The 71,148-nt window shown below is 38.4% G+C and overlaps 5 protein-coding genes and 3 non-coding genes across 14 annotated transcripts; 6 read left to right on the top strand and 2 right to left on the bottom strand.

The window, feature by feature from the left end:
• Positions 1 to 14,695: 14,695 nt before the first annotated feature.
• Positions 14,696 to 54,413, bottom strand: LOC121971972 (ras-related protein RABA5c-like). 2 transcript variants are annotated; one of them, XM_042523532.1, is made up of 5 exons: positions 53,973 to 54,413; positions 50,623 to 50,919; positions 50,339 to 50,448; positions 14,877 to 14,984; positions 14,696 to 14,803 (listed from the first exon to the last, which is right to left on the bottom strand). In XM_042523532.1, exons 1-5 carry the CDS (start codon positions 54,298 to 54,300, stop codon positions 14,711 to 14,713), a joined length of 936 nt encoding a protein of 311 aa, XP_042379466.1. In that variant the 5' UTR covers positions 54,301 to 54,413; the 3' UTR covers positions 14,696 to 14,710. The 2 variants fall into 2 exon arrangements, 1 of the variants encoding a protein (XP_042379466.1); XR_006109286.1 differs by lacking the exons at positions 14,696 to 14,803; positions 14,877 to 14,984 and having other exon boundaries at positions 50,337 to 50,448; positions 50,529 to 50,919.
• Positions 19,468 to 19,540, top strand: TRNAK-UUU. The gene has a single exon. It is a non-coding gene; the product is annotated as a tRNA-Lys (tRNA).
• On the top strand, positions 22,736 to 22,808 carry TRNAK-UUU. Its single transcript has one exon. It is a non-coding gene; the product is annotated as a tRNA-Lys (tRNA).
• LOC121971973 (transcription factor bHLH78-like) lies at positions 48,317 to 49,593 on the top strand. The gene is made up of 4 exons (XM_042523533.1): positions 48,317 to 48,798; positions 48,871 to 49,005; positions 49,099 to 49,149; positions 49,216 to 49,593. Exons 1-4 carry the CDS (start codon positions 48,529 to 48,531, stop codon positions 49,354 to 49,356), a joined length of 597 nt encoding a protein of 198 aa, XP_042379467.1. The 5' UTR covers positions 48,317 to 48,528; the 3' UTR covers positions 49,357 to 49,593.
• Positions 54,414 to 55,284: 871 nt separating the features above from the next.
• On the top strand, positions 55,285 to 55,357 carry TRNAK-UUU. The gene has a single exon. It is a non-coding gene; the product is annotated as a tRNA-Lys (tRNA).
• A 262-nt stretch (positions 55,358 to 55,619) lies between these two features.
• On the top strand, positions 55,620 to 59,147 carry LOC121971971 (receptor protein kinase TMK1-like). The gene is made up of 2 exons (XM_042523531.1): positions 55,620 to 57,973; positions 58,618 to 59,147. Exons 1-2 carry the CDS (start codon positions 55,753 to 55,755, stop codon positions 59,064 to 59,066), a joined length of 2,670 nt encoding a protein of 889 aa, XP_042379465.1. The 5' UTR covers positions 55,620 to 55,752; the 3' UTR covers positions 59,067 to 59,147.
• A 1,714-nt stretch (positions 59,148 to 60,861) lies between these two features.
• LOC121971968 (ABC transporter I family member 11, chloroplastic-like) lies at positions 60,862 to 67,924 on the bottom strand. 5 transcript variants are annotated; one of them, XM_042523525.1, is made up of 13 exons: positions 67,785 to 67,916; positions 67,303 to 67,352; positions 67,028 to 67,190; positions 66,750 to 66,807; positions 65,334 to 65,413; positions 65,185 to 65,236; positions 64,963 to 65,096; positions 62,212 to 62,326; positions 61,920 to 62,006; positions 61,767 to 61,815; positions 61,504 to 61,588; positions 60,981 to 61,077; positions 60,862 to 60,891 (listed from the first exon to the last, which is right to left on the bottom strand). In XM_042523525.1, the coding sequence occupies exons 3-12, from the start codon at positions 67,147 to 67,149 to the stop codon at positions 60,999 to 61,001; spliced, it is 861 nt and encodes a 286-aa protein (XP_042379459.1). In that variant the 5' UTR covers positions 67,150 to 67,190; positions 67,303 to 67,352; positions 67,785 to 67,916; the 3' UTR covers positions 60,862 to 60,891; positions 60,981 to 60,998. The 5 variants fall into 5 exon arrangements, with proteins under 5 accessions (XP_042379459.1, XP_042379457.1, XP_042379460.1 ...); XM_042523523.1 differs by having other exon boundaries at positions 60,862 to 61,077; XM_042523526.1 differs by having other exon boundaries at positions 60,862 to 61,077; positions 66,750 to 66,804; positions 67,785 to 67,915.
• A 48-nt stretch (positions 67,925 to 67,972) lies between these two features.
• Positions 67,973 to 68,744, top strand: LOC121971969 (probable signal peptidase complex subunit 1). Of its 2 annotated transcripts, none has more exons than XM_042523529.1 (2): positions 67,973 to 68,109; positions 68,292 to 68,744. In XM_042523529.1, the coding sequence occupies exon 2, from the start codon at positions 68,292 to 68,294 to the stop codon at positions 68,577 to 68,579; it is 288 nt and encodes a 95-aa protein (XP_042379463.1). In that variant the 5' UTR covers positions 67,973 to 68,109; the 3' UTR covers positions 68,580 to 68,744. The 2 variants fall into 2 exon arrangements, with proteins under 2 accessions (XP_042379463.1, XP_042379462.1); XM_042523528.1 differs by having other exon boundaries at positions 68,012 to 68,157.
• The last annotated feature ends 2,404 nt before the right edge of the window (positions 68,745 to 71,148 follow it).

Here is a 71,148-nt window from a genome sequence, read left to right as displayed (position 1 = left end):
GAGTTTCAAATTGAACTCAAACTTGAATATAATTAATTCGAGTTGAATTTGAGACTGAGAGCTTTCTTTATATTCAGCTCCATTCCTTTACACCAACACTTCATAAAATGCACTACAATTCACATATAATTATTGTTAATTCCAATGCACGTAATCAAATCACTACGAACACTATTACAAACCGAATTCATTGTGATTTAACTGAACTGTATTGAGTTTTGGATTATGAATATAGATTGAATATGTAAAAATTTTTAATTTTTGGTTCCCCAAGCTCTTTGAAAAATCTCTTCGTTTTACGTCTATTTCTTTTTATTTCTCAGAGATTATTTTTGGACGATTTCAATCAAGTTCTTATTTTTATATTTATGTATATATTACAATTTCTTATGTCAGGTTTAATTGTTGAAACTAGATTATCTTATTTTTGTATTTAATATTATATGTGAGTTCTTCGTATTTTAGAATTCATGGGGCTTAAGTTTTCCAAGAACTAACAATTAAACCTACAAACTATATAATCTCAATTAATTAAGATTACTTATGACTTCTAAGATGACCACGTAAAATCACTGGAATAAATAATGGGATAATTTCTAATTTAGTCCCTCATTATTTGACGACGTAGTCCTGATTTTGTCCCTAATTTTTCAATTGATCAAATTTAGTCCTCCAATTTTCGAATGTTTTCCCAAATCAATCCTTCCGTCCAAATCCCTGTTAAAATAGGGGGGAAGACTTATATATTTAACTGGTGGAAATAACCCATTGCTTTTATTCTTGCGCTATTTCCCTAATCCTGACATTGATTGAGTTCGAGCTTTAGAAACTTGTTTCCTTTGTTGGTTTATAAGCTGGGAAGAAGAAGCACTGACCGTGTTGAAGTCTTTGTTGATTGTTTTGAGATAATGATCGGAAGGATTGCACGGAGAAGGGCAGGCGAAACCGTTGGAAGCAAAGAACTGGAGAAAAGTTTGAGCAAGACTGAATTTCCATTAGTCGAAAGAGAGAATTCAAGTCTTAATTGAGCTTTGAGATCGAGTTGGTACCTCGGCAGCCGCCAGAGCAGGGCCGAAGAAGATGGTGCTGCCATAGGCGAGGAGGCAGAGGCGATCGAAGAGGTCGAACACCTCGCTGTTGGGCTGGTGGACGGAGGCGACGACCGTCATCCTCTCGCGGCGGGCGAGGCGCGCGATCCGGTGGATGACGTGATAGGTGACGACGCTGTCGAGGCCGCTGGTGGGCTCGTCAAGGAAGAGGAGCGGCGGTCGGGTGAGGAGCTCGACACAGATTCTGACACGCCGCCGCTGACCGCCGCTGATGACTTTAACGTGCCACCTGTCGATTCTAGTTTCCATGGCTGCTGCCAATCCCATCTCCCTCATCGTCGCCTCCAGCCTCCCCCTCTTCGCAGGCGTCAACATGGAGTCCGGCAGCTGGAGCTATGCCGAGTAGTAGACGACCTCCCTCACCGTCAGCGTCGTCATCAGCACGTCGTCTTGGTTCACATAAGCCGACGTTCCAAAGGCAAGCTTATGATTCTGGCCATTGATCAAGATATTTCCAAAGGCCTCCTCATAGATGAATGATAAGCTTGGTGAAACTAAAATAACAAAGAGAAAATGGTGGAAGGAGAGGGGAGACTTGTTGAAGGGTGAAATGGAATCAGAGAGGAGAAAGAATGACAACAGCAGTAAGAATATGCTATCTCTCCCGAAATCGTTGAACAAGGCCATCATTGAACAAGGCGTTAGTATCTCCTTCTAGGTCATCTCCAGGATAGAGAAATAACGCAACAATAAAAGCAAGACAGAGGTCACTTCCACTGGTTAAACAAGTATTCCCGTCTATTTTAACGGGAATTTGGACTAGGGGTGTAAACGAATCGAATCGAGCCGAATATGTAGAAAAATTTAAAGGCTCGAATTCGGCTCGAAATAGATATATTCGAGTTCGAGCTCGATTCGAAGCTCGAAAAATTCAAAATATTTGGTTCGAGTTCGGTTCGAATTAAGGCTCAGGTTCGAGTTCGGCTCGAAATATTCGAACATGTTCGCGAACTATTCGAATTATTACTCGAAAATAAGTTCGAAAGACTCGAAATTTATTTATTTAATACATATTTAAATTATATTAATAAATATTAAAGCTCGCGAGCGGCTCGCGAGCAGCTCGAACAATATAATTTGGGCTCGAGTTCGGCTCGAAAAAAAGTTCGAACATGTTCGAGTTCGGCTCGAATTCGATAAATTCGAATACGAATTGAATATTTTTCGAGCCGGCTCGATTCGTTTGCAACCCTAATTTGGATGGAAGGATCAATTTGGGAAAACGTTCGAAAATTGGAGGACTAAATTTGGTCAATTGAAAAATTAGGGATGAAATCAGTACTACGTCAAATAATGAGGGACTAAATTGAGAATTAACCTAATAAATAATCCACCAAATATTGGAGTAATCTGTCTAGAAATAGAGAACTATCAAGGTGGAATAGATTTGTGATGTATCGAAATGCTTGGGTTTTTATTAGTCCTAACATAGATCACATTGACAACACCACCCGTTATCAATTATTTCATATATTCATATCTCAAACTAATATGCATAGTCTTTTCATTATATACTTTGTTGTAAGCTCTAGGTAATATAGGTTCACTATCACAATATAAAAAAAAAAATAGATAGCATAAGTTGTGGTCACAACTCAATATCATATAATAAATTTCTTAGTCATTATGCTTTCCATGCAGTAATATAAACTCACTTTCCAAAATTGAGTGCATGCTTATTTTTTAGAAGCTCAATAAACAACACCTCTAGTAATTATAAAAACCCAATCAGTTGTGGATTTATTTTCATGGATATTCGTTATCCAATTAGCATCCGAGTATCCTTTTAATACCGTAGGAAAATTACTATAAGACAAACCTATATTTATAATTCTTTTAAGATAACCAAGTATTATCCTAATTACATTCCAATGTTCAACACTTGGGTTATTTGTGAATCTTGACATTTTGCACACCACAAATACTATATCTAGCCTAGGCAGTGTGTAGCATACATATGGCTACCAATCACTAGCATATTCTAGTTGTGCTACTATCCCACCAGAATTTTCTAGTAATTTAATACTAGTATTATATGGTGTATTAGATTTTTAAATTTCAAGTGATTAATTAAATTTAAGAAGCATCTCCTCAAGATAAGGAGATTGACACAAGTAACCCCCACTATTTTTCATGACCTTTATAGCTAAGATAATATCAACCTCACTAAAAATTTTCATCATAAATTGTGAAATAAGATACTTATCATTTATACCTTGCATATTGTTGGTATTGGAAGTACTAGCTAATCAAACTTATATTTGATATTTAGCAAAGGTTCAAAATTAAGCTGTGTTATGATCTAACAAATATAATTGAGTGTGCAGGAAAGTCCTGAGTGATCTAGACAAGGTGAAAGTCCTAGTTGAGGCTAGGTAAAAAAATTCTAGTGGACACTAGAAAGGTGGAAAGTCATAGTTACAACTGTTGGTGCGGGTAGCACTAACGGTCTAACCCAGGTTTTGATGAATGACAAATAGGTTAAGTTAGTTGTGTTGTTGTCTGACACTTTGATCAAGTGTGCAGGAAAAGTCCAGCTAGGTCGACGGGCTGACCGGATAGCTGGCGAGAAGTCCAAGCGGGTCGACGGGCTGACCGGACGCTTGGCGAGAAGCCCAGACGGGTCGACGGGCTGACCGGACGCTTGGCGAGAAGCCCAGACGGGTCGACGGGCTGACCGGACGTCTGGCAGGTAAGTGAGGTAAGTCACTGGAGGGGAGTGACTGTGAGGACGCGTTCCCGGGAAGGGAACATTAGGCGTCGATCCGGCTTAGATCCATTTCGGATATCTAAGTCGAGATCGTGACTAGATTCCGGTCTCGGAAAGACGGAATCTAAGTCATACTCTTGATGCTAATTTTTATTACTTAGCGTATCTGTAAAAATGTGCTAACAAACTGTGCTGCAGGGTTTATTTGCCTCGGACTAACACTGTTTTGCAGGTAGGGAACAGTGAGGGTCCGGGCGCCCGGAATGGCTCCGGGCGCCTGGAAGGGATCCAGGCGCCCGGAGGCAAATTTTATCCCAGGACGACGTTGACACTTGGAGCATGCTGGTTGGGAGTGTTACGTCACACTCCAGGCGCCCGGAAGGGATCCAGGCGCCCGGAGCAGCATATAAAAGAAGCCCCAGGCAGGAGCTTCAACATATCAGTCTTCTGAGAACTCTGAGTCCAATCACTCTGCTGCTCTGCGCTCCAACAACGTTCACAAAGCTCCGACGACTCACTCCGGCTCTCCTTTTAATTCATTGTTTGTCGGTTAGCTTTGTTTTCTTTCTTTTCATTAGCAATATTTGTACGTAAATTGTAATTATCCGAATTGCTAGTGAATTGCCCAACGAAGGTACTCAAGGAGTACGGGCCTTCGAGTAGGAGTCGTCACAGGCTCCGAACGAAGTAAAAATCAACCGTGTTCATTTCTTTACTTCCTTACTTTTCCGCTGCGTTTTAACTCGAGATTTTCGAATCGATATTCACCCCCCCTCTATCGAATCTAACGGTCTTACAAGTGGTATCAGAGCAGGTACCGCTCTGATTTGGTGCAACCACCAATCAGACAGGGGGTGAAATCATTTTTTAACAATTCCAAACTAATATTATTATCTTTTTGGAAGATTTTTTTTCGTTGCATTTAAAATCTAAATTGGTACAACACCAACTTAGAGTTTCTATTTTCTCCCGCACTGCTAATCCAAGACGAAGTCTTGGGATTTTTTCCAGTTAATTTAGTGTGTGCAGGATAAGATGTCTCAACAAGAAGGCTTCAGCACAGTACGTCCTCCCCTATTCAACGGGGATGACTTTTCATACTGGAAAAGGAGAATGGAGGTCTACATGAAGACAGACTACGACCAATGGATGAGCGTCACAAGGGCTTTCAAAATTCTAGTAGACAACTCCGGGAACATAGTAGACCCTGAAGACTGGACAAATGATATAAAGAAAAAGGCATCAATTGAAAACAAAGCCATCAATACTCTACACTGCGGACTAACACGAGAAGAACTGAACCGAGTCGGACCGCATCAAAACGCTAAGGAGCTTTGGGATAAACTGATCGAGCTGCACGAAGGAACAAGCGATGTGAAGGTAACAAAAAGAGATTTGCTGTTAAATAAAATTTTTAATATAAAAATGCAGGAAGGAGAAACGGCAAGTCAGCTCCACGCGAGGGTCAAAGATATCCTCAACGGTCTCCACGCGATTGGCCACCAAATGGAGAACCGAGACTTAATCAGGTACGCATTAAATGCTTTTCCGCGAAACAATTTGTGGGCATCAACCATAGATGCCTACAAAATTTCAAAAAATTTATCTAAATTAAAATTGGATGAACTCTTTTGTGAATTAGAACTGCATGAGCAAACTAACGCCGGGGTCGAGAAAGGTGTAGCTTTATTTGCAGGTTCCTCTAAAGAAAAGAAGAAAAAGCCCGAATCTGAAGAAGATTCCGATCAAAACTCTGAAGACGAAGAACACCTGGTGAACCTAGTAAGGAAAATGTTTACCAGGAAAAAGAGAAGCTTCAGCAAACAGGATCTTCAGAAGATCAGTTCGCCAGCCGACTCAAGAAATGTCACATGTTTCGGATGTAACAAAAAGGGGCACTACAAGAACGAATGCCCAAGATTGAAACTTGACAAACCAAAGTCAACAAAGAAGAAAGCCCTCAAAGCAACATGGGATGACTCCTCCTCAGACGAATCGGAAGGAGAAAGGCAAAAGCACCAAAGTCACCTCGCGCTGATGGCTCGCGAAGCTGAAACGGAAGACGAATCAGAGGAATCGGAAGACGGGTCCGAACCCGAATCAAGCCACGAGTCCGCACTCGTTTCCGAAGGTTCCGAAGAGGTATACCTAAACTTAAATCGTAAATTCTTTAGAATTATCTCGTGTTTAAATAAAAAATTAGTTAAATTGGAAAATAAAAATAAATCGCTTGAGGAAAATCAAAACCTCAAGGAACAATTAAAAATTGAATCCAACTCAAGATCGAACACTTGAGGAGGAGAATTTATCATTAAAAATGAAATTAATAAGTTGAAAGAATTGTTGGAAAAATTCACAACAAGATCTAAAAATTTAGATTTAATTCTAAATAACCAAAAGACATGCTATAATAAAACCGGACTTGGATATAAGTCAAACTCAAACAAAACCTTTAAATCATTATTAACCCAACACAAAGCAACTAAACAAGCTTGGGTCCCGAAAGTGTACCACGCAAGTAGGACTTAATCAATTCTATATACCTAAAGATAAAATACATTATATAAACTTGAATAAATCGGATCAAAACTAAAATATAAATCTAAAATAAAATCAAAATTCAAAACTCAACAAAATTTAGATTATCACCAAGTTGATTATAACTATAAAAAGAATCGAACAAACCCAAAATCTAAATTAATGGCCAATAATTCAGGGGGAGGCTCCAGAATAGCTGGCACCTCCAAAACTAACCTACCCGACAGAGTAACCTAAAACAACCCAACCCGGCAAGGTAATTAGGATTAGTGAAAGAGTGTCCAAGTTTAACTTGACTCATGGTACTGGTGAAGTTTTTGGATGATAGTACGTTAGGGAAGCTTGGGCATCGCATGTCTAGAAAGATATCGATCTGGTGCATTTGGCCAAGTGGAACTGACCGAAGCTACCCTTAAACGAATCCTAACCAGTTAGACCAAGATTTAGTACTAAGTTCCGTGGATAGGACTATTCGGAAAACCTCGAAAGGTTGGTTACTTCTAATGATGTCCTTGTGACTCACCAAGCTTAGAAGTTTATCCGAAGAATGCCTATTTGTGGAAACCAAAGCTAAGTCTGAATCTAACACAAGTTAAAACAAAACTCTGTAATCAAACTAATTTCATCTCACAAAATCATAGGATTCCTTGATTGATAATATAAATCGGGTGAGATGAATAAAACTTAAATTAATTTCAAAATTTTAAAACTTAAATTAATTTCAAAATTTTAATTTTAAAACTTAAATTAATTTCAAAATTTTAATTTTAAAACTTAAACTAATTTCAAAATTTTAATTTTAAAACTTAAATTCAAAATTTTAATTTTAAAACTTAAATTAATTCCAATTTTAAACTTAAAAATTAATTTCAAAATTTCAATTTTAAAACTTAAATTAATTTCAAAATTTTAATTTTAAAACTTAAACTAATTTCAAAATTTTAATTTTAAAACTTAAATTAATTTCAAATTTTAATTTTAAACTTAAAAAAAAATTTAACTTCAAAATTTTAAACCTAAATTAATTTTAAACTCAAATTATTGTCAAAATTCAAAAATTAGTTTTAAAACTTAAATTAATTTCAAAATTTTAAAATTAAGATTTTTTTACTTAAATAATGATTGATTAAAAATTGATAAACTAAGACTAACATAAAAATCCTACTTGTTGTAGGAAACCAAGTGGATTTTGGACAGTGATTGCTCCAAACATATGACTGGAGATCACACCAAGTTCACTCAATTAACCTACAAAAGCCTAGGAACAGTTGCCTTTGGAAACAACGGTAAACTCAAGGTAATTGGTATAGGTAATATTGAATTAAAAATAGATTTCATAATTACAAATGTTCTACTTGTTGAAAATTTTAAATACAATCTCCTGAGCATAAGTCAATTATGTGACACTAGGTATAAGGTAAAATTTCTATCCACAGAATGTTTGATCAAACATCTAGATAATCCAACTATAAGCCTAAAAGGCTTTAGAAAAGACAATATCTATGCCATTAACTTAACCACTTCTTCAGTCAAGTGTTATTTAACACAAAAAGAAGAAACCTGGTTATGGCATAGAAGAATGTCACACACACATTTCAGAAACATAAGTAAATTAAATGGTCTAGTTAGAGGCTTACCAAAATTACCTAACTTAGATTTAACAATATGTAATGCTTGTCAACAAGGCAAACAAACAAAATCTACCCACAAACCAATTAATGAATCCCAAACCAACTCAGTCCTAGAACTTTTACACTTAGACCTATTTGACTCCCATGGAGTTAAATCAATAAATGGAAGTCTATACTGTTTAGTTATAATAGATGACTATTCTAGGTTCACTTGGGTCAAATTCTTAAAAAATAAAGATGAAACCTTTGAAATTTTTACAAATTTCTGCAAACAAATTGAAAATGAAAAAGGCATAAAAATTAAAAGAATCAGAAGTGATAATGGAGGAGAATTTAAAAATCATAATTTTGAAAAATTTTACCTTGAAAATGGCTACCATCATGAATTTTCTTGCCCTAAAACTCCCCAACAAAATGGAATTGTAGAAAGGAAAAATAGAACCTTACTTGAAGCATCGAGAACTATGCTAAATGAATACAACTTACCTAAATATTTTTGGGCAGAAGCTGTTAGTACAACCTGACAACACTAAACAAAAAACACAATAAAACATTTTTTGAAATATTTTACAACAAACAACCTAATATAAAATACTTTAAGGTATTTGGTTGCCCAGCCTTTATCCTAAATACTAGAGAACACTTAGGCAAATTCACTTCCAAAATAGAAAATGGAATTTTTCTAGGTTACTCTCTGAATAGCAGAGGCTACAGAATTTATAATAAAGTCACTTTAAGAATTGAGGAAACCACCAATGTAAAATTCAAAGAATCCAATCAAAACCTAGAACAAGCCCAACCTCAACCAGTTGACTCTGTTCACGAACATATCAATTCTGAGGGAACAAACCAAACCCAAAATCATGAAGAAGAAGAACAACTACAAGAAAGTCAACCTCCTAGAACCATAAGAGTCAACCCAAACCATCCCACTAATCAAATAATTGGTGACCCAGACCTGAGGGTCCAAACTAGGTCATCTTTCAGAAACCTAAGTCAAATCTCGTTAATCTCAAACATTAAACCCAAAACTGTAGCTGAATCTCTACTTGACCCAGACTGGGTCATAGCTATGCAAGAAGAATTAGCTCAATTTGAGCGCAATGAAGTTTGGGACCTAGTACCTCCACCTAACGATAAGAAAATAATAGAAACCAAATGGGTATTTAGAAACAAGTTAAGTGAAACTGGAGAAATTACTAGGAACAAGGCTAGGTTAGTTGCCAAAGGGTTCAGTCAAGTTGAAGGACTTGACTACGATGAAACTTATGCCCCAGTAGCTAGACTAGAGTCCATTAGAATGTTACTAAGCTATGCAGCCCATAAAGGATTCAAACTATACCAAATGGATGTCAAGTCTGCCTTTCTTAATGGATTGATAAAAGAAGAAGTTTATATAGGTCAGCCACCAGGTTTTGAAAGCCTAGAACACCCTGATTATGTCTACAAATTAAAAAAGGCATTATATGGACTTAAACAGGCACCTAGGGCATGGTATGAAAGACTAACCTCTTACTTAACCTCTAAAGAGTTCAACCAAGGTCAAATTGACCCAACACTATTTGTGAAATCAATAAAAGAAGATATTTTTATAGCTCAAATTTATGTAGATGATATCATCTTTGGTTCAACAAACTCAGAGTTTTTAAACGAATTTACAAACCTAATGGAACACGAATTCGAAATGAGTCTGGTAGGAAAATTAACTTATTTTCTAGGGTTACAAGTCAAACAAACAAATGAAGGAAATTATATTTATCAACAAAAATATACTAAGGAATTACTTAGAAAATTTAGAATGGAAAATACTAAAGAAATAAAAACACCTATGGCCGTCAACACAATCCTAGATGATGATCCTAATGGAAAATCAGTAGACTTAAAACATTATCGGAGCGCAATAGGTAGTCTACTTTACCTAACTGCAAGCCGACCTGACATTTTATTTGCAGTTAGTATGTGTGCTCGATACCAAACCTGTGCTAAAGAATCTCATTTGACTCAAGTCAAAAGAATCTTTAGATACCTCAAGGGAACCACAAATGTAGGTATTTGGTATCCTAGGACCAACAACTTTGAATTAATAGGATATTCTGATTCAGATTATGCCGGATGCAAATTAGACCGCAAAAGCACAAGTGGTGGATGCCAACTACTTGGTCCATCCCTTGTCAGCTGGTTTAGTAGAAAGCAACACTGTGTTGCACTATCTACAACTGAGTCAGAATACATAGCTATAGGCGAGTGTGTTGCACAAATATTATGGATGATGCATACTCTAAAAGATTTCAACTTAAATATCACAAATGTAAAAGTATCAATTGATAATATAAGTTCGATTAACTTAACCAAGAATCCTGTACATCATTCAAGAACCAAACATATTGAAGTTAGGCATCACTTCATCAGGGATCATGTTACTAAAGGTGATATTGAACTCAAGTACATTGAGTCTAAATCAAATTTAGCTGACATTTTTACAAAACCACTCCCTGAGAGTGAATTTAGCAACTTACGACGACAATTGGGGATGTGCTCAATAGACTAGGAAATTTCAAAATACTTTCAAAAATGGTTTTATCAAATTATAGGTTAAACTTGTTTGTTTTCAAAACTTTCCATTTTTAGATTTTTCAAAAACAGTTTTGGCCTTAGACTAGTTTTGAATCCTTAGAAAGCATGTACCCATAGGTTTAGTTCTTGAGCATCTCACCAACATCTTAGGCTTACCTTGCTTGTGTTTGATAAACATAGAAAGGGGTGAGATGCATAGGCCAACTGTCTAGACTTAAGATGCTTATTTTAGTGCATCAACATAAGTCTGGACGTTAAATACAATTCAGATATTAATCAGATTAAAGTTCATCAGTCAAGTCAAACACTGACTGATTATAATTAACTTTATCTGACTAACCAGGTGAAAGCTACTATTTTCTGATAGTTAGTTAGTACCTAATTGGTTAGACAGCTGGTTAAAGTTATGTCAGGTTCAGGGGGAGGAATTAATTAAAAATTTTCCTTTATATTAAACATTTTAAAAAATGTTCTCTTAAATATTTCTTAAACCTACTTTTGAAAACTAACTCTTATAAAACTAAGTTGTTTTTAAGAATTGGGTTTTACTTTTTATTGAAAATTGATTCTGAATATTAGATTTAACTTAGTTTTGAAAATTGTGGAAATTAGATTTTTCAAAACTTAAGTTTACAAACTAAGCTTCTCAAAATCATTTTCCTTAATTTTGAAAATCATTTTTCAATATCAACTTGCTTAAAATTGTGAAAATTTTTCAAAATTGTTTGTTTTAAATCACAAACTTTTTATCCTTTTTACTTAGTCTTTGAAAACTCAACTTTTCAAGTATTTTAAACCATGGTTTTGAAACTAGTACTTTTGAACTTTAAAATTTTGATTTTTGAAAATTAGATTTAATTATTTTACTTTATCAAAATTAGTTCTACCAAACTCCTTTGAAAACTAAAAGTAAAGTTCAAAATCAATATTTACAAACTGAAATTTGATTTGCAAAAACTCAAGTGTTAAAAATTATGAAAGTTAGATTTTTTCAAACTTAAATCACTGTCAAAACTTAAGTTTTAAATTAAATCGTTTACAAACTTAGTGTTGAAAAATAAATTTTTCAAACTTAGTTTTGGAATTCTGGTTTTGAAAACTTGTGTTTTAAAATGAAAACTTAACTAGCTTTCTAAAAGCTAAAAGCTAATGCTTTAAACAAATTTTCAAAAGCTTAAACTCCCCCAAGTCAACTTGACTATTTTTTTTGCTGTTAAAAATTATACTTTTATCAATATCTTTGAATTTTTTTAACCAAACTTTTTATTACTCTACACTATGCTTGTTTACCCCTGCTTACTTTTTTATGAATGCCAAAGGGGGAGAAGGGTTAGGTGGTTAAGTTAGCTAAACCAATTTGAAAACACAAACTAACTTTAAAACCACACAAATGCATGTTGTTTCGTACATATGCTTTCACTAACTTAACCAGGTTGTCATTCCATCAAAAAGGGGGAGATTGTTGGTGCGGGTAGCACTAACGGTCTAACCCAGGTTTTGATGAATGACAAATAGGTTAAGTTAGTTGTGTTGTTGTCTGACACTTTGATCAAGTGTGCAGGAAAAGTCCAGCTAGGTCGACGGGCTGACCGGATAGCTGGCGAGAAGTCCAAGCGGGTCGACGGGCTGACCGGACGCTTGGCGAGAAGTCCAGCTAGGTCGACGGGCTGACCGGATAGCTGGCGAGAAGTCCAAGCGGGTCGACGGGCTGACCGGACGCTTGGCGAGAAGTCTGACCGGACGTCTGGCAGGTAAGTGAGGTAAGTCACTGGAGGGGAGTGACTGTGAGGACGCGTTCCCGGGAAAGGGACATTAGGCGTCGATCCGGCTTAGATCCATTTCGGATATCTAAGTCGAGATCGTGACTAGATTCCGGTCTCGGAAAGACGGAATCTAAGTCATACTCTTGATGCTAATTTTTATTACTTAGCGTATCTGTAAAAATGTGCTAACAAACTGTGCTGCAGGGTTTATTTGCCTCGGACTAACACTGTTTTGCAGGTAGGGAACAGTGAGGGTCCGGGCGCCTGGAAGTCCGGGCGCCTGGAAGGGATCCAGGCGCCCGGAGGCAAATTTTATCCCCAGGACGACGTTGACACTTGGAGCATGCTGGTTGGGAGTGTTACGTCACACTCCAGGCGCCCGGAAGGGATCCAGGCGCCCGGAGCAGCATATAAAAGAAGCCCCAGGCAGGAGCTTCAACACATCAGTCTTCTGAGAACTCTGAGTCCAATCACTCTGCTGCTCTGCGCTCCAACAACGTTCACAAAGCTCCGACGACTCACTCCGGCTCTCTTTTTAATTCATTGTTTGTCGGTTAGCTTTGTTTTCTTTCTTTTCATTAGCAATATTTGTACGTAAATTGTAATTATCCGAATTGCTAGTGAATTGCCCAACGAAGGTACTCAAGGAGTACGGGCCTTCGAGTAGGAGTCGTCACAGGCTCCGAACGAAGTAAAAATCAACCGTGTTCATTTCTTTACTTCCTTACTTTTCCGCTGCGTTTTAACTCGAGATTTTCGAATCGATATTCACCCCCCCCTCTATCGAATCTAACGGTCTTACAACAACTAGGCAACAAAGTCTTCGTCCATGGGACTGTGCGAGGTCTTTGCAAGTTGCACTACAAAAAAAATAGGTCTTTAGGTGCGGTTTTAACAAACTATAGAAGTGGTTTTAAACCGATCCTAAAGCTTTTGAATCGGTTACTTCACCGATCCAACAGCTTGCGCTCCTAGCATCAATGGCATTGGTTATAGTAACCGGTGGTGAAAACAGATCAACCGCTGCTGATGTCTCTATAGAAGCGGTTATTAACCGCCTTAATAGGTTGTAATACCAGCGGTTTTTAACCTATCCAAATGTGGTTTGATGCGGCTGCTAACCGCACTTGTTAACTACTATAAATGCGATTAATGACTATTTCTATTGGTATGTAGTAGAAGCGGTTATTAAACTGATTCTGAAGTTAAATAGTGTAGTGATTTGTAACTGCTCCAAAAGTAATTCAGCAGCAGTTTGTAACCACTCCTGCGTACCATGTTTAGGAGCAATTATTAAGCCGCTTCTAAATTTATTTACCTGGATCGGTTATTTACCGCTTCTAATAAGTGTATTAGCAACAGTTTAAAACCAGCCCTATTTCAAATGATGGACCCCAATGAAGCTCCTATAATCATTCTATTTTTCAAATATTTGTTTACAATATCTTTTGAATTCCTAATTTTTAATAATCAATATAAAACATTCAACAAAAAAATTAAAAATACCAATAGATTAACTAACAAAACATTCATATTAAATCTTTCAATTCACAAAACCAATAAGAAATTCATTTATAAAAATCTACATACCCAAAACACCACCATATCAGCAACAAGTACGAACTTCTTTTACAAAAGTCTGCATACCCCAAAACACCACCAAATCAGTAGCAAGTACGAAATTTTTTTACAAAAATGTGCATACCCCAAAACAACACAACACAATAGCACTAACAAGTGACAACATAATTTAAAGAAAGTTTTCTCTAAAAAGTTTATCTAATTATTAGATGGATCTGTTGGTGGTGGAGGTGTAGGATCATTTCCTTTTGTATTTGGTGGAGCATCTATATTTCGTTGCATAATCTCTGCCATTATAGTCACCCTCTATTAAAAAAAAAAGATATTAGTTAAAATGATGCATGTATTTATATATTTTTGAATGGTTCAATTGTTACTAATAAATATTAAATATTTTTATTACCTGTGGCGGTAATAATTCTGGGCCATGAGATCCACCAACAGCTCTGGATATCATACTCTGCATAATATGTGCAAAATTTTGAAGTTGTTGGTCATGCATTTGCCTTATCATTTGCTCTGTTTCTATCCGCCTCTGTACTTCCCGTGCCTCCATTTCTTTTATTTTTTCTTACATTTCCTTGAATTCAACTGTCATATTTGAATTAGAGTGATAACTTGGTGTATAGATTGTGCGCTTACACAGCTCAGGGAAAACTTGGCTAGGAAGTGCATCAGCACCTAAACATTGAACTCGGCCAGAATGTTCGAGTCCAAAAACATCACTACACAAAAAGAAATACTTAATATCCTATAATTGTAATAACTTTAACCACCATAAATAAATAAAAAATTGTTAAGAAATTATAACTGAAATGCGTCCTCATGCACTTCTGTAGGTTGAGTTCCCTCAGGCTTGTTTTGAAGTCGACGCCGCACAGCTTCATCTAGTAAAGCCTATCAAAAAAATATTTGATAAAATGCGAAGAATACTGAGAAATAAACATGAAAAATTAAAAGAAATTACTACCTCAACTCGGACCACTTCATCATCAATAGGAGCATCTCCTCTCTTTTTACTTCGATGACTTATTTTTATTATCTCAATGCGAGTAGGTTTTCTCCCTTTTTCCTGAAACTACTTATAGAAAAATCATTTTTAGATCAAGTGTCTAGTAACATTAACAAATATTGTGGATTTTTATCAGTGAATGAATATTCAAAGAGATGAATTATGAAAGGAATTGGAAGGATTTTAATGAGAAAACCTTCTAACTAAATATGCATAAAGACCACACAAAGAAATATTATTTTATTTATACTACTTTAAGGCACTTCACATCTCTATAATTGAAATAAATTTTGACTCTAACTAATTACATCACATTAATAATATTGTACAGAAAAATACAAAACATACATCAAATCATATTTTTTATCAATTAAATAAGTAACTAATCACAAAAAAGAAAATTATAGTATTGGGTAGCAAAACAATCATAATCGATCACTATCATGACATATTAAGTAAAATCATAGAACTTCAGTCGTTTAGGATTTTCATGATTTACACTATAAATGGATTATCTGAATTTAGTTGTAAAAACAAAACACAATTTGATACTTACAAATTTATGCTCCAAGGATGGAATATTTGTACGACTCATGACTCCCTCCTTTTTTTCTTCGCATTTTCTTGATTAATTTTTGAAATTTTCTAAAAAAAATTGCATGTAATTTGACACTAGTCATATATAAAAAAAAAATAATGAATATATTTACAACCTCATTAGTGTTCCAGTAATGGCACAATGCTTCCCAAACTTCAGGAGTCAACTTTTGAGGAACTAGACGAATGGAAACAAGCTCATCCAATGGAGTATTCGGATCATAAGACTTAGCTTTGATTTCAGTCATCCAACGCCTCCATGTTGCCCCCATCATTTGAGCTTTATCCAGTATCAATTAAGATCTATTAAGGCTGAATACGTCATCTTATAATTTCACTATTGTTTCTATTACATTTATTTTGTCTATGAAAAAAAACTCACATGAAATCAGATATAACAAAGTAATATACTAATATATAATATAAACGAAATGATCCCTGCGCTTACAATTTTCTTCAATGTAAAGAGGAAGAATAAACTCTGGATTCTTGGGGTCTCTCGGCGTCGCTGCTTCTTGTAGCGATTTCAACTCATAGCTATGAAGAGAGGAGTTGCATATTAAAAAAAAATACAGATAAGTACACTAATCCTTAGCTTTCAGAACCCTAAACCTTAGGATTCCAACCTTGTTGTTTATTCAAATAAGTGCACAGAAGGCACAAACGCAAAAGGATATTCATCAAATTAAAAGGAACATTCAAAAACCAAAGAATGGAGTGAGTGATAATTGCAAGGAATGACTATACCTTGTTCGAAAAGGATTAACGGAGATTTAGAGCTTCTCGGTGTGAGTAGAGGAAGAAGAAGGATTTTTCGGCGGGAATAGAGGAGAGGAATGGTCGGATGAGATGGGTTAGTGCGTTTGAGGAGGTTTGGGAAAAGAAACCTAAGGAGAATTAAAAAAAACAAAATGATATAAAGAAAATTAAAAAAAACAAACAGATTATAAACTAATTTTAATTATTGATTAACAATTAAATAATTAAGATTGGCCATACATTGATTAAAAGTTTAATTATATTATAATAATTATCAACTAAATTTTTTATTTTTTTTGACAAACAAAATTAAATATTACCATATAAATTTAACTATTACCGATAAAAAATTAGTCAAATATATTTGGCTAGTAAAAAGTTAAATATTACTAGACAAATCAAATTTTGGTTAGTAAATAAATTAAATATTACATACCAAATCTAATTTTGTTAGGTAAAAAATTACACATTACCGACCATATTAAACTTGTGTTAATAATAAATTAAAATTGCTTGCCAAATAAATTTTTGTCGGTAATTAAAATTATTTACTAGCCAAAGTACAATTTAGCTGGTAAATCTTTTATTTACCAACCAAATTCGATTTAGACGAAATATTTTCGCTAGTAAACACAACTTTTCCCATAGTCAAGATTGTATAGACAGGGATGCAATCAACCCACAAAATAAATATTTAAGGGTTTTTCTGACATAATTTTGCCACGGTTACATACCGCTACTAAATGTTCTCATTATAGCTATAGGAGCGGTTATAGAAACCACTTCTAAAATATGCATTTTGGTGCGGTCACAAACCACTTCTAATATTGATATCATGTAGCGACCACATTTGGCAGCTGCAAATTATATAATTTAGAGTTGGTTATGTGAACCCCTGCAAATCAAGATATATAGCAACGGTTTTTATAAAACGGATTCAAGCTATAAGAGCGGTCATTTGACCGGTTCTAAAAAACCGGTGCTGAAACCTCCATTTTTTTGTAGTGTCGAGGACGTCGGACAAAAATCTTATGGTCGAGGACACTAGGTGAAAGTCCTGAAGGTCGTGGACACTAGGTGGGAAATCCTAAGGTCGAAGATATTAGGTGAAAGTCCTGAAGTTTTGGATGCTGAGCAAAAGATCAAACAGTCTGGAAGACCAGTTTGGCAAAAAGTAAACTCTCCTGAGAGGAGTAGATGAGGGTGTGTTTCCGTAGAGGGAACAGTAGGTATCGGTTCGATCTAGAGTTTCAACGAAACTCAAAGTCAAGACTGGACAGTCCAGAGGCTGCCAAATATTATTTTACTTTACATATTATCTGTTGGACTAACTCTATTTTGCAGAAAGACAAAGACTGGAAAAGGCAATTCAGGCGCTTGGACTTCCGGGCAGCCTCAGGAGCTAAGGTGGTGTATGTTGATTCGCTTGCCTACGTCACAATCCAGGCACTCGGACGAGTCCAGGCACCCAAACTTGGAAAGAATTTCAAATATCAAGTTTTGACGAAGTGCATCCACGCTGACATTAGTCCAGGCACCCGAAGGAGGTCTAGGCGCCCGGAGGGGGCCTATATAAAGCCCCTCGACCTATAGCTGAAGAACATCAATTCAAAGAAGTTTCTCTCTTATGCGCTGCTCAAAAACGATTCTATGACGCTCGAACACTACTCTGACGACGACTACGATCAAGACCTACTTTGAAGTCATTGGTATTGTTTTATATTTCAATTACTTGTACTTAAATTCAAATTTTATTTGTAACTTCTCGATTGAATAGTGATTGTCCAATGAAAATACTCTCACGTGCGATTCTTGGAGTAGGAGTCGCTATAGACTCTAAACCAAGTAAAAATACTTGTGTTCCTATGTGTTTCTTTCTTTTCTTTTGCTTATTTTCTTATTTCCAATATGCTTTAACTCGAAATGTTTTACAAAAGAGTAAAAAAGTCACGAGCGCTATTCACCCTTCCTCTCTAGCTCTTTCGATTTAACACATTTGTTCCAAAGAGAAGTACGTCATCAACACATAAGCATAAAATAACTCCAAAATTATTTGTGAATTTTTAATATATGCATTTATTAGCATTATTATGTTTAAAATCATGAGATAAAATAACACGATCAAACTTCTAACTTGCAAATCTTTTTTTACATTTCCCGATAATAAGAGCCCTTTAGGCCATTCCATATAAATTTATTCATTTAAATCACCATTTAGAAAGACATTTGATTTACATACAATTTATAAATTGATGCAATAGCAAATAACACTCTTATGAATGTTAATCTAACTACCGGAGAATATGTATCGAATAATATATACCACATACATATTTGCTTAAAACCTTTTGCTAATGATCTATCCTTGAAAATTTGTATAAATCCATCATAATTGTACTTCTTTTTTTTTCTAAACACCCATTTATTGCTTATCGATTTGTTTAGATCCCAAAGGAAGGTCAACCAAAATCTAAATTTAGTTAAATATTATTGAATCCATTTCATCATTCACGACCTTTCTCCAAAAGGAGGCATCCCTTGATAGCATTGCTTAGATAAATATTTTTGGATTTTCCTCTATATTAAGTAATAAAGGTAATTTATTATGCACACTATTTTTATCTCCTTCAACAAAAAAGGTTAAAACTTGAGATGAAATAAATTCTAGTACTAATTTGTTTTCCCTTCCCGTTGACTTCTCTTTAGTTCAAAAGATGTCATAGACTATTTTCTTTTGTTTTGAGTAGAGGTACCAGGAGTATGTTCACATGGTTGATTATTACTAGATTCCAAACTATCATTAGATTAAAATTGAATTTATTTTTGATAAGTTCAATATCTCTTGATTCCATAATTATATTAGAATCTAAGTTCAACAATCTCTAATTTTGATTGATGATTTAGGATCATACACTCTATAGAAAGCTAAATAATCTAGTACCCTTAAATACATTAAGTTTGATTTTTTCCCTTTCTATGGAAAGAGAAACATATGTTTATATATATATATATATATATATGCTCTTGACGTGAAAAATTGAATGCTACTCTTTGGTAGAAATGTCAAGCCTCTCTCTGCCCGGTTTTTTTATGGAATAAATTATCTCAATTTAAGTGTGCTGAAATGTGTTTATTACTTATTAGATAATGATAATATTAAATATTCAAGGATATTTATTATTCAGTAGATATAGCCGTCTTAGCTCAGCTGGTAGAGCGCGTGGCTTTTAACCACGTGGTCGTGGGTTCGATTCCCACAGACGGCGTCTCTTTTTTTTCCCCTTTTAAAAATATTTAATTTACGTCAGCAAACGTCATAAAACAAAGAAAATGAATGAACTCATAAAATGCACTACAATTCACATATAATCAAATCACTACGAATATGGGTTAATATGACTACAAATCAAATTCTGTGATATATTGAGTTTTGTTATCGAATATGGGTTAATATTGGATTTCAGATTATTGAATATGATCTGAATGTATAGAATATATTAATCTGATTCCTTATCATTTATAAGATGATAATAAATTGGTTGTCTATATAAAGGGAAGTCTCCTAAACCCCTTAAAAGATCTTTTTATTTTGTTTTTGTTTTTTCTTCCTCAGGTATTATTTTTGGACGATGTTAAAGACAATGATGACTTTTCAATTAAATTCTTTGTCTTTATATTTATGTATTACTTTCTTATATCATGTTTAATTAATGAAATTAGATCTTCTTATTCTTGTATTTTCTAAACGTGAGTTCTTCATATTTTAAAATTCATGTGGGTTAGATTTTCCAAAAACTAACAATGAAACCTAAGAAACTATATGATCTCAAATAATTAAGATTAATTAAGACTGGTAGTCGAAGATGACAACACAGAATCACTGGAATAAATAATCCACTGAATGTTAGAGTAATTTGTTTGGAAAAAGAGAACTATGAAGGTGGAATAGATTTGTGGTGTATCGAAACGCTTGGATTTTTATTGGTGCTAACATAGACCATATGGACAACTATCTTATATCAATTGTTTCACTTATTTACATAGACTTTCCATTATCTACTTTGTTGTAAGCTCTTCGAAATGTAGCTTCACTATCGCAGTATGAAAAAAATAGATGGCATCGATTGTGATTACAACTTAATATTATATAAAAAATTTCTCAATCATTCTGTTCTTTGCATGCAGTACTATAAACCCACTTTCTATAGTTGAGTGAGTTATGTATATTTATTTTTTAGAAACCCAAAAAATAATACCTCCAGCAATTATAAAAATCCAATCAGCTGTGGATTTATATTCATGGATGTTGGTTATCCAACTAGCATCCAACTATCTTCCTAATACCATCGTAAAATTACCATAAAACAAACCTAGATTTATAATTCTTTTAAGATAACCAAGTATTCTCTCAATTACGTTCCAATGTTCAACACTTGGGTTATTTGTGAATCTTGTCATCATTTTGCACACTGTGACCTGTGCAGTGTGTAGAATACATAAGGCTACCAATCACATTAGCATATTCTATTTGTGCTACTATTTTGTCAGAATTTTCTAGTAATTTAATACTAGTACTATATGGTGTATTAGATTTTTAAAATTTCAAGTGATTAATTACATTTAAGAAACATTTTAATATAATGACATTGACACAATCAGTAACCCTCAGTATTTTTTCATGACTTTATACCTAAGATAATATCAACCTCACCGAGATTTTTCATCTTAAATTGTAAAATAAGATACTTAGTATAATCTAAATTCATAATTTTATTATCATTAACACTTAGCTTATAAATGTCTTCACATAAATAACCTTTTTCCTATAAAGGAACCATTCTTTGATACAATATATGTATTACCCTCAAGTACAATCTTAAGCCTATTCTTACACATTAGACTAGCAGATATAAGATTTTTTCTAATGTCAAGAACACGGTAAACATTACTCAAAATTATTTTCTTCCTGGAAGAAAATTCAATCTACATTCTGTTGGTACCCCAATGTTATTTTGATGTGATCAAACAAGTTATGTTAGATCATGTTGTGTTTAATCTTGTGTCTAAGTGTGCAGGAACTTGGGAGCACAAGATATCAAGCAAAAGACGTAACTAGTGAAAAGGACTACACGAGAGAAAGCCGACGGGCTCGATGCGTCTGAGGGACGAGATGCTACGGAAGAGTACGCGGATGGACGAGAAGGAGGCGCGCGTCATTTCTGAGGGATGAGAAGTCATGAGCGGAAGCTTGCTCGAGAAGACCAGAAGTTGAGTTCGGGTGAGCCCTATTCCGGATGGCCGAGATCACCCAAGCAAGAGGAACCGGAGCGGAAGACCCGGACCGAGGCAAGCGAAACCAGAGGGAAAGGCCCGGACTGAAAAAGTCAACTTGGTTGACTTTCCTGATCCAGGCGCCCAGAACCAAATTTTATCCGGATCGCGTTTAACCGCAATCCATTGCGAAGGGAATAAAATTTTGTCACCCTTCAGGCGCTGGAACCCTTCCAGTTTTTATGCGCTCTTAGGTTTGACAAAGCTAAATAATAACGAGAAATACAAAGAAACAACACTTGTGCACTCTTAGTTTTTTGTTTAGCTTTTTTTTTTTTTTTTCTGTGCATTCATTGCTATAAGAGGTTTCTCTGCTAAGGAGATTTTTTAGTGTGTTTTTTCGCCTTAGATTAACAACCTTCCCGGTTGTAACCAAGTAATTCGCTGTGCCTCTTTTTTTCAGTTTCTTTATTATTCTTTTATGCAAGTGTTCATTTTATTTATATTATAAGCTGAGAAAGATTTTTTTTTATCTTGTTTTATGTAGGGGTATTCACCCTCCTCTCCTCTAGTCAGCTGTCGAAGGTCCTAACATACCATTCCTTTTCCGACAACCACTGATGAATTATAATTTCACATGATAATAGAGTCTATTAGAGAGTGTTGAGAATGTGACCATGACAGATCATATAGTCTATTGGGTAATGGCGGAATTAACTCGAGTGATTTATTTGGACTATGGGCTATGAACATCGAAGCCGATGTCATGCCCTAGGCTCTGTGGTTTTTTCTTCCTTCCATGATAAATTTAGAGTTTATCCTTTTTGAACTCCACCGCAGGGCTACAGCTCGAGTAACTTTGAACGTGACTCGGCACTTATCTATGGTTCTTTGCACCCTTAACAAATTCTTGAGCATGAAAAAATTTATTGACGCACATCGACTGTGGGCAAAAGGTGCACATGTATGAAGAGAAATATTCTAAACATTCTAGACATAAATATATAATCATAGTGATTTAGATTAAATCATATATTGATGAACAAAATATGAAAATGCACGCAAAAATATGTTTTTGGAATGACTTTCATTTTAGATACAATATTTTTTTATGCTATATTTAATGAAATAAATAAAACTTAAGATGCCTAAAAGTAAATTAAATATTTATGTATTTTTAAATAACAATTGCCGTCTTAGCTCAGCTGGTAGAGCGCGTGGCTTTTAACCACGTGGTCGTGGGTTCGATTCCCACAGACGGCGTTTTCTCTTTAATTTTTAATTTTCTTTTAAAAATATTTGATTTGCATCAGAAAAAATAAAAGGTAGGAAATTAACTCAACATTTTAAAGCAGTTTTGATTAAAGCAATTGTAAAGTGAAGCTCTTAACCCTATTAATACAAATAAAATATTATTTTAATATTTTTTAAAAAAAAGAGATACAAAATTATTCGATACCGTACTAACCTTGGTATTTTTTTATTTTTAATTTTAATTTTAATTTTAATGCTATAATTCAAATCCTAAACCTATAGACTAAATTCTAAATTCTAAATTCTAAATTCTAAATTAAAAAAAAAACTTGATGGTAAATAGGGTAATATTCCTTTATATAAATATATAATGTTATGCTGCCCGATTCCCGTGTGTGACTCTCGTCAATGACTCTCATAGACATTTGTACACGTAGTCGATCACGAGAGTTGGACTCCCCGAGTGCGACTTACTTGGGGCGCCCGAATGGCTTCCGGGTGTCTCGCCTCACTCAGTCACACAATAACATCGCGCACAACCGGTCCACATCATATCAAAATTATATATAGAAAGAGTTTTGATATCCTACTTGCTTTACCTTGCACATCTCATGCACATCCAAAATTTTTTTAATTTTTTTTTGTGCTTAATAGTATAACCCAATCCCTAAACCCTAAACCCCAAAAATAAAAAAATTGTTTGAGATGCCTCGAACCTGTGAAGGGCGCTCATGCAGGTGTGAAAGTTATATATATATATATATATATAGTGTCCAACCCGTTTCTGTGCCTTATTTTCATGACTGAGACAACTCGGGGTGTATCGAATCACTTTGGGCTCCTGGAGTGATTCTAGGAGTCCTAAGTCGTCTCAGTCGTAGAAATCAAGTGCAAAAATGAGTGAAGGAGCATAACATATGTTATATTTTAGAGGTGTCCTAAGACAATTATCTTATGATTTATATTTATTTATTGGATAAATAAAGTTTTACTAATTGAGTGTACATTCTCTATGTATATGATTTGATCGTAACTCATTTATTGAATATCTGTAATATAATTCATAACATAAGAGAACTTGTGATTGGATCATAACTTGTGAGCATATCTACATGTGTAATTATGAATATATTAAAATAATTCATAGTAGATGAATTGATGAGTTCGGACATCAACGATTATGTGAGACAAGCACGGGTTATACTTCTTGGTCTAACCAAACAGTTGTTCATCACTGACCAGAGATATTGGGATGTTGAGAGTTAAGCATGGATGCTAGTTATGGTAACTAGTTCATTAGAGTGACATGCTATGAGACTTCATATGATTTTTTACATATATAGATATAACAATGAAGATCTCATTGCAGCTCGATGCAAGTTTTCTTCGACTTAAGGTATTCAAGTTACCTTGGTCATGGATGTTGGTGCAATTTGCACTAATAATCTAACTCAAGTTTTGATGAATGACAAGAAGTTTAAAGTTAGAATATTTTATAGTCTAATTGCTTTACCAATTGTGAAGAAGTTGACCAATCTGAAGTGTAAGTATCCTGTGGTAGTTTTGATGTGATCAACCAAGTCAAGTTAGGTACTGTTATATTCTGATGTCCTGTGTCTAAGTGTGCAGGAACTTAGGAGCATAGGAGGTCGAGCGAAAGACGCAGCTAGCGAGAAGGACAACACGGGAGAGAGTCAACAGACTCAGCATTTCCGAGGGATGAGAAGTCGGAGCGACAAGTTGCTTGAGAATGCCAGAAAATGAGTTCGGGTGATCCCTATTCCGAATGGCCGAAATCACCCAAATATGCGGAGCCGGAGCGGAAGATCCGGATCTAAGCGAGTGGGACCGGAGTAAGAGTCTGGACCAAAAGGTCAAGAAGATGTTGACTCGCGGTCCAGGTGCCTGGATCACCTGGGCTCCCCTAGGCGCCTTGCCCAGCGGGGGCTATGTCTACCCGGTTCGGGCGCTTGAAACCCTTTCAGGCGCTTGGACCAAAAACTTTATCGAAATGTGACATTGCACGATCTATTCCAACGAGGATAAAATTCTATCCACATCCAGGCGCTTGAAACCCTTCTAGGCGCCCCGATCAAGGTTATAAATACAACACTGATCCCAGAAGCTAAACAACACCGAAAAATATAGAGTACAACATTTGTAATCAATTCTATTTGAGTTTAGCATTGTATTTGTGAGATGTGACTACTGTAAGAAGCTTTTCTGCCTAAAGGAGACTTTAGTGGACTTCCAACGTCTTGAATTAACAATCTCTTGATTACAAACCAAGTAAACTGTTATGCCTCCTCTTTCTTTAATTAGTTTCTTAATTCCTTTTATACAAGTACTTATCTTAATAAAGATGTAAAGTTCGAGAAATGTTTTTTGCTTCTTTTATTTTTATGCAGTGTTATTCACCCTTCTCTAGTCGGCCACCAAGGGACCAATAATTGGTATCAGAGTAAAGACGCTTCAAAAGGACTAACCGCCAAATGAAGCACAAGAGATGGCCGAACCAAGCATCTACCCACCTAACTTCGAGGGGGAAATCACGATTTGGAAAAGAAAGATGGAGGTATTCTTCAAAACAAACTTTGATTTATTACTAATCTTAAAGTATGGTTTGGTAGCACCAAAGGACAAAGAAGAATATTAATGGACCAAGAAGGAGCAAGTAGACTTCGTAACAAATAGATGAGCCGAATTTCATCTACTGAACGTGCTACCTCCACAAGAAGTCAACAAAATCAGCGCCTACGAATCAGCAAAGGAACTTTGGGAAAAGTTCCTAGAGCTATATGAAGGTACGTTCGAAGCCAAACTAGCGAGACAGGACCTGCTCCGGAACCAGATTAGCAACCTCTGATTAGAAGGAGAAACCATTGCACACCTTCACTCAAGGATCAAGGAGCTCATCACCGAACTCAAGAATCTCGGACAAAAGGTAACCAACCAAGATTCGCCAAAGTACGCGCTTAACATCTTTCCTAGGAATTCTGAATGGGCATCCTTAATAGATGCTTATTATATGTCAAGTGTTAGGACCTTCGGATGCGGCTAGAGAGGGGGGGTGTGAATAACCGACCCCAAATTCGCGTTTCTTTCTACAAATCAAGTTAGCGCAGCAGAAATACAATGTAGAAACGAAAGTGGAAAAGATCAAACCTCAAGCACAGCGATGTAACGAGGTTCGGAGATGAAACTCCTACTCCTCGGCGTGTCCGTAAGGTGGACGAATCCTCTCAATCCGTCGGTGGATGAGACCCCGGAAAATCGGCAAATAGAAACTCCTTCTGGGTGGAGAAACCTCGCCACAAACTTCTTGCAACAGCAAGATAGAAGTACAAAGATACAGCACAATACAAAGGCAGTAAGAATGTAAAAACACAGCTTGCCTTCTCGTCGACTGGATGAAGCAGCAACTTCACGAAACACCTACAACAGCAGGAACCAGCCGAAGGAAGCTTCCACGAAGCTTCAGGAAAATGAGAGCTCAGCAAAGCTCTGATTGCAGTAAGGAGGAAGAGCAACAACTGTTACTGTAGAAGCCCTCAACCTCGATATATAACCTGCGAAGAAGAAGACACATAAACTAGCCGTTGTGCCGCAACGGCTAGGGCCTGGACCGATCAGACACACTCCTGATCGGTCCAGGAGTGTTCTGATCGGTCTTGGGACCGATCAGGCCTTAGGCTGATCGGTCCCCAGACCGATCAGCCAACTCTCTGTGAGAGTTGGCCTCGTCTCTTATCGGTCTGTGGACCGATCAGGACTCAGGTGGATCGGTCCACAGACCGATCCCCCCTCTTTCTTCTCCCGATCTTCTTCGCTTTTGATCGGTCTCCAGACAGATCAGGTAATTCACAGAAACACACTGTTTGGTTACTGATTGGTCACCAGACCGATCAGCCAACCAGCGTATCATTGGATCGGTCACCAGACCGATCCAGGTTTAGAGCTCCCAGCCCTAAACCCTACCTAGTCCGGAGAACGAGCTACCGAGCCCTCTCCGACTTCGTCCGGTCCAGAGAACGAGCTACCGAGCCCTCTCTGACCTAGTCCGGAGAACGAGCTACCGAGCCCTCTCCGACTCCATCCGGTCCAGAGAACGAGCTACCGAGCCCTCTCTGACCTAGTCCAGAGAACGAGCTACCGAGCCCTCTCCGACTTCCACGTCCGGTCCAGAGAACGAGCTACCGAGCCCTCTCTGACCTAGTCCGGAGAACGAGCTACCGAGCCCTCTCCGACTTCATCCGGTCCAGAGAACGAGCCCTCTCTGACCTAGTCCGGAGAACGAGCTACCGAGCCCTCTCAAACTCTGTCTGGTCCAGAGAACGAGCTCCCGAGCCCTCTCTGACCTAGTCCGGAGAACGAGCTGCCAAGTCCTCTCCGACTTCGCATACCAAGCTTCCATACTTGGACTTTTCCCGTGCCAAGCTCCCTGCTTGGACTTTTCCGTGCCAAGTCTCCATACTTGGACTTTACTCGTGCCAAGCTCCCTGCTTAGACTTTTCACCAGATGTCTGGTCAACTTTGACCTATCTGGATTTCCCTTGCCTGGCTTCACTCACCAGGACTTTCCAACTGCCTGACTTCACTCACCAGGACTTTCCCTTGCCTGGCTTCACTCACCAGGACTTTCACCTGGCTTCACTCACCAGGACTTTCCTTTGCCTGACTTCACTCACTAGGACTTTCACGAATCAGGTCGACTCACCTCGGGTCAACCAGGTCAACCTTGACCAAAGATTGCACCCACAATCTCCCAAGTTTGTATTCTGTCAAACATCATAATACAACTTTTCTACTCTCGTCAAACATCAGAATAGAACTTCTCGTCAAACATCAAAATACAACTCGAGTCAGGTCAACTCGAGTCAGGTCAACCAGGTCAACCTTGACCTAAGGTTGCACCAACAATCTCCCCTTTTTTGATGTTTGACAAAACCATAAACAAGTTAGGTTAACCCGATAACCTAACTTAGGTTTCCCAATATTCTTCCTTGAACATTCTCCCCAAACTCTAATGTTCTTCCTTGAACATTCTTTGGACATTCTCCCATTCTCCCCCTTTTTGACACACATCAAAAAGAGTGAATCAAGGTCAAGAGTTGATTCCTAATGAAAGTCCCATACCTTTCATTGAAACCCTTAATTTCCCCCTTGATACTAAAGTCAACAATCAACTTAGTGATAATCCCATATCACTCAAGTCTTTAGAGTAAAAACTCCCCCTAAAAGTCAACTCTCCCTTGACTAATAGGTAAAACTCCCCCTAAAGGTCAACTCCCCCTTAACCATTGCACCAACAATGTCTTGGAGAGTTTCAAACCTTTAGAAATCCAAAACACAAACTGTGTTTTAACTTTCAGCTGAAATTTCAGACAACACAGGCGAAAATCAGCATTTTGGCACGCCCGATTGGTCACCAGACCGATCAGGAGCTCCCTGGATCGGTCCAGTGACCGATCCAGCATCCCCTGGACCGATCAGGGAACCTCCTGATTGGTCACACATGTGATTTCTGAATTTCTTCCTCCCGAAATTCAGAAACCTCTACAAAATTACAGAAAATTCCAAAAATTATAAAATTTTGAGGATACATTCCTCTTAACATATACTATCATAGAAAAATAGTTTTCTATGAAAATAACTTCCATTTTCAAATATTGATACAAAGTTTAAAAACTTTGAAATAGTTCAAGTTTACCTCAACTTTGTATCAACTTGCTCAATGATGAATGCTATCACCAGAAAAGCTTCATCAATGTTTTTCAAATCAATTTTGAAATGATTTTAAACCATTCAATTTAGGACCACAATCTTAGGGCTAAGTGTACATGACTTGTACGCAAGCTTTCCCTATGATCCTCAATTTCGAATTAGGCTCATCTAGGTACAAGAACTATGCACCTTGATCCTAACTCATAATCCTAATATCTCACACACATCTAAGGTGTATCAAACACATACAAGTCAATTTTGATGTGAGATATGAGTTTAGGTCATCTTAAGCTAAGTTCTCATGCATTTTCTAAACAACAATTTGATTTCCATATCAAATTATGTTTTTGTCCTTAAATCAAATTAATTGATTATAAATGCAAAAGATGATGACATGACATAAAATAATATCATAAGTAAAAACATGTGTCAATGTCATGATGTCATGTCATAAAGTATGAAACTTAAATAAGGCATGACATTTAACTAACCTAAGCATTATCATGACATTTCAAATGATAATAAATTAAATATGATGTCATGACATGGCATATGACAAACAATACATGACAAATAATATATAAAGGTATAGAAAATACCTAATTCTAGCCTTAGTTGCCATTTTTGATAGTTTTGATCATTTTGCGATAGGTTCTATATTCCTAAGTGTAATAGACCTAAAATCATATACCAAAAATTTTTAGATCACTATGTGCCAATTAGATTGACTCTAGAGAATTCCTCTAATATGGTTGGCACATGCTAATCACCTTAGGAATAATTTTTTAATCTCATTTTCAAGGCTTGATTACACCTTGAACATTCCTAAAGTGCCACCTTTTTCCATGATTAGGTTAACTACCTATTCAATTAAGGTTGGCACACCCTAACCCATCTAGCGTGATGGAATCACGCTCCTAGGGACCCAAAACCTATTTGAGCTCATTGGGTTCACTAAATATTCACTAGGGATAACTTCCCTAGCAACCCTCCTAATGACCCTCCTAGGCTTTAAAGCCTTGGTCATTTGGGACTCATCAAGATCAACTCTAGGGGTGACTCCCCTTGTGACCTTGGTGATGGTCTTCTTAGCCCTAGGTCTTGTTCCATAATCGAATGGAACATTATGATAAGCGGGCTTGACCACTTGAGAATTAGGTTTGTGACCCAAACCTCTCATGTCCTTGGGCTTTGATTTTTGACCCTTAGACCCTAGAGTTGACTTCTCCAAATTCTTAAGAGTCTTTTCTAAGGTGTCAAGTCTTGACCTCAAGACTTGATTTTCCTTCTCTAATACCTCAAGTTTTAATTTGTCATTTTTCTTTGAGGTATTCCTAGGCATATGTCTAGTTGTTTTGGGATTCCTATCTAGGTTTTCCTTAACCTTAGATGAGTTAATTCTAGGGTTGGCATTTCTAGTATTATTCTTACCTAGACTAACATGTTTGGCACCTAAGCACATTTATCGGTTTCTATGGTTATCATGCTTATCATCATTGGCAATTGCAATAAAGCTACTAGCATGTTTCTTATTAGAATTGCAATAATGTGCCTTAAAGGGTACCTTAGGGTTTGCCTTAGCCCCCCCTATAGATGTGCTTGGTCTCTTGTCCTTGTGAGGTTGCCTCCCCCTCGGACATTGGCTCCTATAGTGTCCCCTTTGCTTGCATTGGAAACACACCACGTGCTTCTTGCCCTTGCGTATCGGGACTCCAGCTTTCTTGACCTTTGGCGCCGGTGGAGTCTTCCTAATCCTCTTTGGACATTTAATCTTGTAATGCCTAAATTCCCTACACTCAAAGCATATTATATGTAATTTACTTGAAAGTAAATTGCTTGAGTTACCTAGGGTTGAGGGTGGATATGAGCTTTCTCCTTCATCCCTTCCGGAGGTAGAAGCTTCTTCTTCTTGCTCCAATCTTGAAGAAGAACTCTCCTCCTCTTCTTCCTTAGATGTTGAGTAGCCCTCAACTTCTAATTCCATACATCCATGATGTGAGCTACTTGGCTCACTTGACTCCTCTTCATGACTTGAATTGGAGCTCTCCTCATGGAACTTAGCCAAGTTGTTCCACAACTCCTTGGCATCGTTGTATCCACCTATCTTACACAATATATCATTAGGTAATGAAAATTCAAGGATTTTCGTTACCTCGTCGTTGATTGTGGATTGGTGGATTTGTTCCTTCGTCCATTTCTTCTTCTCGAGAGGTTCTCCCTTTTTATCCACCGGAGGAGTAAAACCTACTCGTACACAATTCCAATTCACTAGGTTAGTCATAAGAAAATATTTCATTCTTACCTTCCAATACGCGAAGTCGTAGCACTCGTAGAAGGGTGGAATCGTGATGTCTTCTCCGAGTCGATCCATTCTCTAGCTTGTGCTCCCCCCGGTGTTAATCCGACGAAGAGCAACCTTGCTCTGATACCACTTGTTAGGACCTTCGGATGCGGCTAGAGAGGGGGGGTGTGAATAGCCGACCCCAAATTCGCGTTTCTTTCTACAAATCAAGTTAGCACAGCGGAAATACAATGTAGAAACGAAAGTGGAAAAGATCAAACCTCAAGCACAGCGATGTAACGAGGTTCGGAGATGAAACTCCTACTCCTCGGCGTGTCCGTAAGGTGGACGAATCCTCTCAATCCGTCGGTGGATGAGACCCCGGAAAATCGGCTAATAGAAACTCCTTCTGGGTGGAGAAACCTCGCCACAAACTTCTTGCAACAGCAAGATAGAAGTACAAAGATACAGCACAATACAAAGGCAGTAAGAATGTAAAAACACAGCTTGCCTTCTCGTCGACTGGATGAAGCAGCAACTTCACGAAACACCTACAACAGCAGGAACCAGCCGAAGGAAGCTTCCACGAAGCTTCAGGAAAATGAGAGCTCAGCAAAGCTCTGATTGCAGTAAGGAGGAAGAGCAACAACTGTTACTGTAGAAGCCCTCGACCTCGATATATAACCTGCGAAGAAGAAGACACATAAACTAACCGTTGTGTCGCAACGGCGAGGGCCTGGACCGATCAGGCACACTCCTGATCGGTCCAGGAGTGTTCTGATCGGTCTTGGGACCGATCAGGCCTTAGGCTGATCGGTCCCCAGACCGATCAGCCAACTCTCACAGAGAGTTGGCCTCGTCTCTGATCGGTCTGTGGACCGATCAGGACTCAGGTGGATCGGTCCACAGACCGATCCCTCCTCTTTCTTCTCCCGATCTTCTTCGCTTCTGATCGGTCACCAGACCGATCAGGTAATTCACAGAAACACACTGTTTGGTTACTGATCGGTCACCAGACCGATCAGTCAACCAGCGTATCACTGGATCGGTCACCAGACCGATCCAGGTTTAGAGCTCCCAGCCCTAAACCCTACCTAGTCCGGAGAACGAGCTACCGAGCCCTCTCCGACTTCGTCCGGTCCAGAGAACGAGCTACCGAGCCCTCTCTGACCTAGTCCGGAGAACGAGCTACCGAGCCCTCTCCGACTCCATCCGGTCCAGAGAACGAGCTACCGAGCCCTCTCTGACCTAGTCCGGAGAACGAGCTACCGAGCCCTCTCCGACTTCCACGTCCGGTCCAGAGAACGAGCTACCGAGCCCTCTCTGACCTAGTCCGGAGAACGAGCTACCGAGCCCTCTCCGACTTCATCCGGTCCAGAGAACGAGCTACCGAGCCCTCTCTGACCTAGTCCGGAGAACGAGCTACCGAGCCCTCTCCAACTCTGTCTGATCCAGAGAACGAGCTCCCGAGCCCTCTCAGACCTAGTCCGGAGAACGAGCTGCCAAGTCCTCTCCGACTTCGCATACCAAGCTTCCATACTTGGACTTTTCCCGTGCCAAGCTCCCTGCTTGGACTTTTCCGTGCCAAGTCTCCATACTTGGACTTTACTCGTGCCAAGCTCCCTGTTTAGACTTTTCACCAGATGTCTGGTCAACCTTGACCTATCTGGATTTCCCTTGCCTGGCTTCACTCACCAGGACTTTCCAACTGTCTGGCTTCACTCACCAGGACTTTCCCTTGCCTGGCTTCACTCACCAGGACTTTCACCTGGCTTCACTCACCAGGACTTTCCCTTGCCTGGCTTCACTCACCAGGACTTTCACGAATCAGGTCGACTCACCTCGGGTCAACCAGGTCAACCTTGACCAAAGATTGCACCCACAATCTCCCAAGTTTGTATTCTGTCAAACATCATAATACAACTTTTCTACTCTCGTCAAACATCAGAATAGAACTTCTCGTTAAACATCAAAATACAACTCGAGTCAGGTCAACTCGAGTCAGGTCAACCTTGACCTAAGGTTGCACCAACATCAAGGATCTGGAGGTAAGTACTTTAGAAGAGTTATTTTCAACATTTGAAGTTCATGAAACAAGATGTGTATATCTGAAGAAGGAGCCCAGACACAACATTGCCTTAAAGGCAAAAATAGATGAACCAGAATCCGAAACTTCTCTCAAAGATGACGAAACGGTGTTCATGGTAAGGATATTTAAAAAGTTATTTAAAACTAATAAATTTAATTAAGTGTAGGATAAAAAAAGAAGAAGAAAGGTAAGATGTTATCACTGCAATGAAGAAGTACAGGTGAAACATAATTGTCTTAAATTGAAGAGCAAGGACAAGAACAAGGACAAAAAACCAGTCCAAACAAAGCATCGAAATCTAAAGGCGACATGGGACGAAAAATCGTCCAAATCGGAGATCAAAGCCATCACCGGACTTGTGCTAGTGGCAAGTCACCAAGAAGAAGAAGATGAAGCAAGCTCATCTTCAATGCACATCGATGAAAGGGGACATCGTTAGAGGAAAGCAACACTACAGGGGGAGCATCAAAAATTGACAAGATAAGTCAAGTACGGTCCCTACTTCTTGATCAATTATTTAAATTTATAAAAATACCGTCGAAGAGTTCTTGCAAATTAGAAATAGAAAACAAAAAATTATGAAGAGTTAAAATTAACCTTAGCAATATCATATCAACTAGAGGATTTTGACAAGATAAAAATGTAAAACAAAAAATTAAAAATTGAATGAAGAAATTAAAAATTATGCATGTTCGAATATAACGATTTCCAAAAATTATAATGAACTAAATTGACAATTTAGATATCACAAAGGTCAAATCAAATAATTATCAAAAAATATATCTCTAAGAAATTTTTGATTAACCCAGTTGAAAGAAACCTATATTGGTTCCAAAATTATGTTTAATTTGAAAAATCATTATGCATGTTTTATTTGTAATTTGATTTCATATTCTTGCTTAGAATTGTCAAATAAATTATTTTGCATAATTTTTGCTAGAAATTAATTAAAATAAAATTCTTTCAAGAAATAAAATTTCATTACTTATCTATAGAAAAAATTTTGAATTTTTTTACCGTTGTATTATTTTTTTATAAATTTTTTTAACAAAATTCGTATTATTCAAATAAAAAATATCTTGGAGTGCTACTTTTTTTTTGTAAAATTCATTTTATTGTGAAACTTTATTCTTTTTTCTATCTAAGAACAAAATTTTCAATTTTTTTTTACTGTTAGTGAATTTTTCTATAAATTATTTATCTAAATAAAAATTTTTAATATTAAAAATTCTTGAAAATTTATTTTTTGCAAAGTTACTTGCTATTATACATTGTCAAAAAATATTTCAAGATTTTTCAGGGTTAATAACTATTTTTAAGCATTTTTTTTAAATATATCTTTATGTAGAAAAGAGTTTATTTCTGTTTACAAAGGTAGAAAATAAATTTTTTTAATTTCATATCTATTTATGTAAGACCGTTTAACTATTATAAAATTTTTTTCAAAATTTTTCCAAGTCGACGACATGGGAGAGTCGACGACCTCGGCGTTTCTGAGAGATGAGAAGTCAGAGCGCAAGGTCATTCAAGAAGACCGGAAAATAGGTTCGGATGAGTCCTATTCCGGATGGCTGAAATCACCCAAATAAGTATAACTGGAGCAGAAGACCCGGACCCAAGTGAGTGGAACCGGAGCAAGAGCCCAAACCGAAAAGTCAACAAGATGTTGACTCGTGGTTTGGGCGCCTCGCCCAGTAGGAGCTGTGTCGACCCGGTCCGGACACCTAGAACCTTTCCGGGCACTCGGACGAGAAACTTTATCGAAACGTGGCGTGGCTTGATTCGTTGCAACAAGAATAAAATTCTATCCACGTCCAGGCGCTTGGAACCCTTCCAAGCGCCTCGATCAGGGCTATAAATACAGCCCTGATCCCAGAAGCTAAACAACACTGAAAAATATATAGTACAACACTTGTAATCAATTCCATTTGAGTTTAGCTTTGTATTTTTGAGCTGTGATTGCTATACGAGGCTTCTCCGTCTGAAAAGAAACTTTAGTAAACTTTCAACGTCTTGGATTAACAATCCCCTGATTACAAAACAAGTAAACTATTGTACCTCTTCTTTTTTTAATTAATTTCTTAATTCCTTTTATGTAAGTGTTTTTCTTAATAAAGTTGTAAAGTTTGAGAAAGATTTTTGTTTCTTTTATTTCTGTGCAGGCTATTCACCTTCTCTAGCCGGCCGCCATGGGACCAACATGAAGGACCTGACACCATGCTGAAATCCAACTAGGTCTGCGGGACCCGATAGCTGGTGGGAAGCCCAGATAGGTCCACAGGGCCCGATATCTGGCAGGAAGTCCTGTTGGGTCCGTGGGACGTAACAACCGACCGAAGTCTACTTAAGTCTGCGGACCTGACAATTGGCAGGAAGACCTGGTGGGTCAAAGGCAAGTGAAACGACTGCAAGTGGTAAGTGAAGGTAAGCAACTAGAGGAGAGATCAGTGAGGATGTGTTCCCAGTTGAGAGAACTATAGGCGTCAGTCCAGCTTAGGTCCATTTGGGAAACCTAAGCTGAGATCTTGACTAGATCCTGATCTTGGTGAGACAAGATCTAATTACTACTCTTACTTTATTGTGTTATGTCAAATCTGTTTTGCAGGGTAAATATATTTTTTTTTGCTTGGACTAACCCTTTTTACAGGGAAGAAACTGCTGAAGAAAATAGGAGTCCGAGAGCCTGGAGGGAATCCGAGTGCCCGGACCAGCTCGCCCGAACGAGTGCCGCAGGCACCCGGGCGGTTCGGACGCTCGGAGTCGGTCCAGGTGCCCAAACCCGAAAACTCATTTAGAAGCTGAGGTGGAGCGCGTTGATTGACCGAGCCACGTGGCCCAGGTGCCCAGAGGGGTTCTAGGCACCCGGAATGGGCCTATATAAAGGCCTTCGGTCAGGAGCTTCAAGATATCAACTACTACGACTTTTACTCTTGTGCGGTGCTCCGAAAAGCTCCTACGACGCTGTGAAGCTCCTTCAACAACCAATGATCAAGACTTTCTTATTTTCTTTATTGTCGATAATATTTCTTTTAGTTCTTGTACTTAACTTGTGTAATCATTCAAACTTTTAGTGGATTGCCCAACGAAAGCACTCGACGAGTGCGGGCCTTGGCTTCGAACCAAGTAAAATTATGTGTGCTAGCGCTTGGTTTCTCCGTTTCTTTTCCTCCTTTATTCTTCCGATGCGTACCTACTTTTAGTCGCAATTTTTAACGAACGTTATTCACCCCCAACCCCCTCCCCGCCTCCTCTAGCGTCTTTCCGATCATACAATGAAGACTTATACTTTGACATCTTAAGAAAACATCTCTGTAGAGGTGTGGATCCGAGATGATTGAGTATAAGTCAAAGTGTCCGAAGGTGTTTGGATAACCCACAGAGGATTCACCGCTTCTTACAAGGAGGCATATATCCCATGATCACTTGTCAGGATTATTACTCAAAGTTTTTGGCCAAAGCATCACATGTTAAGAGTATGAGACTCTTGTATACATGTTTGAGTAATTTGAATCCATAGAAGAAGAAAGGATTACTTGGGCTAGGTGTGACGTAGTCAGTCTAGTGGAGACTGAAACATAGACCATGTCCTGAACCAAGTGGGTATAAGACGAATGAAAGGAATGAGACACGACTCACTGTAGTTACTGAAAGGTTCAGAAGTGGTTCTGGAATCAGCCGTTTAATTTTTCGATCAGTTAGGGATCATGATATACTACTAGTTGTCACTCATGATCGATCCATGATTAATGGTTAATTATGGACGACCAATATAACCGGGAACCTATTGGGTCTCACACACTACAAGTTTATCTGAAGGATGTAAAACGAGTTTGAGAATTGGATTCTCAAATCGAGAGACAGATAGAGTTTGGTTGGACCAAACAGAAAGAACAAATATAAAAAGATATTTGTCGGAACAGAAACGTCGATGAGTCATGACTATTTTAGGAGATATAGATTCATTATGGTTTTATAATAAACAAAAAAAAATTTGATTTAATTATGAACTAAGATGGTTTAGTTTTGAACCAAACTTAATCTTAATGGTAATGAACTATGGTGGCATTGCTTATTAGGTTTGAGAGATAACTTGCTCCCCAAGTCATGTAGAGGTGTATAAATATCTCTCTATGAGAAGAGATTAGTGATTTTATTCTTTGAGAGAAAACTCTAATTTGATTAGGGCTTTTTCTCATACTCTTCTCCCTCTCCATCTATCTAGTCGTTACCCAAGATATTGTCGGCCAAGAGTTACCACCGCCATCTCCAGCCTGTTGGTGCAATTTCCAGTAGGTCAAGGTTGACCTAGTTGACCAAGCGTAAACCTTGGTCATGATTTCGATTTTTGACAATACAGAAAGACATGTAGACATGGACAATGCAAGTGCAGTTGTCCATGCGAAGAGATACTGATCAGGTTGAATGAAGAAGAGTCAAGTAGGTCAAGGTTGACGGGATACTTGACTGGAAAGTCCTGGTGAGTGAAGCCAGGCAGACGGAAAAGTCCTGGTGAGTGAAGCCAGGCAGACGAAAAAGTCCTGGTGAGTGAAGCCAGACAGATTGGAAATCCTGGTGAGTGAAGCCAGGTGAAAACCCTAGTGAGTGAAGCTAGGTGAAAGTGAAAGTCCTGGTGAGTGAAGCCAGGCAGTGGGAAAGTCCTGGTGAGTGAAGCCAGGCAGTGGGAAAGTCCTGGTGAGTGAAGCCAGGCAGTTGGAAAGTCCTGGTGAGTGAAACCAGGCAAGGGAAATCCAGATGGGTCAAGGTTGACCAGACATCTGGTGAAAAGTCCAAGCAGAGAGCTTGGCACGGGAAAAGTCCAAGTATGGAGACTTGGCACGGAGAAGTCCAAGTATGGAAACTTGGCATGGGAAGTCGGAGAGAGCTCGGTAGCTCGTTCTCCGGACTGTGATCAGAGAGGGCTCGGTAGCTCGTTCTCTGGATCGGATGGAGTCGGAGAGGACTCGGTAGCTCGTTCTCTAGACCGGACGAAGTCGGAGAGGCTTCGGTAGCTCATTCTCCGGACTAGGTCAGATAGGGCTCGGTAGCTCGTTCTCTGGACTGGACGTGGAAGTCGGAGAGGGCTCGGTAGCTCGTTCTCCGGACTAGGTCAGAGAGGGCTCGGTAGCTCGTTCTCTAGACCAGGCGTTAGGGTTTAGAGCTGGGAAGCTCTAACCTAGCCATTGGATCGGTCGGCAGACCGATCCAGTGATACTGTGGTTTCCTGATCGGTCTGGAGACCGATCAGAAAGCGATCAGTGTGCCTCTGTGAGCTTACTGATCGGTCTGGGGATCGATCATCATGAAGCCTGATCGGTCGCTGGGACCGATCAGGGTACGCACAGAGAGTTGGGCAACTCTCTGTAAAGCATTCTGATCGGTCTAGGGACCGATCAGCATAGAGCCTGATCGGTCCCCATGACCGATCAGCAGCACCCTGGACCGATCAGGGTGGAGCCTGATCGGTCCAGGCCTAGCCGTTGTGACTCAACGGCTAGGCTATTTCGGGCTTCTGTGTTCTGGCCTTTTTGCCTTGCAGGTTCGCAGGTTGGCTCAGGATATCAGAGGTTATAAAAGGATCGAGAGGCACTACAGAACGGTCTTCGACTTCTTCCTTCTTCTTCCTCCTCTGAACTGAGCTGCTGTTCTTCTGAAAGCTGTGCTCTTGAGCTTTGCTGAGCTCCGAAGCTTCGTGTGAGCTTCTTCGACTGAGTTGCTTGTTGGCATTCGTCCGTGAAGTTGGTGCTTCATCCGGGACTTCAGTCGACAAGAAGGCAAGCGAGTATTTGTACATTCATTGTGTATTTTGTTCTTGCTCTTCTTTGTATTTCCATATTGCTGTTGCAAGCTATTGTGGCGAGGTTTCTCCACCCACAAGGAGTATTTATTAGCCGGTTCTCCGGGGACTCATCCACCAACGGATTGATAGGGCTCGTCCACCTTACGGACACGCCGAGGAGTAGGAGTATCACTTCCGAACCTCGTTACATCCATCGAGTTTGAGGTTTGTCTTCTTCCTTTTCGTTTCTACGGTTTCATTTCCGCTGCGCTAACCCTAATCGTAGGAAGAAACGCGAAGAATTTGGGGCGGCTATTCACACCCCCCTCTCTAGCCGCAATCCATCGATCCTAACAAGTGGTATCAGAGCAAGGTTGCTCTTCGTCAGATTAACACCCAAGGGAGCACAAGCTAGAGAATGGATCTACTTGGAGAAGACATCACGATTCCACCCTTCTACGATCGCGACGACTTCGCGTTTTGGAAGGTAAGAATGAAATATTTTCTTATGACTAATCTTGAGAATTGGAGTTGTGTCCAAGTAGGTTTCGCTCCTCCAATGGATGAAGAAGGAAAACCTATCGAGAAGAAAAAGTGGACGAAGGATCAAATCCACCGATCCAGAATCAATGACGAGGTAACGAAAATTCTGAAATTTTCATTACCTAATGATGTCTTGTGTGAGATAGGTGGTTACAACGATGCCAAGGAGTTGTGGAACAACTTGGCGAAGTTCCATGAGGAGAGCTCCAATTCAAGTCATGAAGAGGAGTCAAGTGAGTCTAGTAGCTCACTTCATGGAGGTAAGGAATTAGAAGTTGAGGGCTACTCAACATCTAAGGAAGAAGAGGAGGAGAGTTCTTCTTCAAGATTGGAGCAAGAAGAAGAAGCTTCTACCTCCGGAAGGGATGAAGAAGAAAGCATACAACCATCCTCAACCCTAGGTAACTCAAGTAATTTAATTTCTTGTAAATTACATATAATGTGCTTTGAGTGTAGGGAATTTGGGCATTACAAGAGTAAATGTCCAAGGAGGATTAGGAAGACTCCACCGGCGCCAAAGGTCAAGAAAGCCGGAGTCCCGATACGCAAGGGTAAGGAGCACGTGGTGTGCTTCCAATGCAAGCAAAGGGGACACTATAGGAGCCAATGTCCGAGGGGGAGGGAATCTCACAAGGACAAGAGACCGAGCACGTCTATAGGGGGAGCTAAGGCAAACCCTAAGGTAATCTCTAAGGCACACTCTTGCAATTCTAGTAGGATGCATGCTAGTAGCTTTATTACTATTGTCAATAATAATAAGCATGATAACTATAGTAACTGATACACGTGCTTAGGTGCCAAACATGTTAGCCTAGATAAGGACAATACTAAAAAAACCAACCCTAGAATTAACTCATCTAAGGTTAAGGAAAACCTAGGTAGGAATCCCAAAACAACTAGACATATGCCTAGGTATACCTCAAAGAAAAATGACAAATTAAAACTTGAGGTATTAGAAAAGGAAAATCAAGTCTTGAGGTCAAGACTTGACAATTTAGAAAAGGCCCTTAAGAATTTAGAGAAGTCAACTCAAGGATCTAAGGGTCAAAAATCAAAGCCCACTTATCATAATGTTCCATTCGATTATGGAACAAGACCTAGAGCTAGAAAGACCATCACCAAGGTCACAAGGGGAGTCACCCCTAGAGTTGATCTTGTTGAGTCCCAAATGACCAAGGCTTTAAAGCCTAGGAGGGTCATTAGGAGGGTTGCTAGGGAAGTCATCCCTAGTGAATATTTAGTGAACCCAATGAGCTCCAATAGGTATTGGGTTCCTAAGAGCGTGATTCCATCACACTAGATGGTTTAGGGTGTGCCAACCTTACTTGAATAGGTAGGTAACCTAATCATGGCAAAAAGTGGCACTTTAGGAATTTTCAAGGTGTAATCAAGCCTTGAAAATGAAATGGAAAGTTATTCCTAAGGTGATTAGGATGTGCCAATCATATTTGAGGAGTTTTCTAGAGTCAATTTAATTGGCACATAGTGATCTAAAAATCTTTGGTATATGATGCTAGGTCTATTACACTTAGGAATATAGAATTTATGACAAAATGATCAAAATTATCAAAAATGACAACTAAAGCTAGAATTAGGTATTTTCTATACCTTTATATGTTATTTGCCATATATTGTGTGCCATATGTCATGTCATGACATCATATCTAATTTACTATCATTTGAAATGTCGTGATGATGCTTAGGTTAGTTAAAGGTCATGCCTTATTTAAGTTTCATACTTTATGACATGACATCATGACATTGGCACATGTTTTTACTTACGATATCATTATATGCCATGTCATTATCTTTTGCATTTATAATCAATTAATTTGATTTAAGGACTAAAACACAATTTGATATGGAGATCAAATTGTTGTTTAGAAAATGCATGAGAACCTAGTTAAGATGACCTAAACCCATATCTCACATCAAAATTGACTTGGATGTGTTTGATACACCTTAGATGTGTGTGAGATATTAGGATGATGAGTTAGGATCAAGGTGCATAGTTCTTGTACCTAGATGAGCCTAATTCAAAATTGGAGGATCATAGGGAAAACTTGTGTACAAGTCATGTACATATAGTCCTGAGATTATAGTCCCAAATTAAAGGGTTTAAAATCATTTCAAAATTGATTTGAAAAACTTTGATGAAGCTTTTCTAGTAATAGCCTTCATCATTGAACAAGTTGATACAAAGATGACTTAACTTTGAGCTATTTCAAAGTCTTTTGAATTTTGTATCAAGATTAAAAAATGAAAGATATTTTCATAGAAAACTATTTTTCCATGATAGTATGTGGTATGATGAATGTATCCTCAAAATTTCACAATTTTTCGAATTTTCTGTGATTTTCTAGAGGTTTCTGAATTTCGAGAAAGAAAAATTCAGAAATCTGTCCATCAGTGTCTGGATCGGTCACTGGACCGATCCAGAGGAAGCCTGATCGGTCCGGTGACCGATCAGGGCGTGCCAACTTGCTGAAATTCGACTGGTTGTCTGAAATTTCAGCTCGGGAAGTGGTGTTTTAGGTTTCTAAAGGTTTGGAACTCTCCAAGACATTGTTGGTGCAATGGTCAAGGGGGAGTTGACCTTTAGGGGGAGTTTTTACTCGTCGAAATTTTTGAGGATGAGTGATATGGGATTATCACTAAGTTGATTGTTGAATTTAGTATCAAGGGGGAAATTAAGGGTTTCAATGAAAGGTATGGGACTTTCATTAGGAAGAAACTCTTGACCTTGATTTACTCCTTTTGATGTGTATCAAAAAGGGAGAGAGAATGTCTAGAGAATGTTCAAGGAAGAACATTGGAGTTAGTGGGAGAGTTTGTTGATCACAACAAATGAAGTTGTGAACAACGATAACTTACTCTTCAAGGGGAGAGTTTGTTGATGTGTGCCAATAGGGGGAGAATGAAGGGTTTAAGTTAGACTTTCATTATCTAAGAAGGAGGTTGCCTTCTTAGAAGGAGAATGTAAGGTTGTAACTTATGTTTCATTACCTAGTGACATGAAGAAAGTTGAGGCTATTGGATTAGCCTAACTTAAAGGTATTGTCAAACATCAAAAAGGGGGAGATTGTTGGTGCAATTTCCAGTAGGTCACGGTTGACCTAGTTGACCAAGCGTAAACCTTGGTCATGGTTTCGATGTTTGACAATACAGAAAGACATGTAGACATGGACAATGCAGGTGCAGTTGTCCATGCGGAGAGATACTGATCAGGGTCTGATCAGGTTGAATGAAGAAGAGTCAAGTAGGTCAAGGTTGACCGGATACTTGACTGGAAAGTCCTGGTGAGTGAAGCCAGGCAGACGGAAAAGTCCTGGTGAGTGAAGCCAGGCAGATTGGAAATCCTGGTGAGTGAAGCCAGGTGAAAACCCTAGTGAGTGAAGCTAGGTGAAAGTGAAAGTCCTGGTGAGTGAAGCCAGACAGTGGGAAAGTCCAGGTGAGTGAAGCCAGGCAGTTGGTGAAAGTCCTGGTGAGTGAAGCCAGGCAGTGGGAAAGTCCTGGTGAGTGAAGCCAGACAGTTGTGAAAGTCCTGGTGAGTGAAGCCAGGCAGTTGGAAAGTCCTGGTGAGTGAAACCAGGCAAGGGAAATTCAGATGGGTCAAGGTTGACCAGACATCTGGTGAAAAGTCCAAGCAGAGAGCTTGGCACGGGAAAAGTCCAAGTATGGAGACTTGGCACGGAGAAGTCCAAGTATGGAAACTTGGCATGGGAAGTCGGAGAGAGCTCGGTAGCTCGTTCTCCGGACTGTGATCAGAGAGGGCTCGGTAGCTCGTTCTCTGGATCGGATGGAGTCGGAGAGGGCTCGGTAGCTCGTTCTCTAGACCGGACGAAGTCGGAGAGGGCTCGGTAGCTCGTTCTCTGGACTGGACGTGGAAGTCGGAGAGGGCTCGGTAGCTCGTTCTCCGGACTAGGTCAGAGAGGGCTCGGTAGCTCGTTCTCTAGACCAGGCGTTAGGGTTTAGAGCTGGGAAGCTCTAACCTAGCCATTGGATCGGTCGGCAGACCGATCCAGTGATACTGTGGTTTCCTGATCGGTCTGGAGACCGATCAGAAAGCGATCAGTGTGCCTCTGTGAGCTTACTGATCGGTCTGGGGACCGATCAGCATGAAGCCTGATCGGTCGCCGGGACCGATCAGGGTACGCACAGAGAGTTGGGCAACTCTCTGTAAAGCATTCTGATCGATCTAGGGACCGATCAGCATAGAGCCTGATCGGTCCCCATGACCGATCAGCAGCACCCTGGACCGATCAGGGTGGAGCCTGATCGGTCCAGGCCTAGCCGTTGTGACTCAACGGCTAGGCTATTTCGGGCTTCTGTGTTCTGGCCTTTTTGCCTTGCAGGTTCGCAGGTTGGCTCAGGATATCAGAGGTTATAAAAGGATCGAGAGGCACTACAGAACGGTCTACGACTTCTTGCTTCTTCTTCCTCCTCTGAACTGAGCTGCTGTTCTTCTGAAAGCTGTGCTCTTGAGCTTTGCTGAGCTCCGAAGCTTCGTGTGAGCTTCTTCGACTGAGTTGCTTGTTGGCATTCGTCCGTGAAGTTGGTGCTTCATCCGGGACTTCAGTCGACGAGAAGACAAGCGAGTATTTGTACATTCATTGTGTATTTTGTTCTTGCTCTTCTTTGTATTTCCATATTGCTGTTGCAAGCTATTGTGGCGAGGTTTCTCCACCCACAAGGAGTATTTATTAGCCGGTTCTCCGGGGACTCATCCATCGACGGATTGATAGGGCTCGTCCACCTTACGGACACGCCGAGGAGTAGGAGTATCACCTCCGAACCTCGTTACATCCATCGAGTTTGAGGTTTGTCTTCTTCCTTTTCGTTTCTACGGTTTCATTTCCGCTGCGCTAACCCTAATCGTAGGAAGAAACGCGAAGAATTTGGGGCGGCTATTTACACTCCCCTCTCTAGCCGCAATCCATCGATCCTAACACAGCCATCGAAGTCAGTGCCGACGAATTCTGTGCTGATGAATTCAGTGCCGACGAATTTAGTGCCAATGATTTTGGTACAGACAAATTCAATGTTAACAATTTTGGTGTCGTGTGGCCCACCAAATCGTGCTTTGGGAGTTCTCTCAGATTACTTCGTCTTCACGCTTGACCAGTACCAATAGGAGACGAATGACTTATGACTCTGTGAAGCCGTCTTGACGAAAGCTCGACGTGGATATAAATAGAGGCGAGGCTCAAGAGCATTGTTTTGGTTAATGCCCTTACCAGTGCGCGTTAGCCATAATATATACTTAGCGTAAATTTACTTTTCATAAAATTTTATATTGTGATCATGTCTCCATGAGATGTATCCTTATATGTGTGTAGTGCGTGTATTGTAATAATTAAGAATTATTATTTTATCTTTTGATGTGCATGTTTACAAAATATATTTTAACACTCAACTATATCAACCATTACCTAACATTATATCCCTCTATATATTATATAATGACACACTGGGCACTAACGTCATGCGTGCCCAGTGTATCATCAATTTTTTTATTATTTATTTTTTAAGCTCTCGATTTTATCAAACAGACCATATCTCTTTAAGGTTTAAGAATTAGATTATAGTATTAAGTATAAAATATTTTTCATAACAAATTTTTTTAGGTGTTCACGGGTGTGCATATATATATATATATATATATATATATATAAGATTGATATGCTGCGCGCCTGCCCAGTGCGCGACTGTGCGTGACTTGCCTCCTGAACCTCCTGATCGGTCTCTGGACCGATCAGGGAACCTCCTGATCGGTTCAGAGACCGATCAGGGAACCGATCATTTTCTGATCGGTCTACAGACCGATCAGGAGGTTCCCTGATCGATCCAGAGACCGATCAGGAGGTTCCCTGATCGGACTGGTGACCGATCAGGAAGGCAAGTCGCGCACAGTCGCGCACTTTGCAGGCGCGCAGCATATCAATCCTCTATATATATATATATATATATATATATAAAGTTGATATTCTGCGCGCCCGCACAGTGCGCTACTATGCGATCGCGCAGGATATCACTGATTTTAGTTTTTTTTTTTATTTTTGAATTAAAAAATAATTAAAAAATTTTTAAAAAATTTTATTTCTAGGGTTCAGATTTTGGGTTATAGTATCAAAGCTATTTTTTTTAGATTTTACCTCTAGGGTTCAGGCTTTGAGTTATAGTATCAAAGCTAGGGGTGAGTAGTCAACCCGTCAAACCGACCAACCCGCTTATACCGACCCGAACTAAACCGAAAAAACAAAATCCGCCTGATATAGGGCCGGATGTAGGGTCATGATATTACATTATCTGATCTAGTAGGGTCGGATAGTTTTTTATCCCAATAATCGAACCAACCCGATCCATGATCACCCCTACTTGTAGTAACTACTGCCGATAAGTTGTTACACGTTATAGTAGCTACTGCGGATAAACTGCTATACGTTGTAGCAGTGGTGGATCCAGACAAAAACACATGGAGGTGCTGAAGTAGGTGGATTAGGATTTGTGAATACAAGATGTAGCCATTGTGATGGGCCTTGATATGATTGGATGATAGAAGCAAAGCAGTGCGTTTAATGATCAAGGAAGTTGAAGAAGACACTTGATGACGAATAGATGCGCTAGAAGTTTGTTGGTGTTTCAGCTAATCCTAATACGTAGCCAAGAACATATATATTTGAGGTAGTTTTGTTTGTGTATTACATTGATAATTCATGCTATGCCATGGATAACACGAAGTTGGTCTAACTCGATGAGAAGATGAATAATATCAAATAAGATCAGGTGAGATCTTCAAAGTAAAAGTAAAATTAGATGTAGATTAGAGAGAACCAATTTTCCAATCACATCCCTCTGATTGTATAGTCTTAATTACTCGTCTTAAAGAGAAAGAACCAAAATTTTCCCTACAGGAGTGTAAATAAAGTTTCATTTTCCCCCTTTCTTTGGGCAATACCTAAATTTGAATCAACAACCAAGACAGAATCCATTTGAAGACAAAACTCCACCTACCATCTTGCGGGACGAGCAGATAGTCAGTCGCATTCAATCGTCTGGACGGAGGGGCACCGACGAAGCGTGGAGCGTAGCGGCAAGCCCATCGATGTCATCACCCCGGCCTTCCCTACAACATCCATGTTCCCAAACGCCCGAGCGGCCAGGATCGTGAGCCAGACCCTGGCAGCAAGATCGCTCCGCTCCGACTCGGGCACATCGGCGGAGAGGTGGAGAAGGTACTGATTCCTGGGGTGATAGATGGCAAGGAGCAGCTGCGGGATGTGTCGAACATCCCCTCGATCACCAACTATTAGTACACGAAGGTGGGCGGCGCCGCGATGGATGTCGGTGGTACTAGGGCAGTGCGCAAAGAAGGTGGAGGAGGTCGTCAAACTAGAGATGGCGAAAAGTACGAGGATAATGGGCACGAAGCAGACGGAAATGAATAGGAATATCAATTTCATCGCTACGGAGGGTGTGCCCCAGTGCCAACAGTCGAGCGCAACAGACGTAGCCGAAGCTAGTGTACTCGCCACCCCTCATACTGCAGCAGAATTTTCCGAGAGCAAGGGGGTGCTCAAGCACACCCCCGCTCCCCTCTGGATCCATCACTGCGTTGTAGTAGCTACTGCCGATAAGTTGTTACACGTTATAACAGCTATTGACGATTAGCTATTACAACGTGTAATGAGTAATGTCTATTATCGTTTTAAAATATTTTATTTTTATTATTTTATATTTATATTTTATATTTCATTGGATATAGGGTCGGATATCCAAATAACTGACAACCCGTCGGATATTTAATACATAATAACCGCTGGATATAGGGCCAGATGTAGGGTCATGATATTACATTATCTGATCTAATAGAGCCGGATAATTTTTTATCCCAATAACCGAACCAACCCGATCCGCGATCACCCCTAATCAAAGCTATTTAGGGTTTAGACTTTAGGTTATAGTATCAAAGCTATTTTTTTTAGATTTTACCTCTAGGGTTCAGACTTTTGGTTATAGTATCAAAGCTATTGTTTTTAGATTTTACCTCTAGAGTTCAGACTTCCCAATTAGGTTATAGTGTTTGGTTTTAAAATAAAATTAATTTAAATATTTATTGAGTATTGTAATATGTTGAGAGGATATATTAATGTATTAAAAATTTATATAAGGAAACATTAATTTTTTTAATTATTTTTTTAAATTTAAAATATTTTTAAAAAGCTATTAATTGATCTCCTGCGTGACGCGCACTGTGCGCGTGGCGCAAGAGATCAAAACCATATCCTACGCGCTCGCACAGTGCGCGACTGTGCACGCGCGTAGGATATCACTGGTTTTATTTTTTTTATTTTTTTTTAATTTTTGAATTAAAAAAAATAATTAAAATATTTTTAAAAAATTTATTTCTAGGGTTCAAACTTTGGGTTATAGTATCAAAGTTATTTTTTTTAAAATTTTACCTCTAGGGTTCAGATTTTAGGTTATAGTATCAAAACTATTTAGGGTTCAGGCTTTGGATTATAGTATCAAGCTATTTTTTTTTAGATTTTACCTCTAGGGTTCAGGTTTTGGGTTATAGTATCAAAATTATTTTTTTTAGATTTTATCTCTAGGGTTCAGGATTTGGATTATAGTATCAAAGCTATTTTTTTTTTTTAGATTTTACCTATAGGGTTCAGACTTCCCAATTAGATTATAGTGCGTGATTTTAAAAAAAATTAAAATAAAATTAATTTAAGTATTTATTTACTATTGTAATATGTTGAGGGAATATATTAATGTATTAAAAATTTATATAAAAAAATATTTATTTTTTTAATTGATTTTCTTAATTTAAAATATTAAAAAAATCTAAAAAAAAAAAAAAAACCGATTGATATCCTCTACGCGCGCACAGTGGGCCGACGTGCAGGATATCAATTCTCATATATATATATATATATATATATAAACCATCCATCTTAAAAGTGGATATATATATATATATAAACCACCCATCTTAAAAGATCCACGAGGAGCCAAAACAGTAACAGTTGAATAATTACAGAAGAGGAACAATTGTTACTTTGATACCTCTCTATCGTAACTAGCATTCGATCGCTAACATTTCTCCTAGACGACTCCACTGATCGCGGATCTAACCAACAACAAGAACGAAAATGGCCAGGAATTCTTTATCCAATTACTTTTGACATTCTTACGAATCTTGAAAAAAAAAATCTCCTTTAAATCTCCACGACTCAGGACTCTTCTGCCACTCTTCTTCCTCCTTCCTTTCCCGTTCTTAAAAATCTCACCTTTAAATCTCGCAAAAATGGAGCTTTCTTCCGTCCGAACGGGAAAGGAGCCATTTTTCTCCGGCGCGGTGATTCCCCCGGAGGTGGGTTTCTCGCACGCCGCCGGCCTGCCGGAAAAGGGGAAAGATGGTGGCGGAGCAAAGAGACGCAGAGCAGAGCACAGCTCCGGCGATCACCGGGAACAGGACAGCGGGAAGAATTCCTCGCCGCCGGAGCCTCCCAAGGACTACATCCACGTCCGAGCGAGGAGAGGGCAGGCCACCGACAGCCACAGCCTCGCCGAGAGGGTAAGCCGCCGGCGCTCCGCCGTCCGTCCACCACCGTAAATAGTCATAATCCCTGATTCGCTCATTCACCAGGTGAGGAGAGAAAGGATCAGCGAGAGGATGAAGCTCCTGCAAGGTCTCGTCCCCGGCTGCAACAAGATTACCAGCAAAGCCCTCGTGCTCGATGAGATCATCAACTACGTGCAGTCACTGCAGCGACAAGTCGAGGTTTCCGATGAAAACAAGATCTTTCACCGCGATTCTCTCTGTAACACACGTTTCGTCACCAATTCTAATCTTTGCTTCGATCCTCTGTTTCAGTTCTTGTCCACCAAACTTGCAGCCTACATGGAGACTCTCCTCGATCAAAATGTAAGCTTTTGAGTTCTGCAATTCGATTCATTTTTTACTCCAATTTCTCAGTCATTTGCAATTCAGATCGATCAGGGAGATGCTTATCCAAGAATGCAGCTTGAATATCCTTACCTCGATGGATTCACAGATGCTCTCTCTCAGGTCAGTGATTCGTGGGACGATGAACTCCAGAGAGTTGTTCAGAATTGGAAGAGTTCTTACTGAGCTCTTGTCGATCGGATTAGGGTTGGTTTCTGTAAATACATGCACCGTTTTGAGGGATTATGGTGCTGCTGCTTAGGTTTGTAATGGAGAAAAGGGGGGTAGGTCATATGTGAGTCGATTGTTGAACGTAGAGAGGTTTAAGTGGTTGTTTAAGTTGACACAAACGAAAGAACAGTTGCTTGGTCTAGTGGTAAGTTTATTGAATTTAAAGACTTTCAGTTCAAATTCATACGATAACATTTTAAGAGTGATTTGATTCTGTGATGCGAAGGGGCACTTTCCAATCACAAATTAGATTAGGGATTCAAGAAGATCCTAAGACAAGCCGAATCTCAATAATTAGATAAGGCTAAAGATTGCTCTTACACTGCTTGCTAAAATCTATCACCTCAAATTGTGAAATCCTAAACCCTCAATCGAACATTGATACGTCTAGAATGCAAAATAGCCTCTCCTATAAGCTCACTAGGTAGAATCATCCAAATAACACGTAGAAAGGCAAGAATACTTTACGATAAAATTCAAATGTAGCAAGGTAGTGAATCACACTAGTAGCACTATCTAGATACTAGGCATCCGAAAAAATTTAACTGAGAAGAGTCAAACAAAAACTCTAAAATAGAGCTCATCTAACTCTTGAGCACTCTAAAACCCGACAAAACCCAACCTATCATTACTCTCATTACCTAACACGAGACTTCATTCTCCTCCCTAGTTCTCTTCTCTATTCACATAAAGGCTTAACGCTCAATGCGTCACCGACTCTTTCTACTAAGACACATCATCTGAGTAGGTTTGCTAAACCGTAAGGACAAACGAAGCAGTTGATGGACTTTGGATCCTGTTCTTCTTCACTAATTAATTAATTAATCAAGCAATCAAACAAACCTGGAAAACTCTTTAATAATAAATGACATGACGTGAAACCTAAAGGTTGTTGGCGGGTGGCTTTTGGGGCCACGCAGAGAGACTTGATCGGTACCTGAAACAGCATGCGAGAAAGGGATTTGATGTGTGCGTTTGATCGCCTTTTGCTCCTCGCTTCGCGGTTAAGTCTGGTCGTCAGGTCCTCAGTCAGCATCCAAGAGCGCACTGAATGAAATTAGATAATTATTGCATGTACTTACACAGTTTTTAACAAGCAAATGGATCTTCCTTCTGAGATAACTCACCATTTTCTCAGAAAAAGAAAATCTTCATTACAGATGTAGAAAAGGATAAACACACTCCTGAGACTCAAATCATTTTAGCAACAGGATGGCTTACTGGAAGTTTGCTTCACCTCGTCGGTTCCATTGCTCGTGAGGGTTACCCTGTTGAGGGACAATTCGGCTTTGAAGGAATCAGAGTTTAGCACCTTCCGGCTCATATTGTTGTATATCTCTTTGATGACGATCTCAAAGGCCTCCTTCACATTTGTGGAATCCAGAGCTGAAGTTTCGATAAAAAACAGCCCTTCAGCTTCAGCAAGGCTTTTTCCTTCTTCAACAGATATGTTTCGGATGTTCTCCAAATCACATTTATTGCCGACGAGAAGCTTTGCCATAGTGGTGTCGCAATGTGCTGCATTGCATTTCCAATTTCCCAGTCAGTGCTTAGAGGCATAAAGGCATTATATTTCAAAGTAAAACAGGAACTGATTCACGATAAGGAAGAGATATTAAAGGTCATATGATCTGCTTAAGGTAATATGCATATAAACCTATAGGAAAAAGAGAGAAAAAAAACAATTTTATCTTACCAAAAACATTATTGTAAACATGTATAGCACACAGAATTTGGTCAGTTTGCAGGACCAAGCATTCGGTTCTTAAAAGTAGGAGGTGAAAAATATTTACATAGCCAAGCAGTCAGTCTCCAAAAGTATGAATGCTGAAGATATTTATATATATAAACAAGCACTCCTCAGAGAAGCAAGGACACCTTAACGAATAACATAAAGGAGGGATTAAGGTCTGTGTTTTAGGGATTCAAAATTAAAAACTGTGAGAAGAGAATCATCATTTTCAAAAAGACTGAACATCTTTTTTTGTATAATACAGGGAAAAAATGTAAAAGAGATGAAATTATAAGATTCTTATTTGGCAAGTAAATCTCTCACTTTGTACAGCTAGCTACCTTTCATTGAGAAATATATAAAAAAATATTAGGAAAACTTAACCAATTTATTATTATGGGAAAATATCTATAAAATTTAACAAATTAAAACAATACCCAAGCTAAAAAGGTTTAGTTAGTAAAAATAATTATCCTTATCATTCAATAATCATAGTTACAATCCAAAAATTAGTATTAAGACATAATGACTCAGATTATCCATGAGATGTAAAATGTAATTTTATGAAAATATTTAAGGGTAAAATAAAATTAAAATCATTCTTGGCGAAAATTCGAAAATTCTAAAACTATAAGGTCTGGCTAATGGGGAATTTCTATTGAAAATATATAAAAAAATATATATAGGAGCAAATAGTAATTTTCTATTAATATTGAGGCAAATGGTGATACAACTATGAGTTAAAATGGAATTTTGGATAAAAAATTAAATAATTTGAAGCATAAAAAATATAAATTGGCTAAAAATTTAGAAGTGAAATGAAAAACTAAAACAAATAAAGGGGGGGGGGGGTATCTGCAACCATAAAAACTTCAAGGTAACAATCAGATTTGGAATTAGAAAAGTCAGATGAATAAAGGAGCAAAATACTTAAAAAATTTGAAGACCATAATGTAATTTTTTTTGTACCACAAAAAGATGAATATATATATATATATATATATATATATATACAATTAACAACTTTAAAATAGAAATAATTTTCATGCAGATTTCATGATAATTACTAATTTTTTCATTGAGATTTTATAAAAATAGAAACCTGTAATGAACTGTTTCTAAACGACAATAAAACATAATAATTTTGAGAAGTTTTTTTTAAACAAAAAATTTTATTTTGATGGTTACATTCTTGTAATAGATGTTATTTATATTAGTTTTTTTCCTAAAAAAATGAAAATTAAAAGATATTTTAATTTTCAAACGGGCCCTAATGTATTTGAAGGAAACAAATTTTGATGCAATAGAAAAAAGGCAATATATAGATATTCCTGTTAGCAAAGTCAACCTATCCTTAACACAAGATCAAAATTTCAAAAAAAAAAACCTTGCAATCAAACATCTATGCAGTAAGTAATAAAATAGATACCCTACTAAATTAGTTAAGTAACAGTTTAAGTAAGTTTGGTTGAGTTTAAAATAATTTAAATAAACTCTCTCTCTCTATATATATAATTGTACATGTTGACTGCATGTGTCAGATGCGGCCATATTCTGTTGCATATGTAGACCAAATGGAGGCATTCATAAGAGTGAGACACTCATGTTGAGAAACTCTCCCCCAGAAATTGGCATAGACTGAGCAGTGAAGAACAAAGAAAGGAAAGAAGGATAAGAGCTAACTTTGCAAATGAAATTGTATTTATCCTGTTCAGATCAAGACAATAATTTATGTTTTCCGGCATCCAATTTTTGATAAGAAAATCTTGATGATGCAATTTTTTGTTTACTGCCAAACACAATAAGAAAATTTGTCTTTCCTTAATAAACATATATTTTTACAGTCAACTATTCTGGCTTGATGAGCATAGTTTGACCACCAATCCAAATCACTTGACTGCCTTTTAGCACCCTTATACTATCGAATTTCTCATAAAATTTGATCTTAAGACCAAACTTATAAAAATGCACGCCAATCACAAGGATCACCGATGATATGTGACAGAGACAAGAGTGCATACTCAATGGACATCTCTAACCAAATTCACTTGCAGGACCACATTTTTTTTTTTATAAAAATCTACCAACATTTCTAGGTGCATGCATTGGTGTTAAGTTGACAGATAAATCTTAGAACACATTAGAGACATGGAAAGTGATTTGTTGAGTTGAGTTGTTCTCTAGATGAAGAGACCTATAAATGAGTAAGACAGTCCTGACAAATGATACATGCATTTAGCATGAGAGCTGACCAAGAAGTATCTTCTAAATAAATATTTACGACCTGTTCAAATTAAGTGAAGTAGTTTCTTGGTTATAAGTCATCTTATAACTGAACTTATACAGGCAATTTTTCTTGCAAGAGCAAGTTAAGATGGAGATGGAGATGGAGATGGAGAAAGAACTTCCACTTTCAATAGTTAGTGTTCGAAATGGATGAATTGATTGTTCGAGTACTTAACCAACTCGATTTGCACACTATCTTTAAATCAGCAAATGTTTCTAATTTTACATGGTTAGTAATTTCCTTTGCCAATTCTATCAAAACGGGGGGAAAAACTACACATTAGTTCTTACGAGGTCTCTATCTACTGACTGAAAAGGGTAGAAAGAAGCAATCTCTATTGACACTACCTTCGATTTTTGATGATCAGTTTGGTTAATCGCTATATCATTAGTCAAATAAAAAAAAAGTGTCGCATGTTGCAAAAGAGTCAGATCCACCACAGAAATAAGATCCATTTTATTCCCAAAATCGAGAGCGCGGAACATAAATCAACAGCGGATCCAGAGTGACAATCACGAAGATCAAAGAAACGAAGAACATTAGAGCACGTACTGTTGATCTCCTGTAGCCAGCGGGGGATGCTGTCGAAGGTGGTGCGGCGTGAGATGTCGTAGACGACGAGGGCCCCGACGGCGCCGCGGTAGTAGGCGGAAGTGACTGCACGGAAGCGTTCCTGGCCGGCGGTGTCCCAGATCTGGGTCTTAACTTCCTTGCCGTTGATCTCCATGCTCTGAGTCTGGAACTCGACGCCGATGGTGGCCTTGGAGTGGAGATTGAACTCGTTGCGGGCGTAGCGAGAGAGGAGGTTGGACTTCCCCACCGCAGAATCGCCTATGATGACGATCTTGAATAGGTACTGTTCGCCGTCGTCGCCCTCCATGGCTAGGATCGGCCGATGGCGATCTACTTCTTCTCCCTTTCTTCTCAATCGCCACTGAGCGTTTGACTGAACGTCGAAGAAGTGGGCACCATCGTGATCGTGGACACTCTGGTAGTGCCTTTTGGGCTCTATTATTATTATTATTTATTTATTTATTTATTTATTAATTTATTTATTTATTGTTAATAAAAGCAAACAATAAACTATAATTATCATAAGGGTGTACCTTTTCATTAAAAAAATCCCATTTGGCAAAAACTAGCTGTTTTGTTCTCTCTCCAAATCATACGCCCCACTCTACTTTATAAGAAACAGAGTGTCCTTCCCAACCGTACGCATTTACTCTCGTCTTTAGTACGTTTTTATTGTTGTCTCACACTTAGAACGTATTATAGTATCTATAAAATTATAATTATTATTCTCGTGATTATGCGATAATTAAAATAATATTATCATACTAGATCATATGATCAAATTTGATACTTAAATATATCTTTTCTCATATCTTAATTATTACACTAATGATTAGTATTATCTTCGTATTAATATAGAAACGGATTGACGGGATATAAAAATAAATAAATCATCTTTTATAATATTATGAAATTATAATTATTATATAGGTTATAGTAATTATGATTTCATAAATGTTACAATATGAATGTTAGATGAGCATATTAAATTTATATTGTATTAAGTGAATAATTGATGAATAAATATAAAAAATAAGCAAAAGATTTTTTTTTTTATATAATTTTAAATTTAATATTATTTTTATATCCTCAGATAGATTGTTTCTGAAAGTAAGCGCACATGTATTTTCTAGAATTGCAATGATTTGAAATATAATGTAATTTCTATATTCTAAGTTTCAACATAAAATTAAAATTTTTGTAAAATAAATGAAATTTGAGTTGCCTATCAGTAAATTTTCACCGAAATTTATTTATTAACAAATTCGATTTGTAATTGCCATTTATCAAAGCCGTCTTAGCTCAGCTGGTAGAGCGCGTGGCTTTTAACCACGTGGTCGTGGGTTCGATTCCCAAAGACGGCGCTTCTTTTAATTTTGTGAGGAGTTTGCCATTAAAAAGATGCAGGTATATTATTTGTCTTTTGAATCTTTTTTCAAAAAAGATATATTATTTACATTTAAAGTTTCTATTTTATTACTTTTTATTATTTACAAAAATTACATTAGATTTCTAATTTCAACACATTATATGACGTAATATATGGGATTTTGGCGGACCACGTGACGTAATAATCTGTCCTCTCCTTTCTTCTTCTTCTTCTTTTTTTTTTTTTTTATTTTTTTTTCCGATTCCTCCGTTCTTGGCCGATCGCCTTCCTTTCTTCCACCGCTAAAAAGCGTCACATTTCCGCCGGCCACCGTCTGCATCCGCCGTTCTCTTCTCCGATCGCATGCGGCGCTAATCGTCGCGAACAAAAATGGTGAGGAAGAAGAGGCATCGCCGCCTCATCGTATTTCTCCTCTTCTTCCTCCTCTGCTTCCGCCCGATCCAATGTCGCTCCGCCACATCCTCCGAAGACGTAGACGCCATGTCCGACCTTTCCCTCTCCCTCTCCGGCCTCCCCTCCAGCTGGAAGCCCGGCTCAGACCCTTGCTCCTGGGACGGCGTCACCTGCTCCGCCGGCCGCGTCACCGACATCAATCTCGTCTCCCGAGGAGTCTCCGGCTCTCTCCCTCCCTCCCTCTCCTCTCTTTCCGCCCTCACCTCTCTCAACCTCCAGCACAACCGCCTCTCTGGCCCCCTCCCCCTCCTCCCCAACCTTTCTTCCCTCCAATCCATCTCCCTCGAAGACAACGCCTTCGATTCCATCCCCGACTCTTTCTTCGCCGGCCTCCTTGGCCTTCAATCCATCACCCTCGATGGCCTTCCCCTCGCTCCGTGGAACCTCACCCGCGACCTTGCCTCCGCCGCTGGCCTCGCTGAGTTCTCCGCCGCCAATTCCTCCCTCTACGGCCCCCTCCCTGACTTCCTTGGCTCCCTCCCCAGCCTCAGCATCCTTCGTCTCTCTTACAATCACCTCTCCGGCACCCTCCCCCCGTCTTTTGCCGGCTCCGGTCTCCAGCAGCTCTTCCTCAACAGCCAGCAGTCTCCCGACAAACTCTCCGGTCGCATCGACGTCATCGGCGCCATGCCCCAGCTCACCGTCTTCTGGATCCAGACCAACGCCTTCACTGGCCCTATTCCCGACCTCTCCAATCTCACCTCCCTCGAGTCCTTCAACGCCCGCGACAACGCCCTTACAGGCGTCGTCCCTGCCTCCCTCACCGCCTCCCTCACCCTCAAAAACGTTTCCCTCTCCAACAATGTGCTCCAGGGCTCATTCCCGCAGTTCGCCAGCAAATCTGTTGCCGTTGATATCGACAAGGGCAACCAATTCTGCAGGCCTGCACCTGGCCCGTGCGATCCTCGTGTCACCGTGCTGCTCGACATAGCTGCCGGGTTTGGTTACCCCGCTCTGCTCGCCAAGTCCTGGAAGGGCGATCAGCCCTGCGGCGCCAATTGGCTCGGCGTTACTTGTGACGCGCAGGGGAATGCCATCGTCCTCAACTTCGCTAACCAGCACTTCGGCGGGGAGATCTCACCGGTCTTTTCCAATCTCACCTCGCTGCGCCAGCTGATCCTCAGCAGCAATGACCTGTCCGGCTCGATTCCCGGGAGTTTGACGCAGCTCCCGCAGCTCCAGCTGCTGGACGTCACCAATAATAGCCTCTCAGGCAAGGTCCCTGCATTTGGCACTTCTGTGACGCTCAAGCTCGACGGCAACCCGAAGCTTGGAGACGACTCTGGTTCAGGAGGTGGAAGTTCTCCATTCAGTAAGTCAACGCCGTCTTCTTCAGCCTTGATTGCCGGCTTGATCTTAGCCATGGCGGTAGCCATGGCGGTCGTCATTGCTTGCTCAGTCGGCTTTTATTATCGGAGAAGAAAACTAGAAGAGAAATCCAAGCACATACTGACTGATACACAATCATATAAGATAGGACTGAATGGATTGAATTGCAATAGTGAGAGCATTGCCCCGATCAGCACCGACAGTTTGAATCAATACTCAGTTGAAGCTCAAAGCATGCACATCTCAATTCAATCCCTGAGAACGGCCACTGGTAACTTCAGCAAAGCCAATATCTTGGGAAGTGGCGGTTTTGGTGTTGTATACAAAGGGAACCACAATGGAACAGTGATTGCTGTGAAAAGAAATGGATATGATCTTATGGGTAACAAGGGAAATGAGGAGTTCAAAGCAGAGATTGAAGTTCTTAGAAAGGTTAAACACAAGAATTTAGTTGCACTTGTTGGGTTTAGCAATGAGGATCGAGAAAGACTTTTGGTGTACGAGTACATGGCTGGGGGTACCTTAACAGAACGTCTATTTAAGTGGCAGGATACCGGCGAACCCCCGCTGAATTGGAATCAGCGGCTCGTGATTGCTCTGGATGTTGCTAGAGCAATAGAGTACTTGCATAGTTTTGCTCAAGAAAGTTACATCCACAGAGATCTAAAGCCTTCTAATATACTATTGGACAAAGATTTGAGGGCAAAGGTTTCTGATTTTGGGCTAGTCAAGCTCGCCGCAGATAATCAAAAATCAATGCAGACGCGGTTAGCAGGCACATTCGGGTATCTTGCACCTGAATATGCTAGTAAGTTAGTTCGATGCCTAAAGTTTCATGAATTGTTTTGTTTAGGAACTTGCTTATATCAAACTTAATTGTTTCTCCATTCTAGATTTCCAATGTTCTTCCTTTAGTATCGCCATTTATCAATTATGTTTTGTTTGCATCTATGAATTTTGTGTTGTCTGTAGGAAATGTTTGCACACTCACACACGAAGAAACTCAATTGTAACCTCACTAATAGGGTTTTCGCATATCGAATTGTAGTCTGAGCTAGATGATCCTCCCCAAGTAATCATGAAACACACTAAATGAGCTAGCTGTGCAATTTAAGCTTTGATCACATTTCGTTAGAGCTCTTCATTTATTTTATTTTTTCATTTTCATGAACTGCACAGCTTGTTTTATCGAAAGAAAGATGCTATTGATGGTTGGTTAATTGATACCTATTGACAATTCATCTGTACAACGCGGGTTTTCTCAAGCATAGCACAAGGTGTGAAGGTAGTGTTATTTATGATTGTTTTAAGGATCGAAAATAGAGGGTATAGATGTGGAGATATGTTTGTAGAAACTGCTTATGATTCTCTTTTGAATCTTATTGTAGAGTAAAGCTAATATATTGATCCTTGATTCGATAGTTGCTGATTGCTAGAATCTTATTGGAACAGCCACAGGAAGGGTGTCGACTAAAGTCGATGTTTATGCATTCGGCGTGATACTAATGGAGCTAATTACCGGAAGAAAAGTTCTAGACGAGACGCAAGATCCTGAGGACATCCATTTGGTGGCATTCTTCCGCAGAAAATTTTCCCAAGAGAAGGACAAATTTCTAACTGAAATGATGGATCAGACTCTAGAACTAGACGAGGAAGCTAAGCAAAGCTGGGCAGAGGTGGGCGACCTAGCATGGCACTCGACGACTCGAGAGCCCCACCAGAGGCCTGACATGAGCCATGCCGTCAACCGACTAGCCCCCCTGGTTGATCAATGGAGGCCAACGAACTATGTCGATGAAGATGATGATGAGCCAAGCATGAGTCTCACAGAAAGGATGGAGAGATGGCAATGTAAGGATACCACTTTCACCACATATACATTTGATTCCACATTGAAGTGAAGAACTTTGGAAATCTGAACAGATTAACAGAACAAGAATGTATCACCCAAAGTATTAATCTGTCAGGATTGTAACCTTAATTTTCTTAATTCATTCTTTGATACTCTATAATATTTTAGGTTTAAGTCTGATATATTAACCATCAACTGCTGTTTCTGCTCACTAGCAATAACTATCTTCTCAAAATGGGTTTTTGGTGTCTCAAACAAGTAAATTATAAAGATATAAGGATTATTACATAATAAAAATAATAAATAAATAAATAATTCCTGGCGGACGCCCTCGGAAAAAACTCCTCCAGCTCTCACTTTTTTACTACAATAAGTTTTTTTTCGGTGTAAAATAATATTTTTTCTGTCAATTATTATTTTATCTAATGATAAAAAAAAGAAAATGAAAAACTTTATAAATAATTATATTATTAAATGAAATTTAATTAAATACATAAACGGAAGACACACGTATACAAATAATCGTTCTAAACCTTCTCGAAAATATAGCTCACGGCGCTAGCGCTGCACCGCCAGAGAGCCGCCACCACTTCGCCGGCTACCTCCCACACTCCGGCGACCACCTGCAGCGCCACCTCGGATGCCATGTCCGATGCGCTCCGTGCCAGGTCGAGCGCCTCAGCCGCGATCGACGCCCCAAGTCGGACCGACCCTGCCGCGACGGCGACCAGAGAGTCGAGCAGGGTGGAGAGGGCGGCGACGGCCGCGTCACCGAAGAGACCCACGGCGTGCCGGAAGGTCGAGCTGAGGAGGACGCGGGCGAGCTCGAGCGCGTCGTCGCAGGCCTCGCGCTGGGCCTTCACGAGGCAGACGACGGCGACGGCGACGACGGCCGCCGCTCTGAAGACGGCGGCGGCCAGTAAGCATGCCAACGCGCTAACTCCTCGGAGTATAAGCTGTAACACGAGACCCGCCATTAATTAGAGAATTAAAGCTTAATTACTTGGAGTTTTAAAGGAGATTAAGGATACATGTAAGTCGCTTTCGAGCATATTACCTCTTAATAATTGCTTCTTTGTTTAATCCATTAATAATTGTGCAATAAGCAAATATTATGGCTCCATTAATATGTTTTTGAGGCTCATTTGATAATAAAATAAATTAAGGTGGTCCTAAGCCGCAAGCTCCATGTTTGTTGTGATGTTTTTATCTAACAACCTTTTGTTGAATTTTAAATATGAAATTTAAAGTAGAAAAAAAATGATGATAATATAGTAAAATAAATAATTAATAATGAAACAAGCTTCCTTTAATTATGAGCTTCTAAATTATTATCAAAAAATGATAATAAAATTCAACACTTTGGGTCAATGCTCATTCTCCCCGAATGAGACATAATGTTAAGTATTAATTTTTATATTAAAAAATTATTAAAACCTGAATAGACAAAAATAGACGAATTGAATCATTGAACACAAAACTAGAGCGTTGGAGACTTGGAGTTAAAACCTCTTAATAGTTGCTCTTTTGATAATATAATTGATTTCAATATATATATTTACAAAATAGTCCAGTACACGAAACTCTTATCAAAAAATTATTTTAAGAATTCAAACTCAATTCGACCTTTTGATCACACAATAATAATTTTACTGTTACGTATGGCTCCCTTTGAATTGATTTCAATTTATACATAGAATTATCTCAGCCTGATTCATTTTGTTTCATCTGCTGTTTTATCCATACAGCTTTTGTTGTATATGAAGAAAATTATATATAAATAAATTTAATGAATTAGCATATTTATATGATTCCTAGGCCATTTTTATTATACTGTTATCGAGTGGAATATCGCCCCTTGTGCGGGAATTACACTGGAAAAATAGCGAGACAAAAAATATATGGTGACAAATTGCTAATCACTTGTAATATAACATATTCAATATACAAGTGGCAAATTCACCTTAACTGAAAGTGAGAGTTAAAGAGGAAGGGCTTCTTCCTTGAGAATTCCTCCCATTTGCATCCTCCATGATCTATCCACTAGAGATGAAAGTTCTCTGAAACATAATGATATATCATCAGACACAATGCAGCCTGATATGCAATAGTTCATCAAACCAGTGTTTTCTCGTTGAATTATTATAACAAAAACAAAATATAGAAATTATGATAAGTATGATCTTATGAAGCAGAATACAATTGACGATTTAAAAATCAGAATGATAATGCGAAAAAAAAAATCAGGGAAGTAAAGAAGTTTGTAGCGAGAGCAAATTTCCTAGTACTAGATGTTCTACAACATTTGAATCTTAACAATTTCAACATGAAAAATAGATGGAACATTTGCCAAAGAGTTTAGTCAGCAAATCACAATAAGTAATTAGATCTAAAATTCCTTGCACTGTTACACATAAATTCAAATTAAAGGGATATTGATGAAATTGTTATTGCTCAAAACGACAAAAGAGATAAGTCGAGCATACCTTAGGTCATGGCTAACAACCAGTATGGTCAATTCCTTCTTTAAATGCTTTAGCAACTTCACAACATCAGCACGAGCTTTCCAATCTGATTAAGCCAGAATCACATAAGCGGTGTGGCAAAGAATTTTTTTACCATGTCTATGTGTCATTGTGTTGGCAGTACTAAGAGAAACCTTTGAAGAAGAGATTAGATTGAAATGACATAATAACATTTTTCAAAAATATCTAAGATTTTTTTGGCTAGTATGAGTAAAATTTCATACCAAGACCTGCAAGTGGCTCATCTAGTAGCAAAAGTTGTGGGGTTTGAACCTAAAAACCATAAATAGTCAGAACTGAACTAAGAAAGGAACCATTATTTTACCACCATCAGTTATAATATTCAATAAAGCATCAGCTATTAGAATTTTTCTCACTAATTGAATTGCTAAAGCAAGGCGTCGCTTATAGCCACCACTCAGAGAATGAGGGTCTTCATCCAAAGATATATTATTCAAGCCAACCTGGATTTCCATGTAATATGAGCAACGAATCAGTAACTTTCAGAAGTTTACAAACTCCAGATGGACTATTAATAAGCTCATGGCATGGTATGACCAGTCACTAATCTTAAGGTACCAACTAGCAAATTCTCTACTAGGTAACTTAATCTTGTTATATATGAACATACTGATTCCTTGCAAAAGTAGTAAAGTAGTAGACTTTTACCGAGTTAATTGCATACTGTAGTTTTAAAGCGAGCCGTTCTCTCAACGCAAAATCTGCCTTCTGCCTTGGCCAGCCAAAGGTCATTTCCTCGAGAATAGTATTGGCCAAAAAATACCTAATAGTTTGCAATTTCAAATTGATAAGTTTAAAAGTCTGACAATAAATATAATGGATATAAAAGATAGAGCTTCTATATGTGCATGGAGCTATAGTTTTGAGAAAAATCAGACCATCAAGCCTACACTTTTTGATAAAAATGAACTATCAGCAACTGCATAATTCTGCAGGAGTCAGATCATTATCAATTAAACTATTATCAGGAATTAGACTCGCTATACTTTGTGAGAATGGTGTAGAATATTTACTCCATATGTAGAATTAGACTCCCTATGCTCACTTATATTTACTCGGGAGAAAAATGAGGTTTGTTTTTCTCTTTGTACTTGCATTTGTATTCCATATCAAGAGAAAAATCATTTGTACTAGGCTTTCTGCACCTATTGAAAGGTGATTTTCATAGTGGTTTTTCAGGAATGATTCACCTAACGAATTAGTTGCCCATGGAGTAAGAGTGGAGCTCTGAACCACTAAACTCTTAGGAGGCGTTTGGTTTAGGGGTTCGAAAATAAGGGAATGGAATAATAGAAATATAAAGTGTTTTGTTAATGGATTTGGGAATAACAATTTTGGAATCATTCCTAAATAATTTGAAAGGAACAAAACCCAATTAAAGGGGCGGGTTTATAATTCATTCCCATCTCCAAACCCTCCTCTTTTGTTTTCTGCCGCCACTCACGAAGATGCCCTTTTTCTTTCCGCCGCCCACGAAGATATCTGCTGCCCTTGGGATGGAGCTGCCACCGGAGTTTTTCTTGCTGCCGCATGCTCCCAGCCAACAGCTTCTGCCACTGACCAAGACAAGAGGAGCCGGCCTCCTCTTGAGCTGACAGCCACCCAAGGAGCCCCAGCCAAAGGTTGGCCGGACAACCATGCTGCTGCTGCCAGAGCAAGACCCAGCCAAAGAGTTGGCTGGATCACAAAGGAGCTGTTGCTGCCTCGTTTAGCTGCTGCAGCCCATCGCCGGTGGCACCCTGCTGCCTCCAGCGGTCCAGGCATTTGCTGCAGGACTTCCTGCCAACCTTCCAGGTTTTGGACAGCAGCACAACACCTGCTGTGTTTTTCTCCAGCCGCCGGAAAGGAGGAAGGTCTTCTTTTGATTGACACTGGTTTCCTACCCTTGCTGCCAGAATTCTTCCACCTTGGAGCACTGAACACTGCCATCTCTGGACCTGCTGCCCCTCATTGGCAGCGGGGTTTTTGCCTCCAAACAGCAGCAATAGTAGCTGCTGTTCACCTTGCTTGGTACTGCCAGGTTGCCTTGTGCCACTGAGTACAGAGTCAAGATATGATCCCTCTCTCGGATCGCTTCGTTTACAACCTTCGGCTAGTATCCAAGTGGAGATACGACTCCTGACTTAGAGATGTTGCCTCGATAATAACTCGGTGTGGATACGAGTAGAGGAAACTACTTTGGGGATGACTGTTATCCTGAATTTTGTGATAACAATGCTGTTTTTTTATGGCGTTGCTAGATTTTGTGAAAACTACCTTGGGGATGGCTATTATGCTTTATTTTGTAACAGCAGTGCTGAGTGTTGTGATGGTCTTGTTGGATTTTGTGGAAACTACCTTTTCTTCTCCCCACCTCGTCAATAGTCAATATGTATGTAATGTACCGTCTACAATTGTTTTTCTAGCTGCTACAACTATGACCTTTGAAAGTTTACTATACAGTTATAGCAGCTACTACACAGTTGTAGTAGTTACGGTTTCATTGCTGCTATGAGTTCATAGCTGCTACAACTGCATAGCAAACTTTCAAAAATCATAATTTTTAACTTAGATATCAAAATGAAACGATCTTTTTTTTTAATTATATATCTCTAAACGAGCTTCGATTCAAAAAAAAGATTGTCTAATTCTAATATCCGAGTCAAAAGTTATGATGTTCGGAAGTTTGCTACACAATTATAGCAGCTTCACATGTTGTACCAACTATGGTTTCGTAACTGTTACAACTGTGTAGCAGTTATGAAACCATAGCTGCTACAACATGAAAAATAATTTTAGTTGTACCAGCTACGAAATTGTAACTGCTACAACATAAAAAACTGATTTTATTTCAAAATAATAATAAAAAAATATGTTTCAAGTTATTAGGAATAAAAAATAAGAAAATAATTACAAAATACCATAAAAGCAATTTTAGAGACAAAATGTACAGAAACGTTATAGGATATTATAATTTATTTTAAGGGTAAATATGGTATTTGTTGTATTTGTATTCCCAAACCTTTGGCAAACCAAACAACAATCTTGACAATCATACCTAATCCCAGCTTATAAACCAAACATCAATATTGGAATGGCTAAATCCATTCTCATTCCAGTATACTATCAAATTCATTCCCATTCCAATTCCTACACCCCAAACCAAACGCAAACTTACTGTTAGCATTGCATATTATATTAATTTATTTCCATTGTGTTTGCACTCTTGATACAATCAACCAAACAAAGACTTGCCCTTGCATTGCAAGAGAAAAAGAAAGTTTTATTTTCAGGTCACCGACAATTCGACCCCTCTAGCCAGTCATATCTTCCTACACATGCTCCTTGAGGCATGGAGGGATATATGCTGTACAGCTGTAGCATCAATGAATCAAACATTGCCCAAGGATAATGGTATACCTCTCAGGAAACTGAAATACCATACCAACACTTTCTGGTGCTAATGGTTCTGATGATTGACTTGGATTACCATCGTTTCCATATCTCTGAATGGTTATGGAACCAGATGTGGGTTTTGAAAGTCCAGCTAAAAGCTGCATTAAGAATAAAAAGGGTGAGCTGAACAATGGGACTGCAACTAAATTGCCAGTGTAGATGAACACATTAGCCACCAATTTATACATGTAAGAGAGTAGTTTTTCCACTTCCACTTCGTCCAAATATCAAACCAAAGCTGAAAACCCCAGAAAATGAGGTCAGTTAATGAAAAAACACCTTCTCAAATTGAAATTTTACAGTGTAGGGGTAAATTGACTGGCTAGTTTAATTACCTTTTCTCTGGAAGAGAAAAACTAACTTCATCCAAGAGATTCTGTTGTGTCCCAGGTGGCCGATAGTTGACCCTTCTTACCTTAAAACAAAAACAAGTGCATAATTTCAGAATATTATGACATCCAAAATCAATGATAAGATCTCATAGGTACAATATATTAGAAGGAATAGAGTTAATTGAAATATGGGTTGGCAAATGTTCTATCAAACTCCAAATAGGAGTTGGAAGTTGAAGTTTTATTTCTTATCTCCAAAGAATACATCATCACCATCATTTTGTGTTTGTTCCAACTATTTGGATCCACTTCATGAACATGTTCAAACCACTACCATCTCAATCAATTTCTCCAATCATCTAACAGAGATACACTAATTGGTCTCAGAATTTATTTTTAGTTTATCCTTACAAGTAATGCAACACCTTCCCATAAGTATCATCATCTCTATAGCCTTATATTATTACATGTTGCATTCTAACATCCCAACACTTAGTCCTATAAAGTACAGTAGGTCATACCATAATCTTATAAAATATCCTTTTTAGCCACAGTGGCACGTGATAGAATACAAGGCTCCAAAAGATCCCCTCTATTTTGACCATCCATCCTTTTATCCTATCAATATCTTATTTTCAAAAAATGATTCCAAGATATCTAAAATTTTGTGCAGAACTTTCATGTCCATTCTTTTTAACTATTCCCTCAATTCTTTCCTTATTACTAAATACATTTCATGATTTAACTTAAATCATTTAGTTTCTAAAATTTTCTCCCAAAATTTAAGGTACAATTATTTATGCTCTCATTAATTAACAAAATATTATTGGAAAACAACATATACCAACGACATCTATCTTGAATCTGATTGGTGAATTGATCTAAGGACTAGATAAAAAGCTAGGAATTTAAGATTAACTCTTGATGTATATGTACAGTAATATGACTTAGCTCTAAAGAATGTATTAGACTATAACAATGTAAATATGATTGCAAGAAAAGTATTTTTAGAATCTGGTACCATGGTTAAAACAACAAGAAAGCATTGAGAACAACTGAAGTAAATTCAAGAAGAGAAATAGAAGAGTAGCTTAAGGAATTGTAGAGAAAACTTGTACCGAAGCAAGAAAAACAACAATAAAATTAATGCTTAAAAATCCACTTAATAAGTTTTCCGTAAGCATAGTGCTAATCGTACTATTTTGAAAGCAATTGAATTTCCTTATAGAAAAAAAAAATCCATGTAAGAGATACATAAAGAGAAACGCCCTTTGTGACATTTTGAGGAGTGTTGAGACTAACTCTCCTTCCCATGAACCATTGGTTTCAATTAATATATTTTGAATAGCTAACCAATCTTCAGGATCTAATAGCTAAAACAAGCTACCAAAAGTAACATGGGGGATGAGAGACCCTTACTTCAAGGCAAGAATGTGCAAATGAGATTCGAAGTGCCCGTGTCTTTGAATCAACCCTTCTTGACATAATTAGCAAACAAAGAATTAAAAAATGTCAAAGAGAACTTGCTAAGCATAGTTCAATTGAAGTACTTTAGACATATGGAGTATGAATGTGGAAGTTGGCTACAGATGGTGGCCAGGAGACACTAGACATAGAATGGGCATTGGACAATATCTTGGAAATTTTTTGCAAATAACATTTAGTGAACCGAAGAAGTAAATGCTTAAACATCTTACCTCCACTTTGTTGTGTGCCCAATCTTGTATGAAGGGAAGCTATTGTGCCCAAGACCAATGCCAGGATGACCATAATCAAATGGAATAGTAACACAATTAATGACAGAAATCACAACCTTCATGATGGTGGATAACACTGCCTCAGAGCTTTCCTACCGGTAGGCTGCAGACAATAATGGACACATAATTTCATACATAGGATGGAAGTGATTCGACATACTAAAGTGGGTAACAACATCTATAATTGCAAACTTCAAAACACTAATGACACATACATCATCTAGTGTATTTCCAACACAAGTTTCTCACAATCTGACGTGAAGCACTGTTTGAAATGAAAGCAAATATTAGCTAATCCTAAAAAATAAAAATATAATAAACAAGTGCAAAAATGCTAAATTGCTAAGAAGAGAGTTAAAACCACTACTTGAGAGGACCAGCTATCCTAATTGTACTAGTAGAAGTAGCATTGAGCAGCAGACTTAATTGACAAAAAATATGATGAAAAACCATTAAAGAAAGGAAATTTTTTCTGCCAGACTGAATGTAAGCAGTCTGCAACATCTCGAATTCAATACCAAGCTACCATCTACAAAAACTTTGCAATATCAACAAAGATGGTCAAAACTAATTACATCGTCGTAGTGGAACCAAAAGAAGGTGGCTTAACCTTCTCACCTCATTGAGGATGGACATTAAGCTCAAGAACCCATACTTAAATGAAGAGAAACAATTTAACCCTCTATGAGATATATACCTCCAGAAGATAAGGCGGCCGAGGTCTTCGAAATAGCCGGCGGCGATCTCCTCCGTCCCGTAGCAGACTCGCCACTCTCTTCGCCAGTTCGCCTCTTCCTCTCTCCCTTCCGGTTGATATCGGATTTTAAGAAAAATTCGATCCGGTTTCCTAAACAGGCCGACTAATTTTGGGCCGCTCAGTAACCGAAAATGCCCACTAATGACTTCAACCTATTTTCTACGCCGTCGAAGCGTCACTTGGGAGATACGTTCCTCCGATACCCTCGATCCGCACCTGCCGCTGCTCTCCGTTTTCCGATCTCATCATCTTCTTCTTCTTCAAGGTTGTTCGTCTACGCCCCGATCTGTAATCTTCGTCTTGTTTACGCATGGTGATTCAAATTTGGCGTGTTCATGCTGAAGTTTGCTTGCGTTTTTTTTTGTCGATCTAGGGCTTCGCCTATGATGTCAACCGATGCTTCGTCTTGTTTACTTTGCTATTTATGTTTGTTTTTCTTGTTTGTAGATGGATTGGCAAGGTCAGAAGCGCGCGGAGACCCTAATGCAGATCTTGCTTGTGGTTTTCGCAGTCGCCGCCTTGGGGATCGGGTACACCCTTGCCTCCTTTCAGACCATGATGCTTATCTACGCCGGTGGAGTCGTGCTCACCGCGCTGATCACCGTGCCCAATTGGCCCTTCTTCAACCGCCACCACTTGAAGTGGTTGGATCCCAGTGAAGCAGAGAAGCATCCGAAACCGCAGGTGAATGTTCCCACCACTACCAAGAAAAAATCTTCCAAGAACAAACAGTAGTATTTCATGGAGTACCATTTAGCTTGTTGTCGGGCTCTTTGTTTTTCCTAGTTTGAGTGCAGAATCCATGTCTGAGTACTTAAGACTTCATTTTTCAGGATATCAATCTCAAAGTATGTGTGTTGTCATAAATACATTTAGCTAAGAAGCTGAGTTCTTCATTAATCGAGCTATTCTGTCATTTGTCTTTTCTTTCCACATCATTTTTTTACCATCCGAATGTCGTTACAGTATGGATTTTTAGAGTTCTACAAAAAAAAATTTTATGATTCCAATATGCCACATCATGCCACATCAACATTCTAAAAATCTATTGAAACAACTCCAATAGTTAGAGTTCTAAATAATTTTTAAGTGGTCTAATTAATAACATGTAATTGCATGGCTACATGCATATTATATCAATTTAAAAAAAAAACAGCTTTGAAATTTCACTACTGCTCTTAAAATGCAAAGCTCAAACCTTGCATCCACAATAGTTAAAACTTTTTTGTTCAACTTTTTTATTTTTCAAACCTCTTTAAAAACCTTGCATTGGAGATGCCCTTAATGTTAGTAGTTTAGTCGCTTCATGTTATGTCATTCAACTTGTAAGTTGCTTCATTCCAAGTAACATCTAAAAGTGCCTGTACCAAATTGTTCAACGTTGTGCAATGTTTAACGCCTTCTTCAGTAATTGTTTCCTTTAAACTTGGAATTATTATTAGAATTTATAATTTTGCAGATAATGAACTACTGTTATACTCAGTAGAACATCAGGAGAGAATTCTGATTGTGTTTGACATTATTACTCCTTAAAGTGAGAATGGCTTTACTTTCAGTTCACATAATGCATACGGCCCTAGTTGTTGGTTGGGCCGGTTCATTGGTTTATCCCTTTAACCTTGTTTTCGATCCAATTTAGAGAGAAGCTATCTTTGTTATACCCTTCATGACTCATTTAGGAATAAATCAACTCATGGGGTGGTTTGAGTATCAGAAGGAACTATAACGAATCCAGGTATAATTTATTAGTTCGTTTAGTATTAATTATACTCTACTAACCTAGTAAAATAGTTAAATTGCAATTTGATGTTAACTCAAATTTCATAATTATGTATAATATAATGTATATGCATAATTATATATTATATTTTATTAGTTGCTAAATATGCAGAACATTTCACATGTTATAGTATTATGCAAAAATGCATCTTTCATGATTGACTATCTCGAACAATTCGTTTGAGAGATGTAAATGAGTCCTTAGGCAAACATTTTTCTTATAAGTATGTTTTATTCATTCATTGAGATTGAGTTAATTAATCGAATCCTTAGCTCTTGCTTTGTTGACCTGTGCTCTCAATTTTGGTGAACGAACTGGACTCTTTAGATTGTTAGATGGTTATTCTCTGAAATTATCTGATAAAAAATCATTCAAATTTCTAACCACCTACAGTGTGTAATTTTAGGACCTACAATCATGTGTCAACTCCAAGCAGCTCATACCAATCCATATACCTGACCTAACTTGTAGATTGAAATCATCCTAAGTGATTACACAGGTAAAGAAACATGATAGCTTATCCATAGCCTGGATTTAAGTTTGTGTAAGAAAGAGTCTCTTCAAATGTAGTATTGCAAAAGTGAAAATATGTTTTCCACCTTTACGTAATTTGTAGTAATTATTATTATCATTAGATCATATTTGAGATTAATTATGTGGATCTTATCATTCCATTGTCTTTGATAGACTATCACTAGTACTAGTAGTAATATTCATAGATAAAATCAGTTTGTACATGCATTAACTAATGTTTTCTATTGTCTCCGTCTAGCCTTTACATCTTCCACTCTCATTAATTCAACTCTTCTAACTATATAACTTATTAGTTGCTTTTGAACCCATTCATTCCATCTCTTAGACATCACAAGTAAACCTAATTTATCTAGTTGTGACAGACCTTTCTAATTGTTTTTGCTTGTGCTGTGAATGCGAGACATTTCCATAATGTCTAAATTATGGATGAACACTTGAATCATCATTGATGAAACAATTTTATGTCCTTAAAGCTGAAGGAACTGAATGCCTGAAATACTTCTTGCAATAAATTACAGAATTCGATTTTCCGACCCATCATTTTTCTCATTTTTGCAGACTACATCATCACTATTTCAGAATTCGATAATCTTGCTTCTTAACACGTATTCTGATAAAAGTGCCCTGAAACTTTTGATCTTAGTTTTTGTAAATTAGAGAATTTACTAATTTGAAAGCTGATTGGTTTAACCAGCTGCATGACCCTTAATTAGTAATTCTAGGGTGGAAGTGTTTTTTTTTTATTTTGTCTATCGAATAAATTCGGAGAATGACCATTATCTTTTATTTGATGGATGAGATTGATTCCCTTTCCATTATAAGAATGACCATTATCTGTATCTTTTATTTGATGGATGAGGTTTTTCCCTTAAAGCTGCCATTCTATAGTCAATTCGATATTCCCATTGGTCCCTTTCCATTATAGCAAAGCTGTCCTTGTCTAGTAAACTTGGCACACCAGCTTAGGATTTAGCCGATGACAATAAAAAG

This window comes from Zingiber officinale, chromosome 4A, assembly GCF_018446385.1.
Source record: "Zingiber officinale cultivar Zhangliang chromosome 4A, Zo_v1.1, whole genome shotgun sequence".
In the NCBI taxonomy this organism is placed as follows: Eukaryota; Viridiplantae; Streptophyta; class Magnoliopsida; order Zingiberales; family Zingiberaceae; genus Zingiber; species Zingiber officinale.
This window is presented reverse-complemented; position numbering and strand designations above follow the sequence as displayed.

Excerpts from the sequence above, each read along its gene's own strand:
- LOC121971972 (XM_042523532.1), bottom strand. The coding sequence starts at position 54,300 with ATGGAGGGCGACGACGGCGAACAGTACCTATTCAAGATCGTCATCATA. Across the intron at positions 14,985-50,338 it reads TTTCTCGCATGCTGTTTCAG|TTTCAGGAAAAAGGGAGAAA; the intron begins GTACCGATCAAG and ends TTCTATAAGTAG. Across the intron at positions 14,804-14,876 it reads ATGAAGTGGTCCGAGTTGAG|GCTTTACTAGATGAAGCTGT; the intron begins GTAGTAATTTCT and ends TTTTTTTGATAG.
- LOC121971971 (XM_042523531.1), top strand. The coding sequence starts at position 55,753 with ATGGTGAGGAAGAAGAGGCATCGCCGCCTCATCGTATTTCTCCTCTTC. Across the intron at positions 57,974-58,617 it reads TCTTGCACCTGAATATGCTA|CCACAGGAAGGGTGTCGACT; the intron begins GTAAGTTAGTTC and ends TTATTGGAACAG.
- LOC121971968 (XM_042523524.1), bottom strand. The coding sequence starts at position 67,149 with ATGAAGGTTGTGATTTCTGTCATTAATTGTGTTACTATTCCATTTGAT. Across the intron at positions 65,414-66,749 it reads TTGCACATTCTTGCCTTGAA|GTAAGAAGGGTCAACTATCG; the intron begins GTAAGGGTCTCT and ends TTTTGTTTTAAG. Across the intron at positions 65,097-65,184 it reads GAAAAACTACTCTCTTACAT|CTTTTAGCTGGACTTTCAAA; the intron begins GTATAAATTGGT and ends TTCTTAATGCAG.
- LOC121971973 (XM_042523533.1), top strand. The coding sequence starts at position 48,529 with ATGGAGCTTTCTTCCGTCCGAACGGGAAAGGAGCCATTTTTCTCCGGC. Across the intron at positions 48,799-48,870 it reads GCCACAGCCTCGCCGAGAGG|GTGAGGAGAGAAAGGATCAG; the intron begins GTAAGCCGCCGG and ends CTCATTCACCAG. Across the intron at positions 49,150-49,215 it reads AGACTCTCCTCGATCAAAAT|ATCGATCAGGGAGATGCTTA; the intron begins GTAAGCTTTTGA and ends TTTGCAATTCAG.